This window comes from Megalops cyprinoides, chromosome 10 (assembly GCF_013368585.1).
Source record: "Megalops cyprinoides isolate fMegCyp1 chromosome 10, fMegCyp1.pri, whole genome shotgun sequence".
Classification (NCBI taxonomy): Eukaryota; Metazoa; Chordata; class Actinopteri; order Elopiformes; family Megalopidae; genus Megalops; species Megalops cyprinoides.
In genome coordinates this window covers 12,328,490-12,400,578 of record NC_050592.1, presented here as the reverse complement: position 1 = coordinate 12,400,578, position 72,089 = coordinate 12,328,490, and the positions used below count along the sequence as shown (strand labels likewise).

The 72,089-nt window shown below is 40.7% G+C and overlaps 4 protein-coding genes across 8 annotated transcripts in view; 1 reads left to right on the top strand and 3 right to left on the bottom strand.

Annotated features, from left to right (window-relative positions):
* The window catches only part of LOC118785013 (DNA-binding protein RFX5-like), an 8,341-nt gene extending 4,368 nt beyond the window's left edge, over positions 1-3,973 (bottom strand). The window contains exons 1-5 of one of the 3 annotated variants that reach the window (XM_036539536.1): positions 3,913-3,973; positions 1,427-1,585; positions 1,015-1,048; positions 829-911; positions 1-44 (exon numbers count right to left, since the gene is read on the bottom strand). The exon at positions 1-44 is cut by the window's left edge and continues 82 nt beyond it. In XM_036539536.1, coding sequence (XP_036395429.1) covers positions 1-44; positions 829-911; positions 1,015-1,048; positions 1,427-1,536 — 271 coding nt within the window. In that variant the 5' untranslated portion in view covers positions 1,537-1,585; positions 3,913-3,973. Of the gene's footprint in view, positions 45-828; positions 912-1,014; positions 1,049-1,426; positions 1,586-3,461; positions 3,541-3,912 lie in introns of those variants that run through there. The other 2 variants (XM_036539538.1, XM_036539537.1) reach the window with 2 other exon arrangements.
* A 525-nt stretch (positions 3,974-4,498) lies between these two features.
* On the bottom strand, positions 4,499-18,807 carry selenbp1 (selenium binding protein 1). Its single transcript, XM_036539056.1, has 12 exons — positions 18,497-18,807; positions 12,982-13,035; positions 12,662-12,774; positions 11,954-12,139; positions 11,583-11,703; positions 10,892-11,074; positions 8,938-9,119; positions 7,469-7,547; positions 6,788-6,909; positions 6,257-6,349; positions 5,949-6,067; positions 4,499-5,021 (listed from the first exon to the last, which is right to left on the bottom strand). The coding sequence occupies exons 1-12, from the start codon at positions 18,498-18,500 to the stop codon at positions 4,859-4,861; spliced, it is 1,419 nt and encodes a 472-aa protein (XP_036394949.1). The 5' UTR covers positions 18,501-18,807; the 3' UTR covers positions 4,499-4,858.
* Positions 18,808-29,597: 10,790 nt separating this feature from the next.
* pogzb (pogo transposable element derived with ZNF domain b) lies at positions 29,598-57,071 on the bottom strand. 3 transcript variants are annotated; one of them, XM_036538744.1, is made up of 21 exons: positions 56,954-57,071; positions 52,890-53,011; positions 52,113-52,304; positions 51,695-51,933; positions 50,665-50,721; positions 50,155-50,263; positions 49,350-49,601; positions 48,319-48,528; positions 47,546-47,637; positions 45,847-46,178; positions 45,088-45,242; positions 44,608-44,708; positions 44,300-44,446; positions 43,693-43,827; positions 43,069-43,343; positions 42,598-42,738; positions 41,618-41,677; positions 41,398-41,507; positions 34,788-36,434; positions 34,075-34,105; positions 29,598-32,619 (listed from the first exon to the last, which is right to left on the bottom strand). In XM_036538744.1, exons 2-21 carry the CDS (start codon positions 53,005-53,007, stop codon positions 30,780-30,782), a joined length of 6,243 nt encoding a protein of 2,080 aa, XP_036394637.1. In that variant the 5' UTR covers positions 53,008-53,011; positions 56,954-57,071; the 3' UTR covers positions 29,598-30,779. The 3 variants fall into 3 exon arrangements, with proteins under 3 accessions (XP_036394637.1, XP_036394639.1, XP_036394638.1); XM_036538746.1 differs by lacking the exon at positions 34,788-36,434; XM_036538745.1 differs by lacking the exon at positions 50,665-50,721.
* Positions 57,072-60,730: 3,659 nt separating this feature from the next.
* Positions 60,731-64,936, top strand: LOC118784451 (retinol dehydrogenase 12). Its single transcript, XM_036538687.1, has 7 exons — positions 60,731-60,797; positions 61,805-61,939; positions 62,022-62,213; positions 62,938-63,099; positions 63,246-63,365; positions 63,969-64,173; positions 64,807-64,936. Exons 1-7 carry the CDS (start codon positions 60,731-60,733, stop codon positions 64,934-64,936), a joined length of 1,011 nt encoding a protein of 336 aa, XP_036394580.1.
* Positions 64,937-72,089: the final 7,153 nt, after the last annotated feature.

The window sequence follows — 72,089 nt, the reverse complement described above, 5'->3', positions numbered from 1 at the left end:
GCAGCTGGTCGGCTGAGCTCCAGGAGCCCGAGTCACTACTGCTGCTATTCCATGGGAAAGACATATTACACTGTCAAAACTATATACAAAAGAACTGATTCACATGGGGAGAGGTTATGCATCTCAAAGGTATACAAAATATTTGACGGTTTTTGACAAAACCCTTTGCACACTTTCCTTACATATGAAATTTGGAATCATAACTGTCATAACAAAATGTATCAGAATTTAATCCCTCGTACAGTTACAAAACAAAACACATTAAAACAGTTCTGCTAACTCAAGTAAATCAGGCATCTGATTTTGATCAATTTAATGACTATAAATTAGGATTATGACTAGGAATAAGAAACTATTTTATTTAATAAAATCATTCCTCCTAAAAGACTAGTTTTTGTTAAGATAAGCTACTTACATTATTTAAACCTCATAATCAGAACCACATCCAGTCTGATGAAGCACTCTTTTGTGTGCATACCAAAAATAATACGATTACAACAATTATAACACAGTTGCAAGCAGCAATTCAGGGGGCAAAGCATTCACGGCAGCTTCCAATGAGCAGAAATAATTATTTGATTTTCAACTGATCACTTTAATACACCTTTACAGTGTAGAACCATGTGGCAGTCCTTCAACTCATCACTTCACCCAAGAGGGAATGAGATGCACTAAACTGCATATTTTGCACACATACTGCAATTATCTATTGATTTTTAAAGATGACCCTTTGAAAGCAAAATGATATGAAAGAAAGTATGTAAAAATCATTGGTATGTTATCTGGAACAGATAACAGATGTGCTACTGTCTTGGAAGTGTTTCCCACCTCTTCTCCCCTGTGCCTGGCCCTGAGGGCAGCTGGAGGTATAGGTAAAGCTTGGCATTGTCTGAAAAGCGCTGCACATCTTGCTGTGGAGACATAATTAAGAGGACACAAATTTCTCTCTAACAGCACAACTATGGTTTTACACTGTAGATCAAATTCAGTGCAAAGCTGAATTGAGAAACTCACCAGAATTGAGTCGACTTTGGTTTGTACATTCTTACTGCAGAACGAGAAACATGAAAAAGTTACAATGAAAGTTGCAATGCTTCAAAGACACTCCCTATGACAGATTCTGAGCATTAACGATTAAATTTTTTTCAACGCCTTTTTTCCAAAAGGGAACTATTCTAAGACTGTGACATCTAAGCTTGTTAAATGTTTGTGAAATGCACAGCAAAAGAGGAGAAAATAAGAACTGCGGCACACTGTAAGATAAATAATCAATCATTCTACGTACTCAAGCTTCAGCCGGAACATTGAACATGTTTGTATGGATCATGCTGCACAGATTGTCACATAGGTTTCACATAATCTGTATTGCAAAATCACTGCAAAAAAAAATATATAAAGTGACAGCAAGCAAGGAGAATAGGCTTACGAGATGTTGTTCTTCAGCTTCTGAAGGAGCATGCTGGGTTCTGTATCTCCTTCTCCAGAGGCCAGATCACCCCGTTTTGAGGTCACAGTTTGAAGGCTGTCTTCCGTCATGGTTCCCACCCACCACTGGAGTAACCTGCATTCAAGATCCTCTCAGAATCTACAAATGGGTACACAAAGAACATAGTTGTCCCCAATGTTGTATGACTTATTGTCCATGCTTAAATCTCTGTTTGCCGATGTCTAATTGTGCTGTGTTGGAAGAGATTGTTTAAATGGTAATTCACTGGCAATGAAATTAGCCAAGTTTGCAAACAACATATTTTAGTCAATTTCTATTCATATATGGCACTGTATAATTCAGCAGGTTTACCCAGTTCTCCATAAATGTACTTCTCTAAAATATTTTCAAAATCAGAAATGAAACAGATTAAGAGGATGAGTAGTTGAATCTTGTTGAAGCTGTTGAATTGTCAGGATAGAACAAAAGCCTATGCATACTGTAAGTTTCCTGGATCAGAGTGGAGTAGACTTGAGGTAGCATGTTATGCCTGTATTACAAGTTTGCTATGACGTATCCATGTCAATCTTTTGAAGTATTGTGTGGTGTTATTTTTCTGAATTTAAGAATTGGGTAGTGTGACTCAGCTCACTCTGAAATATTTTTTGATTCTCATTACATATGTGTAACAGATTGTGATGGTTGAATGAATAAACACAATAACCAAATACAGATACAAATTAGAGAAAAAAATATACAAATTAAACCAACTGTCATTATGTGTATGGAATACAATGGTTAACCAGGCCTCCACTGAAAACGTTGCTGGCTTGATTCCCAAGTCACTGAACACAAGACAAGACAATATCCAGCATTTCTTTAGCAAATACCCATAAACGGACGGCATGTAAAATGTCAGCTGCTGCGGATAGCATTATCTGCTAAGAAAACAATTACAAGTAACTACATCTGCAAAAGTCACCTTAGGCATTAACTATAACCACAGTGTCTGCTCTATTAATATGTGCTGTGCAGCGTTATTACATCTGCAAATATTTTCATCAACTAACATTTCCTGGACACCTAGAGGCTGAGGAATCTTAACACGTGCTTACTAGCTGACTACCATGTCTCGCAAAAAAGTAATTAAGCCACGACATAAATATCAGTTTAGCTGTTACATCTGTACTTATTTGTGTTCCTGAACTCTGAATTCCGTGGATTTAGCTATCCATCTCAGTAGCGGCTAACGGCTAGTCACAGAATCTAACACCTACTTGCGTTTAAGCAGAATGGCTTACTTGATGGCTGGCTAGGTAGCTAGAGTATCTGTAGCATGTGTGTAGTCTTCCCTCCAAATTAAGTCAACGCAATGTAGACATCGTGCGGACACTCCCACTACACCATCACCATGATGCTACTGATACTCTTGCTGTGTACGGGCAGCTGTCTGCTTCCCTCGGCGAATGACAGAAAACGGACCGCTAGCTAAATTGTCCGGTGGTTTAACCTGTCAAAACAAATATCTGAAACACACAACTTCTGTATCCAGAGGAAAACCTTTTTGCCATATCGAAATTTAGCCAGCCATACTTTTTTGTCGGGAGCAAGGCTACCTCGCTAGGTAGCTACAATAGTGGCTGTGACAGAACGTCTTGAAAGTTCAGTCCTCGTTTTCACTACCATTAACAACAAAACAGAATTGCGAGTAACGTTAATACCGTCAGCTACCGGACTATTTCATCTACTCGTACGGCTCGCAGGCTCTTAGGACATGCACCCTAACGTTACTAAAACAGCCATTTTAGCCAGCCAAAACAGACATCGAAGTCTCTTGCATGTCAAGCCTCGCTAACTGGCTAGCCAGCTAACGTTAGTCAGCGAACTGTCTCGCTAGCTGTCCATTGTTTAACATATTTTACTTCGTTAGCTTGCTTATTTAAGGAGATCACTTAGCGAACTAGCTGTATGTTCCACTGGAAATGCAATTATGTTGGTATTATATTCTAAAAGCAAGAATTAGAAACTGCCATACGCTCAGAATTGTTCGCAGCTCACGCTTCCCGCTTTCGTTGATTCAAATGAACGTAAACATATGCGTTAGCTAGTTAACGTTACGATGACTCCAGTTATTGAAGACACACACACTCAATGAATGTTCACGTTTACATATTTTTACAATTTGGGAGCCATGACGCTAATGAACATTATGTTACTTAACATAGTTTGCTAACTAACAAGCCACATATTGTAAAAAATACGCTGCTGCATGTCGCTATGACAGCTGTCTTGCTAGCTAGCTAATGGTAGCTTTCCCAGCCAGTCAACGTTTCATTAGTATGAAATTGTGAAAACATTATAAACTCAGTTTATGAGCAAGCACTTATCACCCATATTAGTAATCTAAAAAAGTGAAATATTTTATTCTGTCAAAATTTCGACATCGTAACAGTTTAACTCTATTTTGTAAGAAAAAAAGAAAGTACCTGGCTCAAAGATACTGCAAAAATCCCCTTTCTGTATTTTTGTGATTGGACAACTGTTTCGTGTCTGCCTGACTACTGAGTAAACGCCACTCTGATTGGAAGATTATTTTCGTTCCATTCGGATACAGAGTATGTCTTTATTCTGATTGGTGAAACGGCTTTATTTTCCTCAGAAAGTTAATTTTGGTAGGGTGTACCCAAAAAATCTGCCCAGCAACCGAGCTGACGAATACCTTATGAAAGTCTGCCTAGTGACAGAGAAATGATTGGAGTGATTATATGGTGAGGTGTTTCTTCAGTGCGCACATAGTTTACATGTATGTAGCTATATGGAAGGGTGGGTGAAGGGGGGCGGATTGTGCAAATCAATTTATTTTCAACGCAGTAATTACGACAGCACTTAGAACTATATTTATACAGTTTATATGCATTTACATGAACACTGCTACAGTGAGACCTCAAACAGTAACTTAAGTCTGTTAAACATTTTTTTTATTTATCCACATAATGTGCAATAGAATGTGACAGCACTGCTTCAGTTAGAAAATAGTTGTCATTGCAATATTAAGTACAAATGTTTTACATTTACATAATTTACACTCTCTTATGTTACTGCAGTGAAATAATTTTTACTGTCTTCCAGGAAAGACTTCCAAAGCACATGGCAAATGATTGATGCATGTATGCAATGATTTCAAGCTTAGAGGGTACCAGGGCTTCGAGAGGGTTTGAGGAACGAAAATGAAAACGGAAACCAAAAACGAACATTATTTTATGAGGGACAGAAATACTGTTTCCGCTCCTACCAGAACATTTTGAAAAAAATTTGGGTTCGAAGCCTTGGAGGGAATGATGCAATATTATTTTGACAAAACCGGCAATGCTTGGTCCCTTGGCGAGATACTTTCATCGAATACATAAGGGGTGGAGTGTGTCACCCTTCTGTTCACAGCCAAATGTCTGAGGTGCAGTCTCCACCAGGGTATCGTAGCTCGTGGGCAAGAGCAGGTCCATCGGGTTCCTTCCCAAAATCAACCAGGAAATCTGTGTTGAGCTTCAGGCCCCCCTTTGCTGTGTCCACGTCGATCTGCATCATCACAGAGCCCTCCCTGAGAAAGAGGAATGCAGGTATGAGAACACAGCGTCCACCAACAAGTTTCAAAGTCCAAGCACCATGAAACAAGTATCACTTCCATCAATTAGAAGATCATTTTGAATTTGTCAAGAGTCAAACACTCATTGGTATCACAAAATTCAGGACTGATCAGCTTTCTAGATATGTCTTGCTCTTATTGTTTCCAGGCTTGGACCTTTTAGCAGATATACTTAAAAAACCCAGGTTATTAATATTTATGCAAATTAAAAGTTACCAAGTTAGTTAAATTTATTGAACTGCTTCAATGACAATGTATATGTGGAGACTGCTGCAGGTGTGTTCAGATCATTTACATAAGCATAATCCTGATTGTGTTGTTATTGTGCATGAAACATAGGTAAGTGTCTGTCAGTAATTTTTCCTAAATATGTATAAGCTTTAGCTTAGACATTCATCTAAGCACCAAAATTCCTACATTCATTTAACAGGGCCTGGTCAGAAGTATAGAAGATATGCATCAAATACATCAAGTCACATCTGTCAGTTGTAAATACATTATGTAAATATGGGTTTTGTGTACAAAAATATATGTTATATTAGTATGACCATAATGGATGCACTTATTGTGACAAGTTGCTGTTCAACCTTCATGAAGTCAACAGACATGTTACAGTTACACCAGGTGTGCTCTCCCTCAACATTCTACATCTCTCACAAAATGCTTTTTGGCTTAATATGAATCCAATAGCCTACTGCAGATTGGTCAAGTTAACCCCTAATTTCAGAGTTAACTTAGCCCTGAAAAACATTCTGATCTAATGCACACATTCTACATGTGTTAAAGGTGTATTCAATAAATTATTTATGTGCACATGTATGAAAGGAAATAATATTAATTGATTCAAAGAAATCCTTTACAAGAGACAAAAGGGGGACTTACTTAATGAGATTGGGGTAGAACTGCTTGTCCCAGCCACTGTACAGAGAAGTGGTGACATACAACCTCTTGCCATCCAGGCTCAGCTGCAGCATCTGTGGGCTTCCCTGAATCCGCTTTCCCTGATGTGACACAAACATTTTACATTTTTATCTAATTTGGCTCACTCGGTGAAAACATGTGGTTAGCCCTAATTACTAACCCTCCCAACTCCACTGGGCAAAACTGAGCTATTCTTGACCTCAGTACTCCATCCAAGTACAGTTTATACATTTCAGGAGGTTGAATGGCACCCGCTGTTGTTTCTTTACCTTTATCACACAAGGTGGTGGCTGCTGGTCTAGCTCCTTATCTTCCAGGACTTTGACTGGACCATCATTCTGAATGCTACCTCCCAGAAACACCTTAGATACACAGACAAATGTGCTGCCATTACACAACAGATATCTGTTGATCCAAATTCTACAGAGCCACAATTGTGTCATAGAGACAACTGTTTAATACCTACTAGTTATTTTAACCTTAACACTCACCTTCATATAATTTATGTGTGAAACAAGTGTGACAGAATGTGTCGGATTTACAGATAATTTATTAAACCACAAACATAAAGTTACAGATACTTCTGACAAGGCAATAAGACAGTTGTGATCAATGAAACCTGACTTGCCTGTGGTTAGATAATGTATTTACTAAGATGACGTAATTTTCATGTTGTTATTTTAGCACAGTGATCTGCACAAAAGACTGCCGCCCACAAAAACAAATCTGATTAAACAGGGAAGCAACTGAGAAAACTGGATGATGGAGTTTGTATTGGTCCTCTTCCTCTCTACGCTCACCTGGCCCACTAGGCGTGGGTTCCTGGTATCTGTGATGTCATACTGCCGAATGTCACCGTGCAGCCAGTTACTGAAGTACAGGAAGCGGTCATCCAGGGAAATCAGTATATCTGTAATCAGACCTACAAGACAGACAGGGAGTTGCACTCTGATTCTGTCTGTGTGTCTCGATAAACATCAGGCATAATTAAAGAAATCAAGAGACAGTCCCACATGAACAATTTGCATCGCATTTCCTACACTTTTCTTCTTTTTTGGGGTGTTTTGCAGCAGTCTGTAGATCCTGAATATAATGTCAATGTGTGAATTTTTATCTTTGATACATTTCAAACACAGTGCAGTACCAACACAACCACAGTACAATACAAGCACACTCAGTGTTACATCATCTGAGAAAGAGTTGGCATTGTAAGAAAAGGGGAGCAGCAGAGAGCTAGTCATTCAAGTTGTAGACCTCCTTTTGAAGTAGTGTTCACCACTTCCCTCCACCAAGAGCTGCAGTTTGCCTATGCCACAGAATGTGAAAAGTAAGTGTCGTCTCTTTCGAATCTGTGTAAATACATCTTGAACTACTGTCCCTCATTACATTTACTAACCTATATTTGGTTCTGTTTGCAAGCTATCTATTTTACACCAGTGTCCACTCTGCACTTATCCCAAGCTATTTTTTCCCACACTTACTTGGCATCTGTGGCAGGACCCATCCTTCCACCTTCTTACTGGGAACACTGATGACCTTCTCCGCAGCCCAGTCCCCCTTCTGAGGAGAAAGACACACAGTGAAGGAACACATTGTTCAGGAGATGCTATGGAGGGAAGAGCAATTCAACCATCCTATTGCTTCATGTTTTTGTGAAGATGTAATATGACGTAGAACGAAAACAAAATGGAGAAGTGGAAATTGAGAAATGTTGCTGAAATGCTTAAGGAAAACTAAATTTGTGGGTTGTGCAAAAATCTCAGAGACTGATGAGAGGTTTATGAGAACTTTACCACCTGATACACTAACTGCATTTTTTTGTTGATTTTGCAAACGTAGCCCACCAGTGAGGCTTTTAAATTTGTTAAGAGAGCAAGGGAGCCTGTGGAATCAAAGATTAAGGACTGCTAAAATTAAGGTGGAAATACAGACACCCAATCGCCAGTCAAAAACCATTGTCACATTTTTGGAGACCTGTTCAAATGGTCTGCTTACCTTCCAGGATTTGTGCGGAATTTTTAATTTATTATTCCTTGGTCTTGTATTTTTCTTGTAGATTATGCTCTGTGATGTATGCATAATGGATGCCCTTGGATTTAACACTTCCTATACATCCTGTTAGAAAATGGTTTTCTGATATGCCTATATCAAATGGTTTTATTTCAGTCATTGTAACAACCTACCTGGGCAATACAACCAATATTCAGGTGTAATAATGCCTTGGAACTATGACCTTAGAGAATTCAACAAATATATCTCTTGGGATGTTAATTGGAACAACAAAATTTACCAGCAGAGTGTTCTTCATTTCTCTTTCATGATTATTCAGTAACTCAACTACCAGTTAGTCAAAGACAGATCCTTCTTGCTAGACTTACAGCAGCAAGAAGCTCTTGGTCCAATGTTGACTTCCCCCTTATCCTGGCAACAGTGGATGTTATTTTTTAGACATTATGTTGTTGATGATTCACTGCCAGAATTAATCATTGCTTCATTTCAGTGCTTAACTCATGGAAGGAGTTTGCTAAAGTGTCTGACTTGACTGGATTGTAATTTAATTAATGTAACTTTTATGTGATTGACCCTAGGGGTTGGTGGGTGGGTTTGGAGGGTTGGTTGTTCATTGGAGGTATTAACGCTTCAGTACACTGTATGAATCATCTTGTGCAATAAAGTAAAAATTTTAATCTCTGAAAAAACCATTGGTGGCCAACCATCACCTGAAGTCAATGCAGTGTGTCCCAGATATAGTCTGTAGTGCCTGATGCAACATGTAGTGTCAGTCTGTGGTAAGGGTATTTATGAAAGATTACTGGCAGACCCAGGTTGGTCAGGGTCTGCCAATCAGACCATCTTGAACAACCATCATGTTTATAGCCCCAGCATTTGGAAAAAAGAAGCTGTGAGATGTCCAGATGACACACAAATCTAATGAATGGATCCATCTAACCTGAGTCTTGTAGAAGCGGAAGACTGTGGCATTAAGTGCACAACCCACAAAGCCCTCTGAGGCTGCGGGGTCATGCAGGAATCGGATCTCCAAGGGAATGGCGCCTTCTTCTCCGAGATCCAGGGACTGTAGATGTTTGTGAGTGGTCCAGTCCCAAACATGGATGCATCGCCCATAGTGACCTGGAAACAAAATGTTACACATGGAATCTTATACTTCCACATGAGCACTAAAAGGCTCCATTCAAAGATACCCATACACCTACAAACATAAGCAAGAGACAGTGAATTATTGGATTAAGTGACAATGTCCAAGGCCACATATACATTTTGAGATTACAACAAATTTTCAAACACTGCACGTGAAATACACTGATGAGCTAAAACGTGACCACCTGTCAAATATGCTGATGGTCCTCAGTGTGCTGCCAAAACAGCGTTGACCCACCGAGGCATGGACACCCCTGAAGGTGTCCTGTGGTATCTGGCACCAAAGCATTAGCAGCAGATCCCTCAAGTCCTGTAAATTGCGAGGTGAAGCCGCCGTGGATCGGACTTGTCGGTCCAGCACATCCGGATTGAGCACAATCGGATTGAGATTTGGAGAATTTGGAGGCCAGGGCAACACCTTGAACACCTCATCATGTTCCTCAAACCATTCCCGAACAATGTGTGCAGCGTGGCTGGGCGCATTACCTGCTAAAAGAGGCCACTGCCATCAGGGAATAACACTGCCATAAAGGGGTGTACCTGGTCTGCAACGTTTAGGTAGGTGGCACGTGTCAAATTGACATCCACATGAATGGCCGGACCCAACGTTTCCCAGCAGAACATTGCCCAGAGCATCACACTCTCTCCACCAGCTTGTTTTCTTCCCACAGTGCATCCTGGTGCCATCGGTTCCCCAGGTAAATGGCGCACATATACACGGCCATCCACATGATCTAAAAGAACATGGGACTCATCGGACCAGGCAACCTTCTTCCACTGCTTCAAGGGTCCAGTTCTGACGCTCACGTGCCCATTGTAGGCGCTTTCAACGATGGACAGGGGTCATCATGGGTACTCTGACCGGTCCACGGCTACACAGCCCCATACGCAGCAAGGTGCGATGCACTGTGTTGTGACACATTCCTCCCGTAACCATCATTAAAATTTTCTGTGACTCGTGCCACAGTAGACCTTCTGTCAGTTTGGACCAGATGGGATAGCCTTCGTTGCCCTCGAGGATCGATGAGCCTTGGGCGCCCAACACCCTGTCGCCGGTTTGTGGTTTGTCCCTCCTCAGACCACTGTCGGTAGGTACTCACCACTGCTGACCGGGAGCACCCCACAAGCCTTGCCATTTCAGAGATGCTCTGACCCAGTCGTCTGGGCATAACAATTTAGCCCTTGTCAAAGTCATTCAGGTCTTTACTGCTGCCCATTTCTCCTGCATCCAACATGTTGACTACGAGAACTAATTGTTCGCTTACCATCTAATCTACTCAGACCTTGACATGTTGCCTTGTTTGGAGATGATCAACGTTATTTGGTTCACCTGTGAGTGGTCGTAATGTTTTGGCTCATCAGTGTATATCATCCATTTGTAGGCGAATCTGATACAATATTTTGACTTCTTCACCATTAATTCTCCTGTAAGGATGAGATACTCTTACTCATCAAATCAATAAGACTTATTTCTTGTGACCAAACATCATGTGTACAAACATAATACAATGTAAAATATAAAATTCCACAATACATTGTCATTGAATTCAAGGTCTACTTTAAATATAAATGTGTGCATGTGCAGTAAAAAGCCATTCCAAGAGGGACAGTTAAATTCAAATTCACAAATTCATTGTTCGGTAGTCTTCTGGATGTTGAAAGAGCTCTCGGTTTTCATTTCATGATAGAGGAATAAAAAGAACAAATAATGTACCATCCTGCCGAGTATTCACCCTCAGACACACCTGCTTTGACATCTTCAGGGTTGAAGCCATTTGCCAATGCCTTTGGAGCACCCCATTCTGTACTCATCATCACATTGTGTCGTGGCTGGTACCAGAAGTCATAGCCGAAAGGGGCAGCTTCACCTGGCAGCTCCCAGTTCCCAATAACCTCAAATGTTTCTCCATCCAACAAGATGAAGCCACCTTGGGCATAAACAATGAAATATAAAATGGATACACATATGTACAGATGCAAATATCCATAAAAATGTAAATATAAAACTAATGCAAAAATGCTAACAATAATGCAGACATGTGTAGTAATATAAAATCAATAAAGCATGAAAGAGTGTTTTGTGTATTCTAATACATTAGGCTCCATTATGAACTGGTGACCAAGAAAGAGGATATACAAAATATAAGAAAATGATCTACCTGTCTCTGTTTATTTATGCCCCTCTCTGAAGAAGAATAAATTATTCATTAACAATCTCTCAGAAATACCACAGCTGATGATAGCTTTAAATTCAGTCCAATCCAGAACTTCATCATATTATTTGTAAAAAGAAAAAAAAATAGAGATGTGTCTAATTTAAAAACTAATCCTCAAGGCAGGCTTGCGACACCTCTGCTATAATTATTCCTCACATTCTTGAAATTATCATTTTATTATCCATGAATAAGATGCCCCAGGTGTTGGCTCTGCTCTCACCCTTGCCATTGCCAGAGGGATCTCCCATTGTGCTGATCATGATCTGACCACTTCCCAGGCAGTGGGTAGTGTGCGGGTTAGCCAGGCCACACTTCCAGAAGAGCTCAGTCGGCTCCACAATCTGAAACAAGAACCAGAACAATGTGCTGGAGCAGTACTGGTAAATAATAAGACAGGTGAGATATGTGGAGAGCTACTCAAGGAATGTAGGGGTCTATCCAGTACTCAGGGAATACAAGGGTTTATCCAGTAAGGTTGTGCTTTGTTCTGAATTTTGTTTGCGGATGCTCGTCATTAACATCTGCCAACATCAAACTAGCAAAACTGTCTAAATAACTGAAAAAAAACATTGGATGCAGAGGAAAAACTACCTTGTGCAGGCGAGGGGCACGGGGGTCTGTGCCCACATCTACCACGTAGATCCGAGAGGAAATGAGGGAGGGCAAGATCAGGCGGTTACGCTTCTTGGAGGCATCATTGAAGCAGCTGCTACAGGCATTCCATCCAGAGTGGTGCAGCTCATCCTTCAGGTTGGGCATGGGCAACCGGTGGATCACCTGACCAGGCACACCCCAACTCAGCAACCTCAGATTCATGCACAATAGTAATGGCTTCTGTGTAGTATGGCTCAACGGTGCCTCACACAGATACACTGTACATTCTTCAGGCTACTTGTTTTCTCTGCTGATATGCGCAGATCAGTGCAAGAATACTAAAATATAGAGTGAGCAAGCCCTCCCTTTTATTGACAAATAAAATGTGACTACTGATATGGAGGAGGATGTCATGTTATTCCTTTGATGTGTTCACTACAGTTCACCACCAAGGGGCGCTGCATGTTAACGTTAACTGTTTTATAAAGGGCACTTTTTTGTTAATTTTTGGATTGTTTGTTTTCCTTATTTTTATTTTTCTTTCTGTTAAAGAAAAAAAATACAATCTGAGCACACTGAGCCCTTCAAGATCTGAGAATATCCTTTGCTTTCCTGCACATGTATGCCTCTATAAATGCCACATACTGCATATCCACTGAATTGAAGGAAAATACATGGAATAGTCAAGGTCGGTATAGAGGTTACCTTGCAATAGTTGGTTGACTTAGGGTCCACATCTACGGTAGCAAGGTAATCAGGTTTCTGGATGTCGGTGTTGCGGTAAATGCAGGGCACATACACAATCTCCTCATGAGGCCCTTTGAACCCGGTACAGAATAAAACAGCATAAGCATCTCCACAGTGCTCTGTCCAACACAACAGTTACTCTAAAGGCATCGCAGTGGCGAACATTCAAACAGCGCTGCTGTCTTCTCTACCCTCGTACTTTTGGGCATATTTGGACGCCACTGTTGCAAAGCTTATCCAAAGGACACAACAGGTGTCCTAGTGGATGTTCCACTCACCCTTCATGGCATCGAGGGGACTTTTGTACCCAGGTCCACAGCCTCCGCACTTCGCTGTTGGAGGAAGACACACATGAAGAGTTTTTGCAAAGCAATCTACAGCTGGGAGAGACATAATACCAGGACAGTCCTGACACTGATGAGAAGCATGGGCTTTTGGCATCCATTAGGCCTCAAACCTATCCTAAGTAGGGACATCATCAGAATTAGGCTTGGAGGTTTTCCTACAGATAGTTACACCAACTTAATTGCCACTTTTTCCATTCTTTTTGTTAAGAAGGGCCATTAGGGCAACAGCTCTGGCACCCCCTTGTGACACTTTCTGTGAGGCAGATGAATATCGCTATAGCATTCTTATTATCTCTATCAACACTCCAGCAATTACATTGGCCAAAGGCATGCCCATCATGCAACACCCCTTAATCCTCAGCCTATCAACACTTTGATCCACTGGTACTGTACAGAGCTAATTGTAGCACATCCACTCGTGTGCACCCTGTGGAAGAAGAACAAGTGCCTGTAGCTATACCCCAATTTGTTAGACATGTCCAATCCTGTAGCTGGACCTCCATAACTCCTTTCTGACTGTTTATTTGTGCATACATTTTAAGAGCCTCAAGATGTATTATTGCTGGCTGTGTAAGTTATTTGATCCATTGTTAATTTATATATATATATATATATATATATATATATATATATATATATATATATATATTATATATATATTTATATATATATATATATAACAGCAGTGCTATGTTCTCCTTTCTTGCAGAACCACAGTAAAACGCAGGTTAAAGTTCAATCAGTCACATGTGTGGTTGCAAGTGTATTTTGTGTGATGGACAGTGCTTTTTTTAAACTTACGTGATCCTCTCTTGTTCTGATTGGACAACCTGTATTATTTGCAACCTATATTAATTGCCAGCACTTAAACATTCCAATTTATGGTACTTCAACATTTCCCACCAATCTCTCTCTCTCAACTTATGCTTGCTGAGATTTGATTGAAGAGGTTTGACTAAGAACCATATCTATGTTTTAATAAAAGGGTACAAGAGTTACATTACATTATCGTCTTTTAGTCGACACTCTTATCTAGAGCTACTTACAATGTTATCCATTCATACAGCTTGGACATTTACTGAGGCAGTTGTGGGTTAAGTACCTTGCCCAAGGGTACTACAGCAGTGCCTCAGCAGGGAACCAAGCCAGCAAACAAACCAAACCAGCAAATCAAGAAGCCTCAGATTTCAAGGAGTGACTGTTTTATTTGCTTTTTGTGAGAGCATAGTATTAATGACTATCATCCACTTTCAGCAAAAAACAGACTGAGACTGCTGAGGTCTTCTGGCAGCATGGAAGGCTACAGACATGGAATGTGACATAGACTTCCTTCAAATGGAGGAGGATAATCTTGCACAACCTTGGCTTTGGGAAATGAATTTAACATATTGAGAAACATATCCAGAGCAGCAAAAGGACAGCCAGCGGAGATTCTTCAAATGTGATTTTTTTAAGGGCAAGCCAAAACCTTCTGACAACTCTTCTGACAACTAAATCAAATCGGTTGAATCCCAACTGTTCTTTAATTAGATGCTTGTGCATGTTATCTGTAATTAGTATGAGTAAACACCCCAACATTCCCATATAAGAACATTCTGACTTTTGAGTTGCAGGTATAGCCCATGCTAATGAAAATGAAAAAAGGAAGATATTTTCTCTGAATCAGAGATGAAAACAATCCTGACAGAGGTGGATGCAAAAAAAAAATCATAATGTGTGCAGTGGAGTCTCTGGAGTGTAGTGTTTAAAGGTAGTCTATAAAGGTGTTTTAGGTTATGAAATTTTATTTTGAGCATTTAACTTATGGATTTAGTCATAAAAACATAACAACTTCATTACAGTCCCCACTATAATATTTTATTGCAGACAGCCATAGTCAATTAAGACATGAAAGGAATGAAATCACTTTTGGACTTTAACCCTGCCACTTCCCATATATTATTGTCCTGTCGTGCGGTTTAATTTAACTTCAACTTCAACTTCATCTCTGATCATTTTGTACCATGACCATGACTCTGGTTTTTAGTAAATGGCATGAGCGAGACAGTAATAACAAAGTGAAAAGGCACAGAGCCTTTATTGTATCATAAGTATTAGCAAGGCTACACAGCCCTGCATAGGGCTTGAATACTGTTATGCTCACACTCACTGGTGTGGGCGTTGTTAGCCTGGCCTGGACTTGAATGGAAACACTTATGTTCTATTGTGTTGGAAGTCTATCTGGATAAGAGCGTTTGCTAAATTAATTTAATGTAACATAATCTAATTGTTAGTTAACTGCAACCTGTGGGCCATGCGAAAACTGTAAAAAAGAAAAATAGAAAAGAAAAAACACCTGACATTTGGCTGACAATCTAGCTACAGTAGGTACGTAACTAATTAAAAGTTGCTATCTACATAATGTTAGGGGTGGGCAAATCTGAACTTCTTTCCAAAATCTCTTATAAGACTAGTGGATTCCATGGCCATTTTAGCTGCTGAACACGAATCCACCAAGTTCTTGGATCTAAAATATATTCTTGAAATGGTTCAGTGGACTTTTTAAAAATGGTGGCAAAAAATTGACTTTTTTCAGGAAATTTCTTTACAAATTTACCACTGTTCCTTGTAATACATCTTTTTAAAGGAATTAGAACAATTCAAGCATGTCTATTGCCTGAAATGTTTAAAAAGTGGGTAATTTCATTTGAATATGCTACAGAAAAGCAGGATTTGCAACAAAATTATCACATTGTCAGTGCATTCATCAATAGTATCATAATCATAATATCATTTGCGATATTGTCCTCTGGCTTCAAAGCATTTCTTACAGAAGTTCCTCCATACTGAATTTCAACATCTTGAACTTTCCCTCTGCTGTTTTGACACGTCTCATCTGTCGAATGTCTGGGGCAATCGTTAGTCTTAGATAGGAAATTTCAGCTAAAAGCTGCTTCTCACTCAGTTTAGACAAATTATCCAAATTGTTTGGTGTCATGGGACCACCATGGCTTTTACAACTCTCCAGAACAGTCAATGTTTTGTTAGCTTTCTTCTTCTTCAGATCTTCCTTCTTGTGTAGTGCCAATTTCTTTGTAGAACGTACTGTAGCAAGAAAGTCAGCCTCTAGCTTCTTTACTTGCTAGTTAATAGTTTTGCAGAAATTTTGATTTTTAAAATTTAATTGTTCAATATTTTTACGTGACCATTTACCAACACCCCTCATCTTTCTGATTTGTTCATATTTGAATACAGGCAAAATGACACATTACAAGCAATGGGTGTGGGACTTCTGATGCCTTTGTCAAAACAAGTCTTCTGTGTGGACATGGTTATGCTGAAATAATGAAAAAAAAAAAAACATTAAAATTTCATTGTTTTTATCTTGATGGCAATATGAATGCTCCAATTGCTTTGATTCCTTCATTTTTTAATTCAGCAACCTTGAAAATCTATAAAAAGATATATTGCATATTTCCTTAAAAAAACATGAATTTTTGGCCGCCATTTTGAAAAAGTCCACTGAACCAGTTAAAAAAAATCATTTTAGGGCAAAAATCTTGATTGATTTGTGTTCAGCAGCCAAAATGGCCATAAAAAACCACGTCTTGAAAAAAGTTCAGATTTGCCCACCCCTAATAATGTTAGACAGTTGCTTGTCTTGAGAGCTTAAGGTAGAAGAATAGTTACTCTATTCATCATGCCCTGTTATTTTTTAGTTACACATTATTCTGAGCATTACCCTTAAATACTATAAAGGCTCCCCATTTAATTCTCAGCAGGACACGACTCACAAACATGCTTCTTTTCTTCAAGAATTAATGGTAAACACTCAATCGATTCAAATCTAAGTTAAAATATCCATTGGATATTTCTTTTATACCTTCAAAGATTACAGTACATTACATTTCATTATATTTGCTTGACAGATGATCTTATCCAGAGCAACCTGTTTTACATGTTATTCATTTATACAGCTGGATACTAACCAAGGCAATTTTTTGCCCAATGGCAAAACAGCAGCCTATCAAAGAATCCACCCAGAAACATTTGGGTTATGAGCCCTGTTCCTTACCAGTAGTTGTTCTGGTGAAGAAACACAGTTAAAATTAACATGGGAATAAAACATTCTGTGGCCTCTTTAATTTGTTTTACATTACTACCACCCCCCCTCTCTCTCACTCACACACACACACACACACACATTCCCTTTCCTCTCACTCTTTGGCCTGGTATGTACTCTGGCTCCTTTACAAGATTCTTTTTATCATGTAAGTGGACAACACTCCAGCATTGGCCTTACACTGCCAAGCAACGGCTGCTCAGTTAACCCTTACATCAACTGACCCACTGGCTCACACGTCATCACCATTAAACTCTAACTCAAGGTCAATTCACAACTTTTACATTTAAACCTCTCTTCACTGCTCTCAATATTAGACTACTTTGGTAATAGAGTGCAAATGTACAGTCTGTACCTAATACAAGTTGTGTATTTCAAATTCGATATGTAAAGCAAAAGAGTTTATTGCTATCACTTTATTGTGCGCACAACAGGGTCGTATGAAATCAGACCCTTCATAATTCATCGTTAATTTCGTAAATCAGTTTGTCTCCTGGAATCAAATGAGGTTTTGCGCATAGTCGTCGTCGTCCCACTCCGTTGGGGAAGGTTCCACACCTTCCACAATGTTATAACTGACCATTAAAGCTTGAAGTCTATTGTAACAAACTAGAAATGCTGAATGGAGAGCTGGGGTGCCAGGTAAGTCGTCTGGAGTGGAGCAAGGTGTGACAATTAACGGCTTTCTCATTCGTAATATAAGTGACAGCCAAGAAACCGACACGGATTTTACTAAACGTTAAAGTAAAAAAAAAAAAAGTTTATGCCATTATTTTCAATAGGCTTTGAACAAGAATAATGATATACTTGGATTTTATTACTAGGCCACCTGTTTGAAAGACACCCCAAGAACTAGCGGTTTCAAGTGCAAAGCATAGCTGAGTACAAACCGAACACAAAAATCAAAGCGAGCAAGCACAGAACAACCAACAGCACGCAGCAGTATTTTCTACTAGATAAAATCGCATAGTTTGTGATCTGCCTATTTGTCTACCCATCTAACTATTTGTAATCTACCTATTTGCAATCTATTTATTTAACTACTTGTTTATTGGACAAGTGTGTTATACACCAGAAATGACTACGATCGGTTTTTAAGGTGACGCACGACACTAATGCAATGTTATGTATCCTTCAAAGAAACCTGTGTCTAAAGCTGAGTAGTTTATACAACCAAATTTATTTTTATTCGTTAAATCATGCGCAGTGCCAAGCGTTCAGGCCGCAAAGAAGACTCAACAAAACACCATGCCGTTTTATTAAAATTCGTTTTCTATTAACGCTGTGTTAAAATATTTTTAAGTGCAAAAGAGTTAACAGTTGCAGAACAGATAGGATACGTACCCATTTCGCGCAAAAATGGTAGACCTTAGCAATTCGTGTAAAGTTACGTTCCTCCGGTGTTTCTCAGTGGCTGCCAAAGCTATCTTCAATACGGTTATTCAGCTAGTTATATGAAAAGGCGAGGGGCAGGCGAAGTGCGGGGAGTGGGGGGCGCTGCGAATGGGGTGAGGTTTTTTTTTTTTGGCCGTGAAACCCGTCCTGTAGCACGTAGAATTTCACATATCTAAATAAACCATAAGGTTTCTTCCTTGATGAATGTATAAACTGTATTGCTGGGTAAAGCTTTGAAAGCATTAAACAAGCCTCTGCATTTTGAACGGGCATTTTACGGTCGTGTTAATAATTGTTAGGGATATAAACATTAACCCAGAACCACAGCTTAGTTTGCCATTCCAGTCGCAGCACTTGAAACCTGATTATGCTTTTTGGAAAACATTTAGTTTAACTCAAATTTGATTATCAGTTTTGATAGGCCAAGGACAATGTTTGCCATTCACACGCCCAAATGTGAGGACAAAAAAAAAAATCAAGCTCCATCTGTTTAAATCATTGGAGAGTAAAGTAGGTTAAGCTTCTTGTACTGTGCAATAGCTTTTTCCAGTGTAAAACATTAGAGTGGCAAACCACACTGACTGATCTAATGAGAACTTTGATAATTTTATTACCATCACTACATTCAAACCAATCGGGTGAAATCTGCTAGGAACACCCACCTAGTATTATGCCCTGTAATAACATGTTTCATATTTTTTTAATTGTGCCATACTGTACCTCCATCCCCAGTAGCTAAAGCAGTTACATGGAGAAAGGGTCTGTGTCTGAAAACATGTCTGAATACATGCCAGCAGCCCTGACATTGCACATTTGGACCATTTGAAATGATTTATTAAACATGGGAGTCTGACCAAGTTTGATGTTGTTTCTTTGGGGCGGGTAGGACTCTGTTGAAATAGTACAGCTGTTCCTGTTTGATAGCTGTAACATTTTTTTCTAGTGCTGGGTCATGACTTTGAGATGGTATAGATCATTGCAACATTCATCCCAATTCCATCAAAACCTTCACTCAAGAGAAAAGATGCTGCAGATGTGGACCATGGTATTATTGAGTATGTTTTTGGTCTTCAAGATAAATAACTTCAAACTAGAAAACACACTGCTTTTGTAAAAGAGCGAGTATTGTGAGAGTCCTGTTAAATTTCAAATAATATCATAGCCTAGATTTTGACCAAGGATGGAAAATTTCTAAAAACATTTTACTTAAATCTGAGGCCTCTTTTCTAAATAAAATTCAAGATTGTTTTAAAGATAAGGCATGGATACACAAGTAGATTTTTTGCTAGCATAACAAATTAGCTGTGCCTCCCCCCTACAAAAAAATTTGACAAACAGCAGCTATATGGCAAATTTTACACTACTATACAATACAATACACTACTAGTCACACAGAGCATTACAGTGAGGTGGGCACCAAAAGAGAGGCACAATTTTACTAATGTCAGCCAAGGAACTTGCAGACATCCTGACAAACAGCAGGGTAGCCAAGAGCAGTGAGACAAGAAAACTGTGGTCAAATGCCAGATAAAACTAACAAAAATATCAAAAGAATTATAGTTACTGGCAGTTTGTTCTCATGGGTTGCCCTGCACAAAATGTAAGATTTAACATGAAAAAGAAAATGAATTAGGTGAGTCCCATTGTGGAGAAAATGCTTTCCTTTAAATATCTGCTTAAGGGTGTTCCTCAATGCTCTGCACTCAGCTGGGTCAGCCCCCTCCTCTTCTCTCTTTACATGCAATCTCTTGACTCTGTTATCTCCTCCCATGGCTTTTCATACCAGTTCTATGCTGATGAGTTGACTCTTCCTGTTTTTCCCACCAACTGACACACACGTCTCTGCGCATGTCTCAGGTTGTCTGAAGAACAGTAGATGGTAGACCACCGCCTAAAGCTTAACCTGGCTAAGACTAAGATGCTTTACATTCCATTCAGGCCCTCTCAAGACCTCTCCCTCAGCCTAAACTGTACACACCTTTTCACCAATAGCGCTGTCAAAAGCCTTGGCATAATGCTTGATAGCTAATTGTCCTTTTCCTGCCAGGTTGCAGCAGTGAGTTGGGGGTGCAGATTTTTTTTTTTTTTTTTACAACATCCAAAGGATCCCTCCCTACCTCACTATGTATTTACATTTACATTTTACATTTATTTATTTGGCAGATGCTTTTAACCAAAGCGACTTACAAGTAAGGCAGAGTCCAACACAAGCAAAAACAAGTGTGCATTAAACCATTAAATTTGACTTGTTTAAGGAAAACAAAGTTTAGGACATGAGAAATTGCTTTATGTGATAGTTTTTCCTGTATTCAAATGAACACAGATGAGCTGTGTCTTCAGATGTTTCTTAAAAATAGCGAGGGACTGGGAAGAATGGATAAAGTGTGGAAGTTGGGGGACAACGGCAGAGAAAGTTCTGGATAATGATTTTGTGCTGTGATGTGACAGAACCACCAGACGCCAATGTATTCTACATAGCTCCTAGTTCAGGGCCTGGTCCTCCACATCTGGACTACTATAATCCCCTCTCTGCTCGTCAACTTCAACTTCAGTCTACAATCTCCCTAAACATAGTCGTTACACCCTTCCTTACCTCACTTCATTTTCTTCCTGTTATTACTCATGGTAAGTTCAAAACCTTCGTGGTGGCATACAGGACAGTGAATGGGACAGCCTCTCATATTTACAATCAGTCTTCAAACCATGTATACCGGCCAGATCCCTACACTCTGCAACCATTTCGCAACTGAATGTCCCATCCCGACGGGGTTGCTCCTCTCAGACACAAATCTTGTCTGCACTGATCTCCCAGCGGTGGAATGAACTGCCCATGGAGGTCAGGACAGCGGAATCCCGGGCCATCTTCTGCTGCAGACAGAAGACTGCATCCTGGTTCCACCTCAACCCGCACCCCCAACATCTGATACTTATATTACTTCCTGATTGTTTCATGTGTAGTATTGCAATGTGTTGGATTCTGTGATCTATTGACCGTGATATACGGTAGTGTGTGTACTTGGTTTCCCTTAATTTCTAGGCTGCCTAGATAGGTTGCACAAGTTAACTTTTGGTAGAGCTTGAATAGAGTTATGCTCACACTCCATGGTCTGGGACTGTTGTTAGCCTGATCTGACACTATTGCTCATTCAACTTCAATGGACACATTTTTGTTCTTTTGTGCTGGATTTTGTCACCCTGGATAAGAGTGTCTGCTAGATGAATGTAATGTAATGTACTGTAATGTAAATTATTTCATATCTGCGTGTCTGTTGTGCACTTGCTTCTGTGTCACACACCCAGCAATTTGAGCATGCATACCTCTCCATTCAGACTGAATAACTAGAAACATGTATTATCTCAAAGCCTTTCATGGACAGCAGGGAAAGGTAGGCATGCAATTGAATAGTGCCTGTATATATCTTATTATAGCAATACACAGTGTACAAGACATTCAGAATTTTACTATATCTACACAACTTGCTCCCCTCCTGACAGCAGAGGGTGTTCTTTTGAATATTTTCCCAAAAAAGTGCACTGAAATAGTCATGTTTTCTGTGCAGTCTTTGTGCAGCAGGAGAACTGAGTACTCTCTCCTCATCTTTTTGACCCTTTATCATATGAGCATGCCACATCTTATCTGTGTCATGCAAAAAAATCACTTGTGTATTACAGCACTTTTTTGTTTATACACATAATGCTTTATTCATAACAAAGAGACCACAATTTACTGATGACAGTTGAAATAAGGCAAATAAAACTGGGAGCTTGTGATAAAATACATTCCTTAAGCAATCCATTTTGGCATCCTGTTTAGTTTACTGAACTCTGGTTGAACTCTACAGACTCCACCATTTTTGCACTCAAATTGGCATTGCTTTTTAACAGCTCTGGCCTGACATTTTCTGTGTTGGCAATTTCACCAAAGTTCACCAAACTTCGCCAAAGATTAAGTGAGCTACAGAGCTTAAACACCATAAATAGCACCAACCCACCTCCCAGCTTTACATTAAAATTATTGTTGCTTTTTCTGAATCAAGATCAGTGCTTTGGAGCAATACTTGACATTGATGATGCTGTTGCTACCATAAGAATGGAGTCTAGACAGGACCTGAGTTGAGTGGATGATTCATCTACTCTGTGCTAGCTATACCCATGTCATCATCATCTGGATATAAGTCACTGCCACTTCCACTGGCATTAGTGATTGAATCAAACAAGCAAGGTCCTCCTGTCTCTTATGCTTCCTCTGCCCCTTTATGAGAGACTTTTGGGAATCGCCATTGGTATATATGACTCCTCATACTGTATTTACCACCGGAGCACCCATGAATGGCATGGATCCTCTTGAACATCCCCTTTGCATTACAAGTTACACAGTGCTGCGCAATGGACTGGGTGCTCATTGGAGGATAGGTGTCAGGTGGATTAAGAGTTCCACCTGGAATATAGCTGAGCTATTCCTTTCAGATTTGAAGAGTCTGGGGATTCCCATTAGAAAATGTATTTTCCATGCCCAGGCTCTTTAAATGATGGGAACGGCACAACCCAGGTTTACCCAAGCAGAGACTGAGGCCAGGCCAACATTAACAAGTTTACAAATATTAATACAGATTCACATAAAACAGGCACTTGCTTGGACTGCCTGCATATATAGAGGGGTCAGAGGGGTCATTGTTGTTTTGTTTGCCTTCTTCCTCCTATTTTGCTGCTCCCATTGTCTTCCCTTCTAAAATGTTGTCGTGCTAACAGTTTACAAATGTTTAGCAAAGGAATATGATGCCAATCATATAATAAGCATTTTCAGAGTCCGTTGTCTAATCAGATCTTATGGTTATGTCAAATCAGCACCAGACAGCAATTCGCATGTGAATGCAGTAAAGGGATTAGTCGTTGTCCCATGCAAACCAGGAAGCACAGGAAATGTAAACACACACTGAAACCAGTACAGACAGGCACATGCAGAAATCACACGGAAACTAGGAAACACAGCAAACCATATACATATGGTGACGAATAAGTGAAAAAAATTATGTTAAATTATTAAAATTGTGCAGAATTTCTACATGAAACTAATGCTAGCAACATCATAAAACAGTATGATTATCTAAAGAAGAACAATTCAATGAAAATTTCCTGTATGGTGCGGAGTGTACTGATTGACACATCTCCCCTGGTAATATCCAACTTATACACTCACTATTACATGGTTATGTCTATGTCACTATTATCTGATATGTATAATGCATCATATTCACTACCGGTTGTCTGTTTATGTAGTAATATTGTGTTTCCTTGTTATTATGCAACAATTAGAATCAGAATCAGAACCACACATTACTGGCCAAGTGTGCTTTTACACATACAAGGCATTTGACTCTGGTTCCAATGTCTCTCGTAGTGCTTTCATACAATGTCAAGGTGACAACAACAAATACCATCCAACAGTAGTGGTACAGCAAAAAACAACTGTAGTGGACACATACATGGAATGGAGTAAGGATGGAGTGAATGGGGTATATAAAAATAAATATGAACAACTACCGTACAATAAGTTAACAGCTACTGCACAATAAGTTAAAGTGTACATGAGTGTAGGCTGTGAGTCTATAAAACAATTAGTTATAGACAACTATTGCACTGTGTTATATTCAGCTGTTGCACAATGAGCATGAGGTAAAGTGTACCTTAGTGCAGGCTATGGATTTGCTGATGATTTTGCTTGCCTATTTCTTGGCTTTAGTATTGTTAGGAGACGGTTCTGTGGAACGGCACGGCGTTTGATCCGGAGGCAAGCGATGTATATTAGAATACAAATGCCGGAGACAAGCAATGTGTATTAGAATACAAAGCAATGCCGCTACATCCGACTGGAGCCAAAAGGTGCCAATTCACAATTACCACTACTTCCAGTCCGGGGAACGCGGGGTTCCTTATGACCGTATATGGACTTCCCTTCCAGGGGATTTCCTGGCCATCACATGTAAATGTACTTCCTGAAAACTGTATAAATGTGAACCATACATTGTACCTGACAGTGCAAATAAACCTTTGAACGAAACACATTTTGGTATTTGAGACATTTACTAACAGTATTGAAAGGATCTCAGAGTGTGGGCTGGTTAACTCCAATGATCTTTTCTGCAGTCCCGATGGTGCGCTATAGTCTGTTGGTGTCTTGTTTGGTGGCAAAGCCAAACCAGACTGTTATAGAGGTGGTAAGGACAGACTCGATGATTGCTGTGTAGAACTGCACCAGCAATTCCTGTGGCAGGTTAAACTTCTTCAGCTGATGCAGGAAGTATATCCTCTGTTGATCCTTTTTTACAATGGAGACAGTGTTGGCCTCCCACTCCAGGTCTTTGGAGATTACAGTTTCCAGAAACCTGAAGGTCTCCACAGCTCAGACAGCACTGTCTCGTTTGGTGATGGGGGTCAGGGGTGGGGGATTCCTCGTGAAGTCCACCATCACCTTCACTGTCTTGAGTGTATTCCGCTCTAAGTTGTTGTGACTGCACCAGAGGGCCAGCTGTTCAACCTCCCGTCTGTATGCAGACTCATCATCATCTTGGATGAGACCGATGAATGTTGTGTATTCCAGCAAACTTCAAGAGTTTGACCGGGGAATCCCTGAAGGTGCAGTCATTAAGGGAGAAGAGCAGTGGGGAGAGTGCACAACCCTGTGGGGCACGAGTGCTGATTGTGTGGGTAGTGAATGTGAGTTTCCCCAGCCTCACTTCCTGCTTGCTGTCTGTGAGGAAGTTAGTAATCCACTGACAGGTGGGGGCAAGCACAGTGAGTTGGGAAAATTTGGAGCGGATTAGTTCTGGTTTTATGGTGTTGAATGCTGAGCTGAAGTCCACAATCAAGATCCTTGCATAGGTCCCTGGGCAGTTAAGGTGTTGGAGAATGTGGTGCAAAGCCATGTTGACTGCATCATCTACAGACCTGTTGGCCCAGTAGGCAAATTGTAGAGGGTGCAGCAAGGGTCTGTGATCTCTTTGAAGTGTGCAAGCAGCAACCTCTCATAGGACTTCATGACTGCAGAGGTCAGTGCAACAGGCCTTGCTGTTCCCTGTGGGACACTTAATGCGTTGTCTGCATTTCAGTAGTTCTTTGCTGAGATTTGCTCTGATAAAATCTCCCAAAACAACAACAGTGTCTGGGTGTTTATGCTCCACACCGATTATCTGGTCGTCACAATTGCCGTTGCACCTAACTCGTGCAGGTCATGGAATGTAAACATCGACCAGTACTATGGAGGCAAACTCCTGTGGTGAATAAAACTGTTTGCAGTTTATGAACAAGGTTTCAAGGTCTGGACAGTATGACTTAATTAGCATCGTGACTTCAGTACACCAACCTTATTAGATTAAAGATTAAAGATTAAAACATTGTGATAAAAATATCAATTTATAGGTGTATGTCTTTCCTACTTTCCTGAAATATTTTGGGAATATTCAAAAATGATTTGCAGCCAATTTCACAAACAAATTCAGATATAACCACTGGTTATCAGCCATCTTTTTAATGCTTCTAACTTCACCTTAGTTATTGTTTCCCCACAGCTTTCCTCAGCATTTGTAGCAACTGTAGCAGTGCCCTGCATGGACTCATGAATTTGGTTTTGGTACTTGTTGTCAGCCCTAATGTACTGTGGCAAACTTTAGGTTTCACTTTTTTAGTTGCTCTGGATCTCAGCGTCTGCTGATGGACTAATTTGAGACTAAGTATTTTCAGAAGTGTGACATATGTTAAAATACAAAATACCCCCAAAATAAATGTATAAACTTCAAAATACTAGTGCACAAAAAGAGGAACCCTGACATGTCAGGACTCTGATTCTCAACTTTTAGAAAGGGCTGTAATGAACTAGCCAATAATTTAACTACATAATGAGTACAAAGGGTACAGTCAAACTGTAACAATATACACAAATTCTCAATTGCCGCATTTAATAGATATGTATTTTTGAAGATGGAGTCAATAATCTAAGTCCTGGTGAAACATTTTACTAAACAAAAATAATGTAATAATATTAACTGTTAAACTACTAACATTCTCTGGCCAGTGTGTAATGTTGGCTAACGTATCTAGGTTAGTTACCTTAGACAATGGCAAAATAAAAATCATAAATCTTTACAAAAAAACCTTTCACTCAACTTCATCTTCATCATAAATACTTGTCCTGAGGGGAAAAATACCAGACGTTCCATCCCTAGTAAATCTGTCAGAACTGCACTGCCTGTGAAGAACAAAATTAGTGCCGTAGCAGCAGTCTCGTCGTTTAACGGATGAGCAGAGCGGAGCCGTTCATTAGATGAATGAGCGGAACTTCTTTACATTCCAGCATGGTCATTAACAGTTCACAAACACAGGACAAAGTTATGCTAAAGAAGGTCAAACTGAGTAAGTTTCGAGTGCATCGATGACCTAGGAAACTGGCCATTGATGCTGACTTCAGTGTGTACAGAGTTCTTTCAATAACTACACACAGTGAAATGCAGTGTGAAAAGGAAAGAGCCAGGTCTAATATAGAGACTGTTTCAGCATCAGGCCCCTACAAGAACAAAAGCTAGTGCGGAGATTCTGGTGCCTCCACAGTCTGACGCCACTTAGAACACAGTCGGGTAAGACTTCCTTCCCTTTGGGCTGCTTGCATTTCTGCTCCATCTGTTGGACACACTAGGCAATGAACTCAAGATTCTAAGATGCTTGTTTTTCAGAAACTGGCATAACTACTGGACTAGCTGCTTGTCTAATCTTGTCGTAAAAATGCGAGTTAATTTTCATTGCAGTGGAAGCAAGTGAAGCGCATAACCAAGGACAAGTTCTGCTGTAGCTACCTCTTGTGCCATGTGCACACTGAGGATGTGGTTCACTACTCTCAACAGACCCAATTATTGGCTAAAATGGCTAAAAACAAATGTCACTGGCAGTAAAATTTTAATTTAGTACATCCATTAGTAATCAGTGATAACTCAGTACAGTGTCCAGTAACTGGTAGTTACTGACCAATATATTTGTAATAATGCAGTGGACACAATCAAAAATTATTTATGAGGTTACCTGAATAACCACATACTTAGTTACTAATTAGTCACTAATAAGCTTCAGTGCCTTACATTTGTAACTACAGTATAATATTTGATCTTCTCCCATTCATTGGTATACAATAGCTGTACATGTCCACTTCTTTAGAAGAATCTTCAGATTTCAAAATGACATTTTCACACCTATGGCTGGATAAATTTGGAAAAATTATGAAATTTCACAAATTAGCAATCATTCATTTACCTGGTAAAAGTAATTAGTCTCAACATTCTGATTCTGATTCTTTCATCTTTAGACTACCTCTATTAAGAAAACCAGTACAACCTGCAAACATTCTAGCTTCCTTTATTTGAGAAAACATCCAGACAACGCATCTTAAAAATAGACTAGAAACAAACTCAAGACAAACACATACTGTAGAAAATTGCCTAATTTACAAAAGAAAGATTGCTGTACATCAAAGTGATAAAAAGGAAAGGGTGGTGTGTTGGGGAAAGGTCAGGTTGGACTATATTGGAGGCAATTCAAATAAACACTTCCTCTTACATTCCCTGAAATGAAAAATCTCTCCCCCAGAACAGAAACACAAGCAGGTCCATTTAATTGCACGAGGTGCAACATCAATTTTCGCTGACACAACCTGTCACTACAACATTGCATGTTAAGTACTAATGTTTTAAAACATGCAAGTAGTGAACTACACAGGAGTCACAATATTAAATTGCATTTAGTTTTCACTGAAACGGTTCAAACAATTGGATGATGGTCCCTATAAGGGCCCACAACATGAGTCCTACAGAACGAATGGGTGGTCTGGTTTTCATTATGCCTTCATTCTTAATTAGGCCATTATAACAACTAAGAGTACATTCCACTTTTGAGAAATACTGACATGAGAATCAACTGCATGTTGTGATCAAAACTACTGGTACAGAATCATTCCTGTACTAATGCTGCTTAAAAACTCTGCTTGTAGGAATCAAGCAATCTGCTTTTGAGAATTAACTCAGGCTCACACACAATGTGCAATGGTGCATTATTAACAAAAAAAAAAAAAAAAAAATCAAAATGGGTTCGAAAGTGGTTCAGTCAGTTAAGGCGCTTGTTCCAAGTTCAGGCTGAGGCCTACAGTCAGGATTTCAGCACAGCTGTGTCACCTGCTGATAATAACCGGGCATCTAAAGCCACAGTGGCACAATGAGTTTAAATCCACCGGGGTAGGGTTGAGTAGATCAGTCAGAGCTCCGTAACCGTACTGTGACGACTGCCTACGAGTTGCTGAGTTTTGGGTGCCTCGGAGCAGCTTGGATGATGCAGGAACTTGGAAGATGTGTCCATCCTTCACAATTAGCATTTGATTCCTGGTATGCTGTGGCATTTTTAGTGGGAAAAACAGTTGACAATTGACAATTTGAGGCAATTGACAATTTGAATAAATTTAGAGCAACCTTAGTTAGTGAGTAACAAATCAGCCTTGTGCCCAATAACTGGTTAGTGAACAATTTATTTGTAGTAAGGCAGTGGACACAATCAAGTTTTAATATTGAACATTTCAAATATGTGCTGCTCCATGTTTGGAGAACTTTGCATTAGACATTTTTCACATAATGTTGTTTAAAACACAAACATCTTCTACCCCTTCATTTAGAACTATTAATGGAAATGAGTCATCATAATCAAGGTGGTCGACCTTACATCAAAGACCCACAAGTTTTTTTTTCATTGTGTTGACTAGTTCCTTCAAAATTAGAACTAGCGCAAACCATATTCATGAAAGGAAAAAACTGAGGTACTGGTTGAGCATGTAGCAGGTACTTTTACTTTTCTGAATTTCCTGTTCTTCACTATTAAAGATATAAACTAATAATAAAAAAAATAACAAATAAAAAATTAGACTTTTAATTTACCAAAAAAAGGCAGACATTAGAAACTCAAAAAGCTTTAGACCAGAAAAAAGGCATTATCAGTGATTCAACAGCAAAAAATATTTAAACGCACTCCACCTAATGGTTAATTTTCTTTGCCACAGAATAACAGCTACACAACTGTTAATAGTAACATTCATTATGCAGGTGTGGACAGACCTGTCACAACACCTACAGAATGACTAGTGATGACTTTACTGGATCCTCCCCTACAGCTCCTGTAGTGTACAGGCATTCAGCAGGTTGTTTCTTGTATTTATGGCACCATTTTGCATCTGAGAAAAAAAAAACATTGAGGATAAAATATTACTACATCCTAGGAAAAAAAAACATCCTGGGTCTTTAAATGGTCACAGGACAGTAAAATGACATTATCAATTATGCCAGTAGCTTATTTATGAACTCTGAGCCCAGACTAAGGACATGGTGTCACTTTTACTAGAATGCCCCAACTGAATTTGGACTACTCAACTATCTTTGATATCAGTGGGTGAAAAATTTAACCCCCACTTTACCATATTAGATCCAACCAAATGATGACACTTAAAACCAGCTTACCTTACATCATCATGCTCCTAATTACTGCACTTACGTAATGATTCAGGTAGCAAGAAAACCTCCTGACAAATGTGCATGGTTACTGATGTCTGACACATCACATAGGCAAAGGTTGACAGTATATGACGCCATCACCATAACTCAGCACCACAATTTAACAGAGTTCAATACTGTTTACAAAGGATTCAGTAAACCAGATGATACCAAAAAGGCATAATAAGAAACACATTACCATGCACTTAATATTTCATGAATGTACAGTAGCATGTCAGAAAAAAAACCTGCACCAAATCTTTAATGCCTCTGCATAAAGTTGTCCTTTATTACTCATGTTCATGAAATTAGATGCCTGCCCATGGAATCCTCACAACTTCCCCCAGTCAAAAGCACCATCTCATCACAGTCAAACATACAAGAAAACACTTGGATTGTTCAGGGACAATGCCTGCCCTTTCCCACTGAGAGTTTTTAATGGAAAGCTGATCCATGGGGCCTGGATGGTGGGGAAAAGGGAAGCAGACAGCAAGTGTGCTTTGGGAAGACTAGATCATACCATCCCTGGTGACCAGGGAAAACATGAGTACCACCCAAGTGCAAATAACATAGTTGCCTTCCTTTTAGTCTTTGCAAAGCAACCCTACAGCTAAAGGTTGGGGCCACCATGGCAGCCATTGCAACAAGTATGTGCTTGGAGCGAACTAAGGGTCTAACTCAGTGTCATCAAAGCCAAGGAAAGACTCTGCATCACTGTCTTTATCAAAGATCTGGCGCAAAGGTTGGGGGTTGGACGTGGGGAGCTGTGTTTCAGAACAAAGAGTTGTATCTTGTTTTGATGTGTTCGAGGTTTGGTCTGCTTCTTGGAGCTTTGGCTGCTGCTTGGCCTCCTTTCTTTCTATCCTTTCCACAGTCTTGTCCTCCTTTGCCTCCCCCTCCTCTTTGCCCATCTTATTTCCATCTCTGCTTTTCTCATGTGATCTGATCTGCTTTTCCACCTGGTCTTTCTCTGTTCTCTGGCTCTCCGCTGCTGGTGGACCAGGTTCCACTATTTCAGGGCCTAGCATGACTTCAGAGAGTGCGTTTACCAGGTCCCTCTGGGAATTTGCTTGATACTTGTGGCTCTCTGGCCCCGAGAGCACATTGGCCAAATTAAATGAGCGCTGCAATAACCCTGACTGTCTAGAGAGAGATGCCAAAGCCTCCGCCAGCCAGGCAACGAGCAGCTGCACAAGGTCTTTGGGATTGGCCCCTGCCGCCCCTCCCTGTGCTGCCAGTTTGGTCCAGCGGGCTTGCAAGAATCTCTGCAGAACGGGCCGAACACACATCTCCAGCGGCTGGAGGCGGCAGGTGCAGCCCGCCGGGACGATGGTCGGCAAGGTGCTGGTAGCGCTAATGGTGGCCAGAGACTTGTCTAACATGTGGCTGCGGAAGGTGTCCATTATTAGCATACCCTTGCTCCCATTCTGGGAGTTCATGTGCTTCTTCCATACCTGGGTTGTCCACAGCTCCATCTCCTCCTCCTCTGTGAACCCCTCAACCTTAGCCTCCAGCAGGATGGAGTCGGGCAGACCATTTCGCAGCCTCCCCGGGAGCTGGCCCTTGAAGAATACCATTGTGGGAAGAAGGGTACCATCAGCCAGCATGGCTAAAAAGATGTCAAACAGAGACTCCCCTATCCCCACCAGCTGGAAGGCAGGCTCCTTTCCAACCGTGGCAGAGTCGGCGAGCAAATCTAGGTCCATGAAGATGGAGAGCTCATCCATAGCCCCGATGACAGAATGAGAGAAATTTTGAGACTTGATCTGCTTGTGAACAAACTCGGTGAAAGTCTGGGCGCTCTCCTCCGCATGTCGAGGCAGGCGTCTGCTCACCGTGCCCGTGGCCTGCAGCCCCAAATCGTGCTGCAGCATGAAGCCCACCGCCCACTCGTAGGAGATGCGGAACAAGCTGCTCTGGTTGGCGTGGCTGTGGATCTCCGAGGCCTTCTGGAAGAGGTTCTTCTCGTTGACCGGCAGCTGCTGCTCTCGCTGGGCGAGCACCCACTCCACCAGGCGGTCCACCGCCTCCCCGCCGCCTCCCCCGCGGCGCTCCCGGCTGAGCTGCCGCTCCTTCTCCTGCAGCCAGGTGTGGATGAGCTGCGTCCTGGTGTTGAAGTGCTCGGCGGCCTGGGGTATGCCGCAGCACAGCGCGAACAGCACGATCCTCAGCTGACGCACCGACAGAGTCTCCTCCCGCTCCTTTCCCAACCCCACAGCGTCGGCCTCGGGCTTGACATCGGCCGCTGAGACCTCAGGCTCCTCCCTGCACGGTGCCTTGTCCTCGTTCTCTGTCCGTACTTTCTGTTCCTCCACAGTGCACGCCCCTTGTTCTTCCTCCTGCTCGGTGTCGGTGTCTATGTCTTCCACTGGAGCCATTTCCTGGTCTAGCACTTCATTAGGCCCTCCAGGCTCCCATTTTGATGAAGACGCCAGGGAGGGTGTGTGAACCGGAAGAGGAAAATAGGGTTGGTTGTTGGTGAGCTTGTTCGGGGGCAGGGCCTGCCTTTTGGAACATAAAACAGAAATAGTTCAAAGATTACACACACACACACAGTTACATTCAAATATTGTTACATACTTTTTCCATCTATAATTGTGTATCATGTGTCTATATACATCCTGCATTTGTTAAATCTTGCAAAAACTGATTGTTAGTGGAGACTGCAAAGTTTCCTTTATTTTTGCCCAATGGTCAGGACAGAATTACAGTGTTTCTCAGCTTTAGATTGTTGGAACACAGTACATGCAGGTTTTCATTCCAGCTGAGATAATTTTTTATCACATAAAGGGCAGGCTTTTTAAATAAATCCTAATTTATTTTTACTGGAGCCAACACCATCCCAAATACATATTTATTTCATGAAAGGCTTATAGTATAGTGGGCAACTGGCATCTTGATGAGCCATAACTGAAGTAAAAACCAAATTCGTTTTTTTTAAATATTGTAAATATCAGTTTTTGGAGCAGAGCAGTGGTAAAGGTTGTGTCATTTAGCTGACATAAATGCGACATTTAATTGGACAGATAACATACTTGAATGTATTCGCCAATTAGATTTAAAGTAACGGATGAACAGAATACTGTTCATCATGCTGTGAAACAGTGGCAATCATGAAATGAGATACTTTCTGCTCTTTCATTTTAGAGTACGGATGCAGCAATTTTCTGGGCTTATGCCAATTTCAGAGGTTGCTCTCATGATACCTGCCAATTTCAAGAAGTTTTTTTTAATGCACGTGAAAATATCCATACCCTGACAGCATCATATTCTTCCTACAATCACAATCAGTGAGGGTGAATGAGGAGTTTCAGAGGCAATGTAATGAAAACATGGAGGACAGCTTTCATTCATTTTCTCATTAAAAGATCAGTAGAATCTGCCCTGTACTTTCCACATTTACTTCTATTGTTCAGTAAATGGCCCTGGCTGTATGTGACCTACTGAACCAATTTTTGTGTGTCACTTTTACACATAAAAAGAAAACTGGCTTTTCAATGTTACTTCCCAGTTGTTCTTTACAGTTCTTTTGCTATCTTTTAAGAATGCCGGATGTTCAAAGCACTGCTGAAATTCTACGGAAGATTATCCATTTATTCCTTACTAAACTTGGCATGTTTACTATGTGTGTACAACCCATTTCCTGCATCCAATCTAAAGTTTTAAATTTCACCAAAAACCTTTAACCTTGATAATTTAAGTTACCAACACCATACCATGAATGTCCACAAAGAAAGTATGTCAGGTTGTACAATGTTAATTTAAAAGTTATAGTTTAGCTTGTCAACATAATTGCGAAAACACTGTATCGGGAAAAAACCTCTGAATCTGAATATGCCACATATAAAATTAAGCCATTAGTAGTGTGCGTGGGTGAGGCTCAAGTTTCATGCAACCCTGCTTCATGGAGTGTGTAATAACCCAAGCAAAAACATACAAATGAAGTTTTAATGGAAGTACCTTTCCACAGTAAATCCAATTTTTGGAGATCCTGCAAAGAAAGAAAAAAAAAATTACCTCAGCAAAAGTAAGAAATTAGCTGTAGGGGGTATGACATAGACTAACATGTTACCAAAACAGCCATTTGCCATGTTCCTAACCCATTACACATTGTGACAGGACAGCTAAAGAAAACTTTTTTAAAATGTTCTCTCTTACTTTTCAATATTCTTCGTGGTTAAACATTGACTACCGCCGCTCTTTCTTCTGCAACATGTTTGTATTAATGGTGCGAAAGGAGTACATTACAGTGTGCAGTGTGCAGGAAACAGTGCATAACTCTCCAAACTTGCGAACAGTCAGACAGATCTCATCTGGACTTTCTACACTCAATTACATTACATTACATCATTCAGCAGATGCTCTTACCCAGAGCAATTACAAATAAACGCATCACAATGCTAAGAGTAGTTATTGAAAAGTACTGCAATAGGTCAGTAGGAGTCAAGTGCTAAACTAGATAAGATAGACAGAGAGAAAACTAGACCAGAGACAAGGCTAAGGTATCTGATGCTAACCTATGAAAGGCATTAAAAGGTTATTTCTACTACTACTGGTTCCCAGTATGCACACACAATGTCTAGTTGTTGCTTGTTGTGAGCATGCATGCAAGTGTTAGTGTGGAGGCTGTATTCCTCCACATGGGCTGCTCGGGTCTGGGAGCAGCTCTTGACCTCTGTTGTGGGGTGAGAGGCCATGGTACTCCCAGAAGCAGCGGCTGCCCTTGCATAGGTTGACCCTGCACACAACACAGCCAAACACGCTCTCGTGGCGCAGGTTTTTCACGCTGCAGTTCTTGCATCTCTTGGTCTTGGCAGTGATCTTATCCAGTCTGTGCCGCAACACTGCACCATCTTGTCCTCCTGTGTCCTCTCTGCCTTCTCCTCGTGCAGCTTTTTGTCCTTCTCCCGCATGGGTGCGAACTCCTCTCTGGGCGCACTTGGCCAGCTGGTGGCCCAAGCGCTTGCGGAAGTTGGCCTGGGAGAAGCGGCCGCCCTCTACCCACAAGGGCGGGTTGTCTTTGCGGCTCTCGCGGAGCAAAATGAAGGCGTTCGCTATGCACAGGTTGATTAGGAACCAGAAAAGGCAGCGCCACCACCTGTCCCGAATCAGCCCGCCCAGAGGGTTGCAGGCCTGCAGCTGGTTGCAGATGTCCACACCCCGCATGTTCTCTTGGAGCAGCTGGAAGGCTCTGGGCCTCGGGATGGAGCACAGCTCTCCCGTCTTGACACGAGACTTCCTCCACACTATGTCAGGCAAGCCTGGCTCCGCATTGGTTGACAAGCAGCACATTTCCTTGCTATCCTTCCATCGTGTGGCCAGGAGAGGGCCAATCATTTGCTGCACAAAGTCCCCAGGTTGGTTTAGCTGGCCCTGCTCCCAGAATTCCCTAGGAAAGACAGGAGAATACGGGGGGAAGGAACTGCAGCTGTAGATGCTCTGGGCCAGGAGCTTCTTCATGAGTGGTACAGATGTCAGGGAGCTGGCCAGGAAGACTTGGTGGTTCTTGCCCTGAAGATCCCTCACTAGGGGTAGTACCACTCTGAAACCTGCATCTTCTCCTTGCTCCTGCTCATCCTGTTGAGTGTCAATTAGTATGCGGTGACAGTACCCCGATTTGGAGTCACACAACAGCCACACCTGCAGCTGGCCAATGTTTTGCTTCTCCTCACTGTCCTCAACCTCCACATTGGATATAAGAGCCTGATCAATAGTCAAGCACTTGTTGGGAAGGTAGGTTTCCCATATGGTATCCTCCAAAGCCTCCAGCATAGGCCGGATCATACACAGCCTGTCGTGGCAATCACCCTGCCAATCGTCGCTCTGACCGCACACCCGGATGTATGCGGAGATCTGTTGGAAGCGCTTAGCTGACATTGTCTTCAGGAAGGTGAGACAGCTCTCACAGTGTTGCCAGGACCAGTACATTCCAAGTTCTGGAAGACTCTGCAAGCCCATCAGGATGCTGAGGCCCATGAAACCTTGGACTTCCGCTGCGGTGACTGGACTCCAGTCCGGGTCACCCCGCCCGATGATGTAGTGGGTCATGGCATAGGCATTAGTCTCCTGGACAATCAGATCCAGAAGCGAGCTGGGGAAGAGCAGGTGGAAGTAGTCCATGGCATCACTGGTCTTACTCAAGGAGTGGTATGGGCCAGAGACACCTGCAAATTCTGGCACCTTGAGGCTCTTCTTTGGTTTCTCACAGTAGTCCATGGATGCCCAGTTTGGCTTCCCCCCAACTTCAACTGCACTCCCGCCTTCCCCTCCCGGTTCCTCCTCCTCAGCATCGGAGCATTCAATATCCGACTCCAGCTGTTCTGTGGGGGAGGGGAGGGGGGGGTCACAGGAACAATACAGTTAGTCTTCCGCTCCGTTGGATTTCTTTTCTTTTACATTTTAATTTTCCCTTATCCAAATACCATGCTGAGAAAAAAAAAATCAAAGCAGGATATCGTCGCTGTCGGGTGGAAACCTTGTATGTCCAAAACCGTTACTTTTCAGGAAATGAGTTACAAGGTTTTTGACCAGCGAATGTCGAGATACACGTTTTGTCCGTCATTGATTAGAATGGCCGCATCTGAGGCAGTAAGTGCATCACATTACGTTATCAACAACTTACAGGTTACAAAGTTTATTGTAGCTATGTGTGCACTCAGTTTTTCCTATCGTTGAATACATTTGGCCAAAATCTCTTGCTATAAAAGATTAAGTGCTAAGAATAGGCTATTAAAGACAGTACTGGGTATGACTAGAGGGGAAATGCTAGACTAAACTGCACTACAAACTACCAGTCTGCCTGCACTCTTCTCCACTCCATCTCAGGCCTCAAATACATTAAACATTAGCCTTTACAGACTTACAGTTTGAGTAAAGAAAATGCCATATATATTCAAACATCCAATTCTTTATTTAGCCTTGCATTGCAGCTCTTGCATTGCAAACAACCAGAGACTGTCTCCAAACAACTGCCTACTACTACTGTGTATTCTTCTACAGTTGAGTGATGCAACTACCAACAATACTGCTGCCTACTGGAGGGTGTACAAAACTGAATGCAAGATTATTAAGAATAATACTAGTTAAAATATTTTCTAACACAACACTCACAGGTATTGTAGTGTACACTTGTTAGATAGTTGATTACATGCATTGGACAGACACAATCATTTTTTGAAAATGGGCATTTAATAAATAAATAACACACCAACAATACATAAATAAATGCCATATAAATAAAAAATAAATACATTAAAAATACATAAATGGATACAAAAAACAGGTAGTCCATCATAAAATGAAGTGGTAATCACACAATGAACATTAACAATTTATCTGTCACTTTGTGTGTGTGTGTGTGGGTGTGCATGTAGATAACTGCATGTGAGTGACTGAGTGTGTGTGTGTATGCGTTTCCTAATGTTTTAGGTTTCAATTTATCTACCCACAACAATTTATCAACAATCAACAATTATCAACAATTTATAGTCAGTCTATCACTTTGTGTGTTTGTGTACATACCTACATGTGAGTGACTGAGTATGTGTGTGTTTGTGTTTACTAGTGTTTTGTCATAAAAGCTGTGGAAGTCTTTCGGTATGACCTCCTTGAGGTCTTGGAGGTGTTTGTATTTCATCTCGATGTTCTGGCTCTCTGTGTAGAGTGGTGTGACTGCAGGTGTGTCTGAGGTGGTGTGTCAGAGCTGGTGCTTTGGAAATGGAATCCAGTTCTCTGAGTGCTGGATCTTGAAGTCCATCGTCCCACCGATGTTGTGCCTAATAACATAAAAAAAGAAAAAGTTGACAGTTGGAACACCACCATTTACACAGCATCATCAAACAGTTAACATACAATACAAAGTATAGCAGAAGCAAGTAAAGTAAAGTAAAATCATGACTTTTGACCTGCACTGGTGAGAAAGACATGGTTTTAGTTTGATAGTTACCTGATGGCTCTGACATCATGGACAGTGGAGTCACCAGGTTTGATCCCTGGGCGGACAGACTTGCAGAGCCTTAGTTTGTTGAAGTCTTGGAAGATATGGTCCTGCAGAGGGTGGTGCACTCAGCTTGTTACACCACAGGGACTGTTCTAATTTCCCTCCAGGACTTGTATACCAGGCGGTGCAGCACCAGAGCCGGTAGGATTATGAAGGACCCCCCATCACCCAAACCAAAGACTCTTTCAGTGGTTGTGCTCAGGCAGACGCCTCCGCAACCTCAAGGCCAATATGGAGAGGCTCCACAGGAGATAGTGTGTGTGTGTGTGCGTGTGTGTATATATATATATATATACACACACACACACACACACACACACTATGAACTATGAATATATACAATCATCACCCTGTATTCTAACTGGTATCTCAGTCATTTATCCTGCAATGTGGTAGAATTCTGACCTAGCTGTCTATGTAGCTTTCACTCCTATCTAGCTTCTTTCTTCTCTTTATAGAATATCTTCTTTAAGTTATTCCTTTAAATTATGTATTTTTTTCTATTGTGAGTTTTGCAGTCTGCCTTGCTGCCGACCATTATTTCACTGCTTACTGTACAATGTCAGTATGACAAATAAAACTTTGAACTTGAAATAGAAAACTCCTCATGACCTCATGAGCCTCACCTCTGTGGCATGATGCTGCATTCTTCTGTTGCACCCAGTTAAGGGCAGACCATTCCCCTATTCCAAGCGTTGCTAAAAACAAACTCCTGCAAACCCTCCTTCTCTGCCCATCAACTTTTAAAAAGAAAACAAGAGTAGATGACCTTCTTGAATTTTCAGACCCCCTCCTCCTCTGTACTGGGGTGACATCTACCAAACCACGCACATACATTCTTTTCTCTTCCCAGTTCATGTTCTCCCAAAAGAATTAAAAAATCTTCTCCCTGTCTGCCTCTCCAATTTTACTGCAGTGCTGAGGACTTGCACATGCAGCTGACTGGCATCTTGGTCCCATCACCCGGGGCTCCTTGGTAACCCCTTCTTTCTTGCTCCTCCCAATGTAGGGCTGTCCCATCATTCTTCTCCTTTTCTGCACACACTTCTTCCAATTACTTTCATTCTTGCGCTTTTTTCCTCCAACTGTGTCATCCTCAGCCCCATCATGGGAAACTTAAAAAATACAACAACAAACAAAAAACATTAGTATGTGTATGTGTGTGTGTCTGTATTATCCACTTTGACTACTGCTGTGAAATGTGCCCATCTATTCACTCAATATACTCCTATACAACTCATCAAACATTAACACATTATTCACTCTGCGTCCACTTCAAATTCCTCTCTCTCTACACTCTCCAGTGCTGTCTCCTCACCCGCTCTCTCTGAGCTGGGATCATCTCTCCCTGCTTCTGGTTCTTTCTCTCTGTTGCTCGCTCCATCTGTGCTGCCACTGTCTGTATCTGTGTCTATAACTGGCTTTTGCTTGTTTGCCTCCTCATATGACACATTGACCATTGCACACATTTCCTCCAGGGATACAGACATTGCTACTGTAAAAAACAAACAAACAAACAAACAAACCCCCCGATAATATCAGTTTAGTTTGCCTCAACAGGTTACAGCATCATGCTGAGGCAAGAAGTTGGTTATCTAGCTAACTAGACAACAAATCTGTACTCTGTACTCTACAACACTAATATTACATAACTTTACATCTGCTGATGACAGTCTTAAGTAGTGACTGATCAAGTGAACGACAGGCTATATCATTAGTCTGTTCATTTCTTGTCATATAGCTTGCTATCTAGACTCCTCTGCAAGCTAGCTGCTATACTTCATTTATCATCGCCGCATCAATAATGGACAGAGATTTAACTGAGTTTTCTAATAAGTATTACTTTCGATGAAGTAGGGATTGATCTAGCTAGTGAGAGAAAGGTTATGAATAACCTGATCATTTCTTATCACATTGCTAGCTAGCTACGCTAGTCTCCTCAACAAACACTTCCATCTATAAACACAATGTTAACATCAGAGTTAAATTTGATAAACAGATACAGTGTATAGTTTTAACGGCTAATTTGAAAACATTTTATTAAGCTATTTACCTCAGACGAAGCCAGACGAAATCACCTCGTCACTGTTTACCTTCAGCTCTGCTGTGTGCGGCACTTCATTCAAGATGGAGGCGGGGTGGAGCTATGAGGTTTTGCCGACAGTTTCAGGATCCAATGGAGATTTACTCACAAGCTCTACTTTTCATTGGCTAAATATTTGTAAAACCCACAGACAGACGTAAAGGGTGATCAAATAGCATTAATTTATGAAAATAAAAATAAAAATGACGAAATATGGAGATACGAGGTTTCTGCCCAACAGCGACGATATGTTCTCAAAGCAGGAAACAGTCAGGTTTCCATGGCTCAACAAGTCTATTGAGAAAATAAAATTTTAAAAAAAGTTTGGAAAATTAAGGTGATTTTCTGTTGATATTTCCATGGTGAGTATTCACCCTCTGTCCACAGGAATTCACATTTTTGGACTCCACTTTTGGCAAGCTTCCATTTGCTTAGGATGTGTCAGCTTTGCTTCCCTTTATGTTCCAGAGAGCTTTCACAGAAGCTTGTCCGTTATTCCTATGGAATGTTTACCCGGGGGAAAAAGGGGGAATAATATAGAAAAGCCACACTTCTTGCAGGCCGCTCAGGCCCAGACCGCACAACCTGTAAATGGCCCTGATTCTGAGGTTAGGTGAACAGCTGTATGCATTTCAGTGTCTCAGTGACATTGTGAAAATAACGTGAGAAAAATATGAACAGTGTTGCTTTCTTCCTTCACCTTCACACCAAATGACAGCCCATCTATTAATCATGTCTCTTTTCTATACTGTACTCCCTCTGACCCACATCCAGGTAAATGAAATAAGACACTGCGCTGCTTTTGAATCACCCAATTAAGTGGCTTGATCCTGGTAAAATTCTATGCCCCCGGTTCAGAACAACGTGTTGGTATCTGTCTTGCAAAGGACACTGGGACAGAAGGAATGACAACAGGGACCAGTCTGTCTGTTTTACATTAAGATGTCATTCCGCAAAAACCACTTAATTTGTTGACTGAAGACATAACTATGTTGACATCTCATTACTTTTTACTGAAAGAAGGTCAATTGTACAGAGTGCTTATTTGACATGACAAGGCCTTGGGAAGACTTAATTCACAAATATTTAAATGGAAGTGCACAAATTTGAGCAACTCTGCCTTGGCTGAAGGATGCAAAACACACACACGACACAAACCCCCCCCCCCCCCCCAACAAGCTCAAGAGCCTGCGACACCCACCTTTCAGGGTGCAAAGACTGTGGCAGTGGCTTGGGTTCTGGACGAGATGTTTGGCCATTACATCACCCAACTGGGAGGTGAAGTTGCACGACGTGCAGGCTAGCTTCATCCTGACGCAAGGGGATGAAAAGATGAAACTCTTGAAAAACTTTCCCCGAGGAGAAGAGACAGAAACATGTGAAGACAAGAAAACGACATGCAGGAAAAATGTATGCATTACCTTGGAGCTGGCCTCTTGTACATGGCGGGGTATTTGCGACTCTTTCGAGGTACATGATTGCTACAATTGAAGCATAATAACTCAGGAACAAACACTTGTAATTATTTCAATCACTGTGAAACACAGTTATGCGTACAAAATCATTAAAAAAAAATAATAATCTGCTTATTAAATATTGACTGAGGTGTCCATGATTTCTTTCTTTATAGAAACCTGTAAAAGTAAACTAACACACAAAGAGTGCTTCTGTTCCACACACACTGGCCAAAATAAAGAAACTGTACTGTTACAGCCAGAAAAATGTTAGAACAAAAGATGTTACCACTAGCTAACTGTGGTTGTGAAAACCCTGCTCATTTTCATCTGGTTAACTAATGCCTGACTTCAGTACTCATTTTCATACTGGTAGAACACCATTTTTACCAACCATCATGAGCCACAAAATATGAGAGGGTTCTTGCTGCAGTATGCAGAACAAACTGGAGCTGGGCGTTTGGAAGGAGCTGGATCACCCAGCTGTGCCCTCTCATTCTTTTCATTGGCTCTAATATATGGGTGACAAGCTCAGGCGGTTACATGGGCAATACACACATTTACAGGAGGAGTGAATCTCCTGTTAGCCTGATTATTTTTCTGTATGAAGACACACAAGACTTGCTAAGCTGCTATTTACTGTAAACAAAAAAGAAAACGTGACAAAAATATTGCCATTTCAAAACTTAGGTTTAAGACACTAAAGCAATTATGCAAAGTTTTACACATTTTCCAATTTCTTCAGGAAACATTTTGGAGAAAATGTTGTGGTGCGGTGCAAATAAGCACATGGAAGTAGTTCATATGTATTGACCAATCACAACAAAAGTGGGCAGAGCTTGGTAATTCAGCTCCTTCTAAACATCCAGCCCCACCCCAATCAGCAGACTGCAGAAAGAAATACTTGCCAATACCATCATCCCTCCCGACCGGTGTGCATTACTCACTTGATCATGTGGTTGGCGTAGGCGCGGGAGCAACAGGTGCCGTAGTGGCACAGAGAGCAGTGTACATAGGTGGGGTAGTGGTTGGGGAAGTCTGGAACATCCAAGTTGCACTCCAGACATGTCTGTTTACCTAGGGTGGCCCTGAGGGGAGGACAAGTGACACAACAATCAAAAAAAAAAAACCCAAGCTGCATGCTTGAATCCAGTTCTCACAGTTCTGTCCAAACCGCCATGTTGGCATCAGAGAGCCTGGGAGTAAATCCAGATATCGGCAAGCCATTACTGTCCAATTTCTAGACATGTGGTGCCAACTTTGTGTTTGAATGGACAGCGTAAACTCAATTCGCAATGCATTTCTTACCCTTTCTTTTCTGGGGTCCATAAAAGACTCTTTGCAGGCATACAACAATCAAATGGATATAAAGGTACATTATATAACACAGTTTGAACATGTGTGAAACATGGGCATACCGCTGCTCCTGAAACTTGGTCAGCAACTCCAGCATCTTACTGACAGATCTCCTCTTGATGGTGGTTTGTGGTTTGCCCTCACTGTGGGCATGGGACGGTCTGGGTTGGACATCACCCACCTTGGGGGAGAGGGTGTCTCTACTTGGCGGGGCTTGCAAAGTCCCAGGAGGGGGGTTAGCCGGAGGTATCACAGGGGACACCACAGGGGACAATGCAGGAGGGATTGGAGGGGGCTGCCCCATGACCTTGTTTGCAGCGTACGCCCTGATGGTCACCTGGTATGTGCAGAGTTACACTTATTGGCAAGCACTCAAATGGAAAAAGGAGCATTACAAAGAATTAGCACAAAACCACCTCATATGTCACAATGGATTATGGGACTATGAAGGTTTAGAGTCACAGACTGGCAATACATGATGCTTCAGGAAAACGAACAATGGAACCTCAGAAGTCATTTATGAGAGGCTATGTCAATTATCAGGTGTCTTTACAATGGCATTTTTGAGGAATGTACTGTCCAAATAAAAAAAAGTACAATTTACCAGCAATTACAAAAATATTTTACGTGTAGTCAGAGACTACACATAAGCGGGGTATTTGCATGGCACACTACCAGTCTCTCACCTTTGTCCCAGGCGTAAGCCCCTCCAGTTGCCTGGGTTTGCGGAAGGTCTTGTGGTGGTTGAGTTTGTGCTCAATCTTATCCTTGGTGAAGAGGAACTGCAGACGACACTTATTGCAGTGGTACACTCTCTTCCTCTGCACATGTAAAACACAGCAGCAGAGGGTGTCAGACATCAAACAGGGCATGGCAAAGGCGTTTGAATTCTAGCCTGACGTATCACTTACACTTTGTAGAAAACGGTGAAAGATTTGTTTGGTTTCACACGGGTTAAATACCAATCCATTTACTGCCATCTAACACGTGAGTTTCTGAATTGAATTACAGTTCCGAACATGAATATACTGTACAGAGTCACATTCTATGACTCTGTTGAAGAACAGGAAAAGAAAAGCACCCAGAACACAATGCTAACTATACTGTATACTATACTGCTTAACAAGTGAATGTAGATTATTTAATTCTGATAGAGAATAACATGGGACTACAAATTATAAAGCATACGTTGCTCTGTTAAGTCCACTGCAAGTGCAAGAGCTGCGAATACTAGGCCCACACTGGAGTCATAAAAACAGGCAGACAGGTACAACAGGGAATGTCCATGTTCACCTGGTGACGGACGTAATGCTGCTGGTAGGAGTTGCAGTTCTTGAAGACCCTGAGGCAGTAGAGGCACAGGAGGTACCTGGTGTCCTCATGCCACGAGCGGAAGTGATTGTAAACATCAGCGTAGAAGGAGGACCGGTATTCGCACACCTTGAGTGAGAGAACAGAGACCGGTTCTACGACAGTATGCGCACACCACATGACCTCAGTCTCAATGGCACAGTGTAAATCATTAATCCTTTCCTTGCTAAAAGTAGTGCTAAAAGGCTACTCTGGGAGTCAAAGACAGAAACTGACAAGTTGGCATTTACCTGGCAGACGTATGGCATCTCGCCTGGTTTGTGGGTGTTCTTCATGTGCTGCAGGAACACGGGTTCACTCTCAAATGCCCACTCGCAGATCTTACACTTGGCTACGCAAAGAAATAACTCATCACCACTCACCCACGGCAGCCTGAACTACTGTGTTTTTGTGCTAACAGAAGCATTCAAAATATTGATTGTTTTGCCAAGTTAAGGATAGCATCTAATTAAATTATGAGGAAATTCAGCTGATGGACTTTAAGTGAAATGGACTCCTACGGTCACATTTACAATTGATGTGGAAAGTGTGTTGGCTACCTAACTAATATATAAAATCCTAAAGCGTACTGGAGTCAGAATCTGCTCTACAGTGCTGTGCATGATACTGGACAACAAAAGAATCTGATGGTAGGCCATTATGAAGTAATGCAGTGGCTATGGTGCGAGTCTGATACTGAGGTGACAGTATTGCAGGGCGGAGTTGCGTACTGGTTGACTCGTAGTGGCTGTGCACACTCTCCAGGTGGCACTGCAGCTGGAATGGTGTGGGGAACTGGCGGAAGCAGTGCTGGCAGTTGGTGTGCGTGTCCACCTCTCCATTCTGCTGTTCCAGCTCCACGTGGTGCTTCATGTGATTCATAAGCCTGCAGCAGGAAGAGGAACGGGGTTCAACGCGGTTTATGGAATCTAGACGCCAAGCTTCACACTAGTTTCCCCAAATTAGGCCTAAATTAAAGCTGACTGCAAAGTGCACTGTCCTTAATTTCAAGTTAACGGGGCTCCAGTTTTCACTAAGGGCTGGTGGAAGTGCTCCAAAGTGCTCAGGGCACATCACCTAAAAATGTGACCAGACAACCAGTGACCTCAGAGTTCTTTCTAATTAGACAATGTAGATAATACATGCTCATTAGTTTTAATGATACTAAGGTTGGGTCTCACCTGTGGACATTAAAACTTGTTTTAAAGAATGCTTGGCTAGACATAAAGTGACAAGCAAAACTTCAATAAACCGTATCATTACCCATATATAAAAATGTTATTTTGCAGTACTCTGCCATTTATTATCTAATTTGTGACCTTGGCATCTTTAAAGAGAATCTAAAAGAATCATAATATTTTAAAAATTTGTGTCATTTAAGTTACCATACAATGTCCCTAAATTAGAACAATAACTCTACCAATACCATCCACATAAATCCTTCCCTCCTGTGTCATATGACTGACAACGTCCCCTGCAGTGTCTCTGACCTGATATTATTCTTGAGCCTCTTTGAGCAGCTGAGGCACTTGAACACAACGGGCTGCTGAAGTAAGTCCATCGTGGCTCCATCACGGTTGCCCTCGTAGATGCCATAGTAGAAGTCATCCACCAACATAACGAGGTTTCCCTTGGAGTCCGTGCCAAGACTGGGACCCCTCTCTACTGTCTGAGGGAGTGGGGCAGATGGGCTTACAGGTGGGAGTGGTTTAGCTGGTATGGGTGGAGCCAGGGTAGGGTTTGTGACAGGTGGAGTGCTGGTGGTCATAGATTTCTGGCCGTCAGATGGCTTCATACTCAGCATTAGCTCCGGACAGCAGAACTATGTGGGGGAAATGATGAATAATTATAATTACCACCATTATCAACATCATAATAAGCATTAAATGATCAGAGAAGGTACCATACCCAAGGTCACACAAAGGTGATAGCTGCTGACTTTCAGCTCAACTTAAATAAATATGAATACATATCAACTCAAGTATAAATTAAAGCTGAGAAAAAGAAGAAAATAACACATAAAAAGCATAACTGCTTACAGAGAACATTTCTATTTGCATTGTTTGCTAGTGATATCAATACATAAGTGTACAGGCCAGCTATAAACATACCATTTTTTATTGATATTTTGTTTCAGCCAATGATCATAGTAGTGATACAGATAGACCACAATGGGTCTATTTGGAGTTGGCTGCAAAAGTGACAAATTGATGCATATTATACAAATTATATACAAATACATTAATTATCAGTGACCCTTGGGAATGTAACTATTTGTCCTGTGGAAACAACGCACTTTTGCAGAAAAGGGCTGTCAGACGAACAGGATGTTTGGCTTGCATTTGCATTACTGTCATTTACTCTGACACACTGTCTACTCTGACATTACTGTCACACTAGCCACTTTCACCTTAAAGAGCTATCACTCCTTCTTTTGTCATCAAGAAATCCGAGTTCAAAATTTGCAACTCTGTTGCCCAGAAGTTTTGGGATACTACATTATAAAGGTTTGGCCCTGGGGCATTGTTTACATGGATAGCATGACCCTGCAGCGATTCACCTCGGTCTAATCGCTGCAGGCCAGGCTACATTTAACCTTACTGCAGGGCTGCACGATATATAGCCGTCACGATATATCGAATAGCTATTTTTAGTGCAATAACAGCTATCCCCGGTGTGTGGCGTTAGGTTTCTTCCCGTTTTTTTTCCCCTTTAGTCATACCTGATGCGGGGGCACACCTCCAAAGTTCAGTGAAATGCTTCCGGGGCAGAAAAATATCACTTGTATCTATATGTTGGTTAACTTGGCTATTAGCTTTGAAAAACACACAGCATATGATTTCACTCTTTATCTTTGTAGCCATGTGTTTCTATCTACCACATGGAAGCAGCATAGTGCTGTTGCTGTGATATCGACATTGAATACATAGTGGTGCTTTTCCCCCAGAAGCATTTCATGTGGCCTCGGAAAACTGGAGGTGTGCTCCCGCATCACGTATGACTAAAGGGAAAACAATATGGGAATAAACCTAACGCCACATACCGCCTCATGAATTTTAAGCAGATGCAAGTTAATTAAGTCCACCATCAAAAACATGAACATCATTCACTGGCACTAGGTTGAGAGTGCACATTATGAAGTTCCACAGGTCTGCAATCATTCCATATGTCAATTACTACACTGCTTACACACATATGTCCCCGAAGTGCCTCCACCATTCTGAACTGTGCTCCACAGCGTGGGCAGACATTGGCGGCTGGTACAGTTGTCGCAGGACCCACTGAAAGCACAAGGGAAATACAAAGTCAGAATATCTCATAGACAGAAAATTTAAACATGATCTTTTACAACAGAGAGTTTGACATTCTTAGCAAGGTGGCTATATATAGGAACTAAAAAAAAAAAAAAATACTCTCAACTTACTGGAATGGTCATTGTTATTTCATCTATGTATACACTCTCTCTGACACATACTCTGAGGGTAAATGTCTGCACCATTACTGTAATATGTCTGACATATTAACAGTCTGTTGAATGACAGATGGATACCAGCCCATCAAAGCTCATTTAATGTGAACCCATTTTAAGCAACAATCAATGAACGCCGCAATTCACTTGCACGAATTGTGTCAAGAAAAAAGGAATATGAGTGATTAGGTTAAATAATGCAATATAGAATATTTCGATAAGCGTTGTTATTAATCTCATCAGGTGACAGATATTCAGCAACAGACTGATATATTGTATATAATCTCACCCTTCTTGACAAAGATTCCCTCTATTGAAATGTGAAGATTACCAGAAATAAATATAAATTATGTAAATTATACATACAGTAACTTCAAACAGTAACTGAATTATATTCTGTTTTTACTGATTAGTGCTGGAAACGTCACCTGAAGGCTTCTCCACCAAGGCAGCAGAAAGTCACCAACTGAATTTTTTGAGAAAGACTACAGACCTTTTATGCTGTCGAGGGGTGAGGGTGCAGCAACAGAGATAGGAGCTGCAGTCAGACCGTTGGTGGGGGCTCTGCTGTTGGTCACGACGACCTGCACGGTCTGCGGCTGCGCCACGGTGGTCGGGCTGACCGCGTTGACCAGGTTCACCAGTTTCTGCACGTCAGGGTTGTTCTCTCCGTGCTTCACCGTCACCAGGTTGCACACGTTCACTGTTGCACGGGAAAGGAAGAAACAGCAACACGGCCAGGTCACCACAAGCTCTCTCACCAGAGTTAGACACCACAGAGGAGCTCAGCGGTCACTGTTCATTTCTGTCTGTTCACAGCACCTGCCTCCTTGGGGAAATGGGACAAAAGCAGAGCAGGACCACAGACTGACAAAATGGGGGTCTGGGAAATATCATGTTATACCACCACCTTGCTACAGCTACACTGTTGGAAAAAGTGTAAGCTGTAAAAGTTACTGGGAAAAAAATTTAAAGCTGAGATGGAAAAAGGTCATGTAAAATTTTAAATGTTATTTAAAATGTTCATTTTAATGGGTGTACCATAACGTTATAATCATTCTCGGTGGATTTTGCGGCTTTATGAAATCTGGCTCTATTTATCCTTAACTTATACCGATGGATTCAGAGTCCACATGTTCTGCTTAGAAGGGAAAAGTGATTTGGTAAAAAAACAAAGAGAAACAGCTATTATAATTACTATTCATGAGATACTTCTTCATCAACACTTACATAATTAATGGTAACGACTAAGCAGAACATTCCCCTCAAACATTCTTCTTACAGGGGTTGAATGAGAGGTCATATTACAAATGTTAAGGCTGAAGTCAGAAAACTTTCCGGTTAACTTGAATAGAAAGGCCCAAGAGGTTTCTCTAAGGACAACTTGGGGGTTTGTGAACAAGAATTTAGTACGAATATCAAAAGTCAGTGCTGTGAAATGACAGGCACCAAAGGACCCACAATGAAAATGTGACCCAACTTCCAAAACGTGCTTATGAATGTATCTCCTTTGCAAGAGGTTACCAATCTTGGTCGGTGTGCTGGGAGACAGCCCAGGGGACTGGACCGGCTGGGTTCCCATGGTGGCGGCTACGGTGGTGAGGGCCTGGGACAGTGGGGCGGTGCTACGGATGGTGAGGGTGGCGGGGATCTGTACTGTAGTGTAGGAGCTGGTTGGCGGGCGAACTGCCACCGGGGTTGCAGGCCGGATTGGGGCTGGTTGGGGCACTACCTGGGGCACACCCACTGCTGGCTTGAAGAATGGATTGCCTGGAGCTACAATAAGATCAGATAAGAGCACTCACACATACTACACTCCATTGTGAATGCAAATTCCACACAACTATTGCATAAGAGTTCACAAAATTTGTAGCATAAATACATGCAACAGGCACCACAAGCCCTTCACTGACAATAATGTTGCAAAAGGAACAACAGCTATCACTGGAACAGCTGTGCCACTATAATTTGCATTGAACAATCATTTCAAATGGGATATTTCATAAATAAAAATAAAAAGGATACTGGCTGCTGATCCAAAACCCAATTCTCACACCTGCCCCTAGGGAACTGTTATTAACAGCACACACACAAGAGCAGTGGCATGGTTAATTCTAGACTATACAAGACCGACACCATTGCAAATGGCAAATGAAAATTAATTTTCAATTGGCATTTGGAATTTTTTTCTCCTCTGATGGCAAACAATGGCATCAGATGAACAAGAAACACCTTACACAGAATGAGAGGAAGAGGTACTTTCCAGCACTGATATTCCTCTGAACTTTGCTGCTCAGTCTGCATAAGAAAATGATGTCAGAGTTATTACCTGGCACCAGGGTGATTGGCCTGACCGTCTGACCCTGCTGTACATTCAACACAATCCCCAGGGGGTTGATGGAGTTCTGAACAGGCCTCACATTTCGGACTGGGAACCCCTGTGACACATTGGGGAGAGAAGCCGATGGATGAGGAACCCTTGCAGGAGCCCGTCCAAGGAGGGGTGGAGGACAGCTCGCACTTCCTACCACATGAAGCTCAGACTCCAGAGGACAGCTCATGTCAAGTATGCTTCATTCCCAGTATCTTGTGCAAACCCAAGGCTTCTATTCCACTATTACGAATTGCTACACAGGTTAAAAGCAGAGCGTAGTGGTTGCATCGTCTTTTCTTCTTTTGTGACCAAAAGACTTAATTACTACTCAGTCATGTGCAGAACTGTAAAAGAAAGAGAATCTGAGGACAGGGGGACGATTTGACCATTTCCAAGGGTGAAGAGCACCGGTGTCATTTGTCACCCTGTCCCCACATCACCCTCAGTGGTGTGCCCGTCACCTACCATGTTGAGCGGGTCTAGGCAGGTGTGCCCTATGGGTCTCTGAGTGGGAGGGATGTCCTGGGGGAAAATTAGTCACACAGAACAATGAGGGGAATTGAAAAAAACCCCAAAAGAAAAAAAAAACAAAAAAACACCTCACACAAAATCAGTTCAAATCATTGTCAATTAGCACTGATGTAATGCACCTTGGGGGAAGGTGGGTAATTTCAGCTGCGATTTCAGCCTCACTATGTGATGTCAGGTCCATTGAGCTTAACTGACCACAGTGAGGGCAAAGGATTAAACTCCATTTGATCGAGTGCATCACGTTGCTTTTATTTTTAGGCTTGCAAACAGAAACAGAGCCAGCAAAGTTCTCTGAGATGCAAGACTGTTTTTGTTGTGTCCTGATGGTGGACAGGGTCACAGTTCAGACTGCGCTGGTCAACGCCCCTGCACAAGTGAATAACTTGGTGGTTTTTGTCTTTGCTCATATTAATTCTGGAGTTATATGCAGTAACTGTTGAAAAACGTGATACAAATGTCTATCAAAACCAAATTTTCAACAGATGCAAATATGCTGACACAGACATGCGTGCATCTGCATTTTAGCACAATGTAGTCAATCTGGGAAAAACTGAAACACTTATTTCAGTTGTGAGTATCGAACAGAGGATCATTTGAGGTCATCTAGGTGTGCTTAATCTGTAGCAGACTAGTATTTAAGATTGCATTCTTCAAAATGGGATGAATAACTATTGTTTAGATTGCCATTAGGCAGAGCTAAATGCTTAATTGACTGAAATTTTCTAAGAATATTCAAAAACATTTAAATATTAATCTTAAAGAGATTCATAAAAATTCATAAAATGGGTTTGATGGGTTTGATGTAGCTTGATATCTTGATAATTAAATGGGATGTTTTAAAATTGTCACTTTCATTATAATGATGACGGCTCATTTAAAATCTTGTCTTCCTGTTCTTTACTGACATTTTCCCACAACAGCTCCTGCAGCTCTTTCATGTGGTGGCACAGTCAAAGGGTCATACCTGTGTGGTGAAGAAGATTGGCTGGTTGCTGGGAGCGCTGGGGCCAGCGGCAGCACTGGGCATCACCTGCATAGGCTGCAGAACCTGAGACATGGCCACAGTACCCAGCCCACCGGGACTCTGTGTCAGGATCAACTGCTGTCCCGGGCCAGGCTTGGGAAGCCCCGGGGGGACCAGTGAAGGCATGGAGTGTGGGACTGGGGGCACCATGGAGGGAGGCAGCACAGATGAGACTGGTGCTGCAAAATATAGGCAGAAAATCACCAGTGGGTCAGTGCACCATTTCCACCAGTTAGGTACTACATAGTAACTACAAAATATCTGACCTGTGAGGAGTCATTAAACTAACAATTCATTTAACTATACCAACAAGTCATCTGGTGGAGGCACACATTTTGAACCAGAAACATCTACTCACATGCGGTATTAGTGAAAAGTGAGACCATGGGCTTCTTGCCATCACTGGAAGTGTTGGCACTGGAAACCATCATGGAGGTAGACACAATGGGCAATGCCACAGGAGTGCCAACAGGGGGCATTACCACTGGGGTGGCAAGGGGGGACACCACAGTCACAGAGGAGGGTCCAGCAGTCACTACAGTAACAGGGGCTTCAAACACACAAGAAAGAGATTCAGCAATTCTAAAGGGATAAAGCATTACTTTTGTCTGTAGCTACACACAAACACATCAGATATTACAGGGGGAAAATGGTCTGCTGTGAAAGTTAACTATATACTAGAGGCATGACAGATATGGCCAGAAATTTACAGTCCTCTCCAAAGATGCATGACAGAGTATCAATTAATGCAAAATGAAACACAAACAGTGGATATGTTCTGGCTTCCTAAGGTACAGAATTATGCTTTCAATTTTACGTTTGAAATTACTTAAGAGATAAAAGGGTTGCCTTTGGCATGTAACATTTAACATGCATGGCCATTGCAAATCCCTATATCAACTCCCAAAAACCACAAAATTACGTGAAGACATCAGTTTGATCCATGTGTTGAGAACATGTTTATGTCTTAAAAGGCAAGTTATATGCTGTCATGTTTAAATGTCAATGTGCTAAAAAAAAATTTATGTGCTCTGACTAGTGGGTGGTAAGGTTGCCTTCAGTAGGTGTCACTCATAAATACAGACTAGCGTGTCTGTAATCTGGCAACGAGGGGGAAACTAAGTCACATGCTTACCTGTGCTGGACTTGCATTCCGAGACACCAACTTCTTCATCCTCCACATCATCATCCATCTGTTGCCATGGCTCCAGCTCCTCCTCCTCACACTCCATGAATAGGTCTGCGTCCGACATGCTCCTGAAAATTAACACATTACATATTTTTGTGTGGCTTTGGTAGCTCCAAGTTGATAAATTATGTTAAAAAAAACATTCTGTGTTCATACAATGCTGTACAGGACAGGCTTACATACTGACTAGTAGAGCACACAACCCCTTCACTAACAAGAAAGTTCTCTTATGGACTGTCTCTGACTAAAGACAAATCTGCCTTGGTAAAGCCATGGGGGCCGATTCAGACGTAAACCCTGCTTAAGTGCTTCCACAGAGCATTGCGCACCTCTGTTACTACCGAGTGAATTTAGACTTGTTGTATGAAAGCTGCTGTGTGGGATATGTAAGTTTCAGGTGGACCTTACCAAAAAACATGAGCAAAAAACAGTGTCTCATTATTCTCCAAGACATCCTGACATAACACCTAAAGCTATCCACTCCACAACTTTTACGTTTTGGGTGGACAAAGTGGTGGTTTATGATTTATACCTTCTCTTGAAAACCTGGAAGATGCATTAATCCACACTGCAATTATGCCGAACATAACAAGTACTCTTGCTCCCAGCCACGCAGTCATTTCATCTAGTGTCAGGGTACATAGTAGCAGTGGTAGCAATTAGGGATGCACTGATACCGATACCGATGTTTAAAATAATGATTAGGCCAACAGCCGAAGCTGATATTTTTATTTGTTTGTTTTGTTTTTGATACAAATTTATGAAACAACCTTTAATATAACCTTCTTTCACGTGACAAAGCTGGCTAGCTAGCTAACTATAATGTTAATTTGGTAGCTAGCTAGCTAACAGTACTAAAGTTGTCAGAACAGGTTGCTTGCAGTGTCTGTGGTAAAATTAACTATTTGGTGAGAAGAGACATGATGAGGTTTTATTAGTTTGATAGCTAGCCAGCTCTTAGTAATATGACACCTGAGCAAAGTGTGTGAAATTAGCTAGCAAGCTGTCTAGCTTTCTACATAGTTTTTATTGTAGCTAGCTAGCTATGTGTTTGTTTGCAAGGTGATATTTGCATTTTTCAGCAGAATTTGATAGAAACTAACTAGCTAGTTATGTTTATTGTTTTGTAGCTAGCTAGATTTGCCTTTGTTAAGGTGGTATTTGTACTCTTCAGCTGAATGTGCAAGTAGCTAGCTAGCCAATTTGGCTTTCACACGCTTTGCTAGCTATCAAACCAATACAGCTTCAACATGTATCTTGTGAACAAATCTTGTACTTTGAGTCTTGTGAGCTAGCAACTTAACGTTTGTTAGCTAGCTAGCTAGCGTTAAGTGCGCCAGGTCATTCATTCAGTAGTGGATACAACTTTAAATCCAGCAACTGTATCTCTTTTGAATTCTTTTAGGGATCTCTGCTGACCCATCTGGCCAGTTCTGTTTTTATTTCTTCTAAAGGTAGACGGAGACACACATCAAACTTTTGGTCCTCTTTGCCATAGATGCTGATTGAAGAGTTACCCTGCTCCGACCCTGAGTGTGACGTAAGAGCAAAATGGCCGCCATGTGAATAAGGCTAATTATAGTACCACCTATTGGATCTTCTCCGAATCTGCAGCTGGCTAGGCTACTGTTGTCAGAGTCAGACCGCAAATAACCAACACAACATTTAGCCAGCACAAAATTGATGCGACACAACAGATAAACATCGGCCACTGCCATCGGTGAATGTCATCTTATTTGCAGATAGGCTGATGGCAGTCAACAAGGCGAAATCGGTGCATCCCTAATAGCAGTATTTTTGGTGGCTAGCTAACATTTGCTCATTTTAACAATATGGTGACGTGGCTGAGAAAGGAGCCTTCTGTTAATATAGCCAGATCATTTTATCCAAAAATGTGGTAACTCAAAAACTAGCAAATATAAAAAAATAAATAGCCCACTTTTTGTAATACATTACTGCTGTGGTGTTGCAAAGGGACACATCAAGTGACACATCAGTTCATTTCCAGTAACAATTGCCATAATTGAAATGACAGCTATTTAGCTAGCTAGCTAGCTAGCAAACACACAACACAGAGATCCAGCAATTATAAAGGGATAAACCATTACTTTTGTCTGTAGCTTCACACAAATACATAAAATAGTACTGGGGAAAAACAGTCTGTTAAAGCCAACTATATATGCACTAGAGGCATGACAGAGATGGCCAGAAATTTGCAGTCTCCAAAGATGGCATGACAGAGTATCAATTACTGCAAAATAAAACAAAAACAGTGGTTATGTTCTGGCTACCTATGGTACAGAATTATGCTTTCAATTTTTTTCTTTTCAATTCAATCAAGGGTTGCCTTTGTCATGTAACATTTAACATGCATGGCCATTGCAAATGCTGAAAAAACACAAAACTATGTGAAGACAATACTTTGATCCATGTGTTGAGAACATGTTTATGTCTTAAAAAGCAAATTATATGTTGTCATTAATCTTTTGGTTTAGTCCATGATTCAAACTGTAATCCATTTTCTGCAATTTCAAGAACCTTATTTCAGCAAATGTTATGCATCATACAAAAATTACTTAATGAGCAAAACATTTCTATGTGCTCTGAGGTAGCTAAATTTCACTTGCAAGTTAAGCAGGTTAAGACGACAAATGCAATACTGAACAATATGTAAACTCTTTAAAATAACGTGAACAGTTTAAACTGATTAAGATCTAAAATGTATTTATTATATAAAATATGTAAATATATGTAAAATTTGAGTTCTACTGGAACTCAACTGGTCCTTCAACTTTGCAGAATTCACTGCAAATATGCTCATCAGTACCTACAAACAATTTAGATTTGGTTTTCTAGATATACTTTCTAGGCACTATGAAGCAAAGAAATGCCAGCACAAGTGAGCAAGAACCACTATTTTATAATAACATCCTGTCCCTACAAAAACATAACCTTTTCAGAACTTTATATGACTACAGATAGCTAACTATAGACAGTCTCTTTGCAAAACAAAAGGAAGTTTTTGTTTAAGAAATACTCATGAATTTACATGTGTTCTAGAAGATTCACTCTATATTGATTCAATTTTACTGTGTTTTTAATTTCATTAACAAATAACATCCTATTCTGAATTTCGTATATTGATATCAATATGACATATTGATTAATATATTTTATTTGTTATTGTAATTCATACTCTACATTCTGGAAACAATGTAAATATGTAACGATTAATATTAATCATATTTACTTCAAAAATAAAGTGCATGCTACAAAATAAGTATAATTACAGTAACGTGTTCTGTAGAATCAGCTTTAATATTTAGAATATCGCAACATTATGGTGAATGATATTATTAATGTTCCACCTTCTCAGCTACATTGAGGCCAACAACCTATCAGAGTATAGCAACCATATTCATGATCAGTGCCTCGCTAGCTATGTTTCATTTACATAGACAACGTGATCATTTTGTTCTGGACATTATTATTTCGTAAAAAAAAGAGTTACAGTGTTGAATCTCTATATTGTCACTGTGCCCGTTTATTATGCCTTATTGTCGTTGTAAAGCGAGATCTGCTAAATATGTTCTAAGGTAGCTAGCTAGCTAATGATTGAGCAATTAAAACAGGACGTACAAGACAAGGGGTGGAGAGAAAAATAGTTCCCCTGTCTGAATGCGTTTTTGTTGCTGCACTTCATATGCAAACTACGACAGGCAGCTAGTTTTACACAAGTATACATGTTTAAGTTTCAGTGATCCCTAACTGCGTTTCATAGTTATGTTTGGACTGACAGAAAACAATGTGAAGAAAAAAAAACAAAACCGCGTTTCCTGAAACAGCGCAATCCTACTGCTAAGAAGTGCAGCGTCCTGCAGCTTTGACTGCCTTATTGCAGTGCGATGTTTGCTCTGCACGTCGTTTAGCTAGGACAATGAGACATGCAACCTGGGTATGACACATAATGCTACACAGTACTCAAAGTAAATTTAAGACATAAGACTCACCTTTCCTTTGTGCAAAACTGACCGCTAGAACATTTAACCTAAAACAAAAAAATTGTAAAACAGCAAAAATTCTTCGCGGGCTTGCCATCCACTGGAAGAAATAACTGCGCCGAGTGGGCAGACGTTTTCCCTTCTCTTTCACTGGCACTGGTGGACGCAAGTTGCCGTCACTTCCGTCGTTGGTATAAACATTCTGATTGGTAGCAACCTTTCCGAAGGGGCGGGGGAATCGGTGACGTCATTAAATATGTCCTAGTTATTCAACTAAACCTTTGTGATTTTTGCTAAAAATGTGAAACATGGATGACGAGATTTATACATGTTTTAAGTCATATTAAGAAAAAATGGTTGCATAGCATTAAGAAAAATGTTAACTGAACATTGAAACAATAATCAAGGCACTGTATTAACATGAAGAAAGATGCCATGTGGTTTTACTTTGACCATCCATTTTGTTTTCACCCCTAGCCTATATTTGTTATCAGAAAATAAAAGAAATGACTAATCATTGTTTAAAGCACCAATAAAGAAATCTGACTATATTAGAGTCTATATGTTGCATATGCATATACATTTGCTCTTAGTAATACCTGGCACCAATTGCCAACATAACATTTATAACATTGTTATGAAAGATTTCCTTAATCTGAATTCTGAATTTAAAGAAGACTGATACAAGAAGAATGATTATTTAATTTAGATCCACCGCAACTGCCATTCACAATATAAACAATTCATTTTACCATAACTGTTTTGTTGTTATTCATTCCTAGCTAAAGTCAACATAACTAATTGCACAGGAAGCTCAACTTGCAGTTGACAAGACCATCGGGAAAATTCTTAATAAGATTTTTCTCCACTGAATGGCCATTAGCCTAACTTAAACCACGGTAGGACTGCATGATAATTGTAAAAACAAATCTAGAACAACTCTGACTTTGGCATGGCTGTTTGTTCATTCTGAAGCCACATATAGAGAGCTGCTTCAAAGCTCTTTAAAAAATGTATCAACTGATGCTGCCTTTCAACTGCTCCCAAGTCTGATGCTCACACCCACATCAATGAAAAAAACAAATGTTTTCATTTTGTTATCTGTGTCCATCCAGGTTCTGTAAAGTAAATCAGCACAGTTCTGTGTCTTCAGTTTAATTCCAAAATTTATCGGACAGCAATAAGTTTGTAGTTTTTTCTATGGGAGACACAGCAAAAGCAAAATACGAAGGTCAGATGATCTTATAACCAGCAGTGTGTGCCAACCAACTACTTTTCTTTGTTTTGGCTGTCTTGCTAGCTCTTTACCCTGCAGACATATTAGCAGTTGATTAATGCCGCCTCTTTTTGTTTGTGATACCAGTTAGTAAGATAGCTATGTAAACACCCTTACATCCTTATATCAATATCCTGAGCATTGTTTTTTAAATATTTTAACTGCACTGAAAATATATTCTTGAGTTGAACAAGATATTTCTCAATACATTACGATATATTTTATTTTTGTAGGGGTAGTCACATTAGCTATCTAGCTAACTAGCTAGACATGACTTCCTCTAGTTAGGAAGCATGGAATACCTCTTTGAAGGGTGAAACTTGACTGAGTCCAGAAAAACAGGAGCTGGTTAACTAGCTACAGAAACATTTGATATATCTTGGTAGCTATACCAAACTTTAAATGGGTAAACAATTAATAATGCAGCTGTGAAGGGAAGTTTCGTCATGCCTTTCAAGAGGCCAGCTGAAGCCATAAGGAGGAGAAGAAAGAAACCACAGTGCCCAATGATAATGAATTTTTCTTTCACATTTCCACATAAATTCTGTCTTGTAACTACTCAGCTTGCTGGTTTTAATGGGGTGTAAAGCTGGTCACTTAGGTTACATCTCTCAGGGGACTAAAGCAGAGGACAGTGTTCTGTGATGAAACAAAGGCAACAGAAAAAGACAGAAAGAATCTGGGGCTTTGTGGGATTAGACCTACACCATGATTGAAAATACAACAAATTCTATTTATACAATGAAGTATAAATAGAATTAAACCATGAAAAGTCAAGTTTGTCTCATTTTTTTGCACAAGCTGGATTAAATTTGTACACACCTGCATCACTGCAATTTGGATTAAATTCCAACACACCTGTAGCTAATCTTATCAGTTCATACTACAAAATGTAAAACAGGTATCAGTATCTTTTTACCTCAGCCTTATTAAATATTCACATAAATAATTCCTTTTTATTGTTTTTAAGAGCATTGTTAAGGTATAGAAATCATGAAAAATTATAATTGTTTCAAAACTGAATCAGATCAGTCATGGAGAGGGGGATCATAGTAACCCAATAAGTTAGGGTGAACAATGACTGAAGTTTAGTTACCCACTACTGTTTCTTCTGTGTTTAATCCTGGATGGTTTCTTGATTCATTTCTTGATATCACATTTGCTCAGCTGGCATTAATTCTAACGTGGTCAGACAAAAAAGATGCCGTCCATACAAATTCCAGTGAATGATGGGTTTAAATGTTTCAGCCTTCCTTGTTAATGACTTTTTTAGTTGTGTGTTACACATAGCCTACATGCTTTTGTGGGGTATCAACTGCAGAAAGATTTCAAAAAGACATCAAAACAGTGATATAAATTACAAATAAAAATCAGAAATGCAAGCAATGGAACAAAAGCATCATGCAGACAATTGGCTGATACAGGTCCATAATCATGATACAGGCAGCTGTTCCAAAGAAAAGAACCTACTGAGCTGATTGGCAACACTGAAAGAGGGAGGGAAGGAGATCATTGGATGGTGATGTAGACTGCAGATTCACTTGTGAATTGTACAGAAAAACAGCAACAGGAAAACCATTATATTCACTGGAAGACCCTCCCTTTCCATAATTACTGTCTCTGTTATTACTGCACAAAATGAGAGTGAGTAAGTTGAGGTGAATATGATGGCATTAGCAAAGCCTTAAGCAGTCACAATGATCCATTATGAGACCATAAATATACAAAAATCACTCCCTTGCTCCCTTAGGTGTTTTTTTTTTTATTTTTTTGAGGGAAATCCCACGTCTGCTACTGAACTATTTGGTAAGCTCTACCACTGTTGATAAAGTTCTATAAATATACTTATATAGTACCTTAAGCATCCCTTACGTTCCTTCTATTTTTCTAGTTTACATTTTAAACTATGTGCTATTTTTTATTATTTTAAATAGCCATGGTAAAAAAGCGTTTTTTGTTACATCTATGCCGTGCTTATACCATGCAGAGTATGAAAACGATTGTGCAAGAAATGTTATTCAAAATAACAATTCAAACACAGAACCAAACAATAATGGCTTGAACTAAACAAAATTTTCACAAAAGATAACATTGATAACGAGTTGCCATGAACTATAGTAGGATGTTGGGAGCCGTTGTAATGCCTCACAATAATGACTTGAATTTTGGTTGAAGGTTTACTGGCCACTTATTAGCCGAATTAATGTTTACTTTTATTTTTATACTAGGTCAGCTAGATGAGAGAAGCCTTCCCTTTCTTTCAACTGTTTTACCGATCTTCACCAACAGTGCCACACGTTGTTCGCTGTGGCAGAGCGTAATCACTAAGCTGAAGACAGACGCTAAGCTTTTTTTTTTTTTTTTTAAGTTGCTTAAATCTATTCATAGCACTGCCTATAACGGGAAGCATCCTGAGCGAAAAGTGAACGGTATAGACACGAGAAGAGGTCGGTTAGTCGAGAAGAGCGTTCCCTTTCTTACGGTTTGATAGGTCCGTGCTGCCGGGTACGATGTGGGAGGCAGTTCAATCGTCTGCGCTTACCAAGTATGGCGTTTTAACTGCAGTGACAGTCGTCTGTAAGTCCTGGCCTTTGTATTGTTTTCTCATTGTGATCGTGTTTCACAAGAACGCTGGATGTAGTGCAATAGTTTCAGTTACATGCAATGGATTATGTTTTAGTTAAGCCAAAATATTGCCAGTTTAAAATCATTGTCATTAATGAATGATTGATAGAATATACCTGCTAAAATAAAAACAAGCTATATGAAGATGTTAGTTCAATTGATCTTTCAAACAAAGACGTTAACACACATCATTTGAATTTCATTTTCTTGTGAGAATGATTTTACACGTATTTATTTATTTATTTTGGTGGCTCATTTTATACTGCCAACCGCTGTGTCGGCCCCTGTAGGCTGTAACTCTATTTCTCATACTGTTTTGGTGTAGTCATTGTCAGATAAATTTCACGCAGTAGATTAACAGTCTTTCAATGTACTCAGCAGAGGATTACATACAACGATAACAACAACAAAACATTCACTGACTCTGTTAATTGTAACCTTCCTAATCTCATAGATTAATTCTGTCGTCTTCACTGTAGAAAATATAAGGACTTTATGCATGTTTTTAATAGTATTCTATTTTTACTTGTATGTACATGTACTTTGTATGTTAATTTGCTGGCTTGCAAAATGCACAAAACAAGCACACGGAGGCCTGCAATGCTGACCCCTTGGAGTATATTTTTAACCTCTCCAAACCAGTTTTGGTCCCTGTTGTATCATGTTGTGAACAAAGATCATAAAACTGCAAGACAGGTCTCAAGAAATTATTTACATTGTTTGATTTTTTCACATCTTGACTTGATGTGCCTACAGCAGCAATGGATGGCATTTTAGACTGTGTTGAACTCTGCTGTCAAACCTCCTACACGATGAATGAATCACCCTCAGAGGCAGGTGTTTTCTTATTTGCAGGCTGGTTACAGTGAACACAAAGTCCATGTTGCACTGAAGCACTGAAGAGGTTGTTTCAAGCATGTAAACCTGCTTCTGAGGGCTTTTCTTTTGTTCTGATCCAGTCCTAGTTCTGCTTCGAAAGTGGATTGCAGGTGGAGTCTGCCGCAGTCAGACACGCTTGGATGGAAAGACAGTGCTGATTACTGGTGCCAACACTGGTATTGGGAAGGAGACAGCAAAAGACATGGCCTGCAGAGGTATGGGGAACTACGTCCCACGCAGTGATTGGCACCTCTTCTGGGAAGCGCTGTTTCTTTGGCAGATTTTTGTGTGTTTTAGGAGCACGAGTGGTAATGGCCTGCCGGGACCTGACCCGAGCAGAGAATGCAGCTGCGGAAATTCGTAATTCCACTGGGAACGGGAATGTGGTGGTGCGGCACTTAGACTTGGCTTCTCTCTACTCCGTGCGCCAGTTTGCCAAGGACTACATCGTCAGCGAGGAGCGGCTGGACATACTGATCAATAATGCTGGTGAGCCCACGATAAGAAAATGCAGGGGCTGTCACCTCTCAGAAGGACAGCCAGATAGCCCTGGTTTTATAGCGCAAGAGGTTACTCTAATTTATTTAGCGTCTTTGCCCATAACTGTTGTATTTAGCGGTGGACATGGTGAATTAACATTTCTAGAATGTCTGCCTAGGTTTGACATTCCAGATCAGGGATGCCTACCCCATGCACTATAGTTAATAGGCCTAGTTCACCAATATAAATGTACATTGATTCCCTTTTGAGAAGTACGTCACATTATTGTCATTTGGCACTCTTATCCAGAGCAACTTAAATAGGTTACAGTTTCATAGGTTATCCATTTATACAGCTATATATTTACTTGGCAATTTTGAGTTAAATACCTTGCACAAGGGTACAAAAGCAGTGCCCCCAGCAGGGAATCAAACCGATGACCTTTTGGTTGAAAGCTCTGCTTCTACCCACTTCACCACAGTGCTGCCTACACACTACGTTGCTGACCAAATTATAGCCTATAAACTCCCAGTTTTGTCATTGATGTTGTTGGCAGGTCTCTGAGCATGAGTAAAAAAACCTCCCCTAGATTTTTGCATATCTGACGTTGATGAATCAAGACTCCAACTCATTGGTTGTTTTTTACTTGTCATGTATATATATGATCCCTCTCCCAGGGATCTCATGGTAAATTTCTTTCTGCCCCTGTGTCTCATTCCCTTGTTTCCCACAGGTGTGATGATGTGTCCCAAATGGCTCACAGAGGATGGCTATGAGACACAACTAGCTGTCAATCACCTGGGACATTTCCTGTTGACCAATCTCCTTCTGGATAAGTTAAAGAGCTGCACCCCCAGTCGGGTTGTGAACGTGTCCAGTATAGCTCACAGAGGTGGTAAGTATGTCCCCCGCCTCACTCAGCACTCAATTTGTTTGTTACTCACAGCTTCATATGAAGCTTCAGCTCTTTGACAGAGGAAGGCTACAGGGTGTTGCTGTTGTCTGTAAATGTGTCTGCAATCTATCCATGTCTTCCTGGAGGAAAGATCCACTTTGATGATCTCTGCTTCGACAAGATGCCATACAACTCTCTGGTTAGCTACCAACAGAGCAAGCTGGCAAATGTGCTCTTCTCCAGGGAACTGGCACGTAGGTTGAAAGGTGAGTGGCCTCACACTTAGAGTGCAAGTCTGCATGTCTGGCTTTTGCAGGTGTCAGTTTAAGAATAAGAAAAACCTTATTAATCCCGAATGAATTTGTGGTTTTTATAGCCCCCGTTCCCATGTGCTTCATCCCACATGGTTAAACATTGTGAAATGCCATCCTCCGTGCTCATATAGCATTCACTCACTAAGGACGGTTTGTGCTGAAGAAACAGATGGAGTGTGGTTTTCATTACAGCTCTTGATTACAGTGATTATCAAGGTTATTGGTAAATTACTTGGTTCTAAATTTATTGTTCTAACCTCTTTTTGGTCTACATGCAGTGGTGATATAAAGACAACTCTATGATGCTGTCGTCTTAAACAAACCTTGATTTATTTCATGTTTTTAAGCCATGTGATCTCTTGCATTATCACATACCGATTCATGCATAATACAGAAATGCATATAAAGGCTGCTCCTGTGCAGACAGATATGAAAATGATGACATGAAAATCATGACATTTCAATTCAGCTGGAGCCTCAGTGGCTTCCCTTAAAATCACATGGAATTTAGATGGGACGTAACGCTCACAGCTTGCTCTCATGGTTCATCCCCAGGAACTGGGGTCACGTCCTACAGCCTGCATCCCGGTGTGATCCGCACTGAGCTCAGCCGACACGTAGAGAGCTGGTTTCCGCTGCTGAGGACACTGCTGCTCGCACCCTCCATTCTCCTAATGAAGACCCCCAGAGAGGGCGCACAGACCTCCATCTACTGTGCTGTGACCAAGGGGCTGGAGGAGAAGTCAGGCTGCTACTTCAGGTAGTTTCTAGACCTTAGTTAACAGGGGTGACATAGTTGATGATCATGACCGGGGGATAATCAGAAAATATTGCTTATTGGTTGGATTTGGATATTTGTTTAATTACTGACATAGTTTATTGAAATGATAACATTGATAAAATTGCCTATGCTAAACAGCAATGCAAGTCTGGACCACATGATACAGGTATACATTATCCTTATGTACAGTGATTAAGACAATGGGAAACATGCATTCAAAGGCATTTTGATCTAAAAACTTATGCTTAAATGCTTGAAATTTGTTTCTCAGACAAATGTAAATAGTGAAGTTGATGATGATATGCATGAATTTCTTTCCAAAAAAAAAAAATTTTTTTTTAAGTATTTTCTACTTTGAAGAATCAATCATATAAGCAAAATTCTGTTTGTGTTATTCATATTTCATAGTTTTAATATATTTACTATTATTCTAAAATGCAGAAAATAATAAAAAAAATAAAAAATAAAGAAGAACCCTTCTATGAGTAGGTGTGTCCAAACTTTTGACTGGTACTGGATGTCCATGTTGCACTGGATGTCCATGTTTGTAGTAAAGGGTGTGTGCTGTGTTTGTGTATAACCTGGGCCTGCCTCTGTGTGTGTGTGTCTCAGTGACTGTGCTGTGAAGGAGCCAGCTCCTGAGGGGAAAGACGATCAGGTTGCACTGAGGCTGTGGGAGGTGAGCGCGCGGCTGGTGGGGCTTACTGAGGAGAACCGACCTACCGCGACCTCTCAAATATAGCTGACCTGCGCACCAACTGGGTCCAAGAATGGAGCTTAGGGGTGTAATCATGGTTTTGTGAGCCGGGAACTCCTCCAGATTATCCTATCAGACTGGATTCATCCCCTCCCTCTTGATATTAGTGAGGCGTGATATTGACGTAGTTGTAGTAATGGAACATAACTCAAAGGGACATCCTTGACCATCAATGGATAGATTACTTAAAAGACCTGTATTGTTAGTTTCAAAACATGACAGAAGAAATACTGAGTCATTGGGTAGACTCCAACAATGATGTTTGAAAGGACGTAAGTAGGTAGATTAGTCTGATTCATTAATCTGATTCTTTCCTTCCCGCTGCTGATATACAGCTGGCAAAGATGATCACCTTACCTGACCACATGTTGTCTTACTGTAAATAATATATTTTTTCAAAGTTAAGTTTGAATGTAATTTAATTCAGACTGCTACAACATTCATATTTATGTTTTAGTTCAGATGGATTTGCAGTACCTATTTGTTTTCATCTACTTTACTTATTGTGGTTAAGGAATTATGATCATAGATTTTCCTGAAATTGTTGGAGGCACTATATTTGAATACTGTTAATTTTATTTTTCTTGTACCTAGCAGTAGTTTATATCTATCAATGTGTTTTTGACAAATAAAGGTGGATGCTTAAGCCATGGAAAGTTTCAAGGTGTCACTTATTTTACTTAGTTTATCAGTGGAAGTTTTGTTTGTGTGCATTTTCTATTTTAACACTTTAGTGTTGTATAAAATGTGACATAATGTGTTCATAGTTTAGAACTGTTTAGTTATAAAATATTTGACATGAACCCTTTACACAAATAGTTTCAAAAAGTCAAAACTTGAAAACCTTCACACTCTCCAGATGTCACAGACATGTATGAGGGTTAGTTATGAACCTGAGCAAGAATTTAGCAGAATAGAGTGGCATGCAAAACACAGAATGTATACAAAGATCAAAACCTGTGCAAGTTGACTAGATCTGTGAGACAGCGCTGTCCAATGGTGCAAACAACACAGGCAGTGCTCTGCTGGGCAGTAGAAAAAGTCATATGGTCCGATGAGTCATCCTTCTCAACACGTAGACAAGTGCATTTGTGGCACACGCCAAAACCTACAGGCCTGGATGCTTGTTTCCCATGGTGAAGAGTTCTGGCAGCTCTGTTATGGTGTGGAGTGCCGTTTCCTGGCATGGTTTAGGAAAACTCAACCCCTTAGAGGGCAAGGTAAACGCCAATAAATACAAAGCCATTCTGAGTGATCACCTTCAACCTGTGGGGAAGCATTTCTATCCTGATGGAAATAGTCTCTCTAGGGTGACAATGCCTCCATCCACAGGGCATGAGTGGTCACTGAATGAGTTGATAAGCATGAAAATGATATTAACCATGTGCCATGGCTGTTTCAGTCATGCTGTTTCAGCTCAGTTGAACTTATGGGAGATTCTGGAGCAACACCTGAGACAACATTTTTCACAACCATCAACACAACACCAAATGATGGAATTTGTCTTGCAAGAATGGTGTCACATTCTTCTGATTTCCAGACACTTCAAGTCTTTGCTAAGGTGTATTGTATGAATCTGTTCCAGTGGTTCGTGGTGACCCAGCACCCAATTAAGTCACTGTATGTTGATGTTTCTTTTATTTTGCAGCTATCTGTAGCTTACAGTTTACATTACATTTATACATATTTACTGAGGTAATTCAAGTTAACAGCGTTGCACCAGTGAAGTGAACCCAAACCCTCAGTTATAAATTGTGCTCACTACCAATGCACCACATTGGCTGATGCATACTTTTGACCACTAGAGGGTGGAAAAGTCAAAGGATTCAGTCTACTGTCAGTCTGAGATTTTGAGTTGGGTGTCAAGTTAATCACTCATTTGTTACTGGGTTGTCTTAATAAAAATGAGTATGCTCTATTTTCTGAAGAGGTCCAATAAATAAAATGCAGACAAATGTTTGGGAAACATATTTCACATGCATTTCATCTCTTAAATCACCTCAGTCTCTTGAAAGGAGGTTGAACGATGAACAATAATACCTGCCTAATGGAACCAAATCTCAGGGAAAATACTGAATACATGGCTCAGGGGAGTGAATATTTTGCTAGGGTAGGGCCAAGCCACTGCACAATTGCCAAGGAACTTTTATAATGTTTTCACCTTCTTATATGTATAACAGAAATGCGGTGGTTGCAATCTGAAAAGCTTTCCTCCTCCCCTGTCCTCTTTAAGTAACCTGTTCCTGAATATGTTGAAGATTAGCCAACATCAAGAATTTTTTAGGAGGTTTCTAGAAGAAGACGTCAAGGTGCCTGAAGAATCTATTGTCCAATTTGGATATTTGAGGTAAGAGAGCTGTGGCTCATTATTTAAATTGTTCTGATTAATAAGGATTGCTGCACCTCTGGAAAAGAATGGACAGACATAAACTCAAGCAATTATAAATTTGCTTGTCAAAGTAAGTTGCAGGTGAAATGTGTACTTGCTCTGCACTGATAGAGTTGTTCTTCTATTTCTGAAGAGCAGCATCTCCATAAGCTTTCAGAATCTGTAAATCTGAAAACTCCGACCACCTGAGCAGTTTGACCTATGAAACCAAACAGTCAATCCTTTAAAGCAATTACAGGTTTACACATAAAGATTACAGGATGCTTTGCTGACCAGGAGTAGGGTTGAACATGGTAAGATAGTGTATTATCGTAGTCATAGTGCTTTATGCCAGACAAAAAAGAATCACTTTCTGTCAAAACACTAACAAACAATACAGAAAACATTGTAAGTGCATTTTACTGTAAATGCATTTTACTATATATCTTTTTATTATTGAACAAACCTGTGAACAGTTGAAAAATGATAAATGCTATCACATTCAATCAAGACTATAAAGTTTACAAGAAGTAAACTTTAAATGCATTACATACACTGTCTGTTTTTTTCTGTTGCACAAGGTACACTGACACCAAATTGTGTTGTATCTGTTTTTATCAGTTTGCTTTCTGTAGGCTCCTGATCCCCACAGGGCTGTCCTTTCTTCTGCTTTTAGTTAATGACAGCGTACACACTTAAGGAGTGTTGCAGTTCATAAAACTAGTGTTTACACTTGTCCAATCACACTGTAGTACAATTATTTATATGTAATTTATAGAGAAACACTGATGATAGGTGATCCTTGAAATTTTCTGGTGCATCTGCTAACAAGGCATTCTACCTGACCATATTGAAGTCCACATGAAAGAGAGCTAGTCATGGATAGCTAGATACTTTTCGTTGAAATAAAATACCCTTGGTTCCACATTAAATGCTAAACACTCTTTTGGATTCAGTTACATTATTTCACCTTAAAATCCAGTATTGTACAGATTCATAAGCAGCAGGAATCCTTCACAGTAATATTTCTGTCAGAGGTATAGTTTTTCTGCATTTTTCACTTTTTCAGAGATCTAAAACTGTAGAAATGTGGTGTAAATCAAGCCTAAAAGAGCATTTGTGCATAACTTGCCAGCTTGTGAGCGCCAGCACTCACGCTGTTGTTTATCTCGGCAACAGTTACGGTTGTTGGCGCGGTCTTAGGGTAAGGTCACAAGGTCAGATCTGAGCTAATGAGATTCGTCAAGTGAGGATTGTCACACTCCCACTGGTCAGGTATATCTGTGTTAACTGTCCTCTGAGTAAGAAGATGTGAGGCACTGTGTCAAAGCATGTAACATTGGTGGAGAGGCTGTCACTGTAGGCGAGATAAAGGCAGTTGTTGGAGCTGTCAGAGGTGGCGCAGAAACTGACCTACCAGATTGACCTCTCCAACATGCATTCATGTCAGCTACACCCTGTGCTTGCACAAGAAAGTCACTCTATGTCAGAAAACCTAGAGTGACTCCACTGAGAAATTTTACAAGACTTGGATATTTTTCTTTACATACACGGAAAAACTGTAACTTCCTGAATAAAGTCATAACTCTGGGCTCCCATCCATCCCAGAGTAAAATCATAACTCGTAATCCTATTTAAATCGGGGATTAGTGTCTGGCCCATATTCTTATTAAGTTATACAGGAAATGGTGATGGATGACCAGGCTGTATGCATCCTTTTTTGTGTCTGTGGAATTTTTTTCTTTGTTTTTATTTTGTTCCCTTATTTTCCCTTTTTGGGTATTGTGGTATATTGTCTGTCTGTATGTAGTATTGTGGTGTATTGTTGATTTGCTGTTTTACAAATCTTGTTTCCCTTTTCTCCCTACCTCTACATTGACATTTGTCTATAGGCTGGGGAAATATTTTATATTTCTGTGTGAAAACAATCTCATAAATAAACTGAGGAAAAATACGATCCAGGGCTTCATTGTCATCTCCCTCACTGTAACAACATCACAGTGTCTGGTTCATTTTTCAATAATGCTCCAATGTACACTTACCTGCAATACTCTTGTAGGCACGCAAGCAGGATGATGTAACTGAAACAACAGTTGTCAGATTGTTTCAGATTGTCTTAGGCTGTCAAACAGTGCTGTTGTGCACCCCTGTCTGTGTGAAGATGCACATACGTTTGTGACCCTGGCCCTGAATCAGTCTCTGGCGCTATCAATATTAGATGGCATAGTGGCACCTCAGTGTGGAGTCAAAAAAGCTCAAGTTGGAGGGCGGTGCTTCAGCGACAGGATCTTCACAGCAGAGCAGACAGCTCGTCTCGTTTATATCCCCCCACGCACACACTTATAACTTTCAGCACCTCGGACAGCTCCCCTGTGCCAACCCAATCAATGAGGAGTCCTGGGTTGAGCCCCTTTACTGTCGCTTGGTGTCCTATTCATTTTTGGATAATGCAGTCTGGCGGGCCGGGACCATTGATCAGTGCGGTCGGCACATGCATTAGGGAAGTAATGGGGCGCAATGACTCTCCTCCACAGCACACTCACCAGCCCATTTTCTCTCCCTCTCTCCTGGCTTCCCCCCACCATCCCTCTTTATAGATAGCAATGAACACATGAGCCCCCAGGTGGCTGTAGTATTAGGGGGGCAGGGCAAAGCAGGGGAAATGTATTCCTAATATATACAGCTGTCATCAACTTAAACATTCTGTGATGTTGTTCTGTGCTTGAAACCACGTGCATCTGATTATCTTGCACTTCTTGTTTACATATATGGTTTAAAAGCATGTTAATAGATTGGTGGCAGGACATACCATACAATCTATTTAACCTTAAAGTGGAAAGATTTAGAGTGGGTCAAACTGCTGTGGAGGGCAAACTTGCAAAATGCCAACATATGCTATCCCTTGTAAACCTGAAAGAGAATCAACAAGTGCACCGTAGTGGGCAACGGTGTGGTGAAGAAATCGTCTGTGTGGCCTGAAATGTGTTTGGAAGTGAAACAGTGAAACGTGTAAACATCTCCTTCTGTTCATTGTGGGAAGGTTGGAGCATGGAAGCGATCATAGTCAGCAGGAACAGACTAGCCTCAGCAAAGGGGGTGCGATTGATTAGGCCACACTGCCACAGATTTGGTGAGTATTAAATGAACTATGAGGAATGAGAGGACGGGTAACAGGGCCAGGTCCAGACAAGGGAGCATGGCTGTGATACCAGGCATAAATCTGAACACGCTAAACCACAATGATGTTTGTTGTCTTGGTTTTATGAGTCTCACAGGGTCTGAGATAAATGGTAATGCATGGACCTGATGTCAGTGTTCCGGGAATTAGAGAGCAGAGTGGTCATTCATTCTCTTTCCTGTCTGAGTATAATAATTGGCTGGAGAATAAGATTGTGTCAGCAAAGTAATAACCCAGAAATGGTGTGATTGCCAATAAAACAATCCCATGCCATTATTTATTCACAGCTTGCATTGGTATGTATATCTATATCTATCTATATCTATATATATGTGTATATATACATATATATATATATATATATATATATATTTTATTTTTTATTTATATATTTATATATCTATATATAGATATATCTGTCTGATATAGATGTAGATACAGGGGCTAGACAAAATAATGGAATTAATGTGTCTAGGGGAACAGTGTTAAAAAACATGATGGCATATGCCAAAACAGGATAAATCAGGATAAACATCAGGAAAGAAGAACAGTGGACTCAAGTCAAAGCTCACAGACAGGGATACATAAACTCTTGGTTAAAAACACCAAATGACAGCCTTAAAAATGACCACAGAACTGAATCAGCACCTCTGTGTTGATGCTGTGAGTTTCTACAAAGCTGATACTTATGGTGGATACTTGGTAGGGCTGCCAATTGGACACCTATTGTAACCGCGGTTACAATGCACAACAAGGCATAACCTGATGTAATGAGCACAAAACCTGGACAGTGGAGCAGTGAAAGAAAGTAATTTTGTCTGACGTCTTGTCTTATACAGTTTTTCCAACATTTGAATGGGGTTATGTTTGGAGAAAGCCAAACAAAGCCTTTTGCCCGTTCCTTGTTAAACTATCGAATATTAAATATAATAAAACTGTTAAACACGATCTTGGATCTATTGGACTGAATACTAAGTGTGGCCCAAGTAAATATTCATGTATTCATTCAAATATTCAAATATTCAATGTGCGTGTATGTGTGTGTGTGTGTGTGTATGTGTACTGTATATATGTGTGTGTGTATCCACATTGTGGCCTTCGAGTTACAAGTCCAGTTTCCCTAACCACTACTCCATATTAATTTTTTATCAAAATGTGATTTCAGTCTCGGCTCTCTATAGTGACTTAGCTATCCTTTTCAGAGGGTCAGGCATCCAATAATATCACAATAATAACGTTATCTATTCACATACAGAACAACCCTCCCAGTATTCGCTGTGTCTGTATCATCAAACATTCATCACACTCTCAAAGGTATAAAACATTAAAGCCTGGTATTATCCATCAGTCCTCTTCTGCTGCTCAACCCAGTGGAAAGAAGTGCAGGAAATTAAAGAGAGGAAACTGTCTTGCTAGTTAAAGCAATCAAATCTGCATTAGTATAATTAGCAGTAAAAGAGGAGAGGTGCAGATGAGGAGGAACCGTTATAAAGCAAGCAGATATACCCCTTGCGTGTTATCAGTGGCCTTTGCTGTATCCAGATCAATCTGTCTGCAATATTGGTGGTGAGTTTAAATTCAGGTACTCTCGC

Coding starts and splice junctions, on each gene's coding strand:
- LOC118784451 (XM_036538687.1), top strand. CDS start 60,731: ATGTGGGAGGCAGTTCAATCGTCTGCGCTTACCAAGTATGGCGTTTTA. Junction 60,798..61,804: donor AACTGCAGTGACAGTCGTCT/GTAAGTCCTGGC, acceptor GTTCTGATCCAG/TCCTAGTTCTGCTTCGAAAG. Junction 63,100..63,245: donor CAGTATAGCTCACAGAGGTG/GTAAGTATGTCC, acceptor GTCTTCCTGGAG/GAAAGATCCACTTTGATGAT.
- selenbp1 (XM_036539056.1), bottom strand. Junction 6,350..6,787: donor ACCCACGCCTAGTGGGCCAG/GTGAGCGTAGAG, acceptor TGTGTATCTAAG/GTGTTTCTGGGAGGTAGCAT. Junction 5,022..5,948: donor TTCTACCCCAATCTCATTAA/GTAAGTCCCCCT, acceptor CCTCTTTCTCAG/GGAGGGCTCTGTGATGATGC.
- pogzb (XM_036538744.1), bottom strand. CDS start 53,007: ATGTCGGACGCAGACCTATTCATGGAGTGTGAGGAGGAGGAGCTGGAG. Junction 51,934..52,112: donor ACTTTTCACTAATACCGCAT/GTGAGTAGATGT, acceptor TATATTTTGCAG/CACCAGTCTCATCTGTGCTG. Junction 44,709..45,087: donor CAGCCACTACGAGTCAACCA/GTACGCAACTCC, acceptor TTCTTTGCGTAG/CCAAGTGTAAGATCTGCGAG.